This window comes from Tursiops truncatus, chromosome 14, assembly GCF_011762595.2.
Source record: "Tursiops truncatus isolate mTurTru1 chromosome 14, mTurTru1.mat.Y, whole genome shotgun sequence".
NCBI classification, from domain to species: domain Eukaryota; kingdom Metazoa; phylum Chordata; class Mammalia; order Artiodactyla; family Delphinidae; genus Tursiops; species Tursiops truncatus.
Window position 1 is genome coordinate 9407856 of NC_047047.1, and position 71059 is coordinate 9478914.

Genomic DNA, 71059 nt, shown 5'->3' on the forward strand with positions numbered 1-71059 from the left:
GCAGCAGCCTTACTTATCAATCCCCTCCCCCTGTGCCACCCGTCTTGGGTGCCCGTCTTGTGGGGGGCTCCAGGGGGGAATGCTTGCAAGATGTCCACAGCCAGGCAGGGGAGACAGCGCCGGGTGTGCCGGCCCCTGGCCCCCCTTCCTTCGGGGCCCGCTGGAGTCTGCCAAGCACGTTCACCACCCACAGCCTGACGTTAGTGGCCGTAGCAGTCGAGAATTTTTCAGCTGAAAGTACCAGTCAACCCAGTTTTAACTGGCTTCGGGGGGAGGGTCACTAATCCTATTAGTGACTCTTATGACTGAAGAGTCTAGAGACTGGGGAGTGGGGGGTTGCTTAAGGTGCAGTTTGATTTTGAGCTCAAGGGCTGACCCCCCACCCCCCACCCCAGTCTTGTTTTCTTCCTCTTCACCCCTCAGTCAGGCCATCTTCTGCACTGGCTGCATTCCCATGCCTCCTCATAGTGGCAAAACGGCAACAACAGCTCCAGGACTCACCCCTCAGCTTCAGATAGTGAGGGAGCAGCGTCTTTCCCCAGCATTCCCAGCACAGGTCTCCCTGGGCCTCATCAGCTGCAATCAGGTTGGCTGCCCGCCCCCCCGCCAGCCACTGTGACTGGGGAGTAGGGGGGTGGGTAATGCACCAGTTGACTTGGGCCTGGTCTTGGAGGTCGGGTGGACCCCAGGACTGCACGGATAGACAGTGGAAGAGGGACCCTCGGGCGCTGCCAGGAGAAGAGGGAGGATGCTGCGGAGGCAGAAGACTGATGTCCAATCAGCTGACCTTCCTCATTGCCCCCATGGCGCCCACATCGGTGGGAGAGAAGCTCCCAAAGGCCTTTTCTTGCCAGGGGAATGGAGGAGGCCATGTCAGGCAGGGGGATGGGCAGACATAGATCCTGCAACCACAGGGGTTCAATAATGTGCAAAGCCAGCCAAGAAAGCTGGACAGAGGGAGCCCTGTGCCCGGGTCGCGGTGTCAGAGCAAAGACAGGTAGGGCTGGGGCAGGAGAGTTAGAGGGAAGGTGGGCTTTCCTGCTAGAGGAACAGACGGAACAAAAAGGCACAGCCCGGTTCTAAGGCTGGCGGCCCTTGGCAGTCGGGGCAGCTGTCAGGGGGCGATCTGTGGGTCGGATGGTTCCCCGGGCTGCTACCACCACCCAAGAAAGGGCCGTGATCAGATGCCTGCTCAGGAGGCCCTGAATCCTTTCCAGCGCCACACCGGGCCTTCCTGCCAGGCCCACTCCCATTACACGGTCCCTCCAGGACCTCGCGGCTCTGGCCAATGGCTAAGTAGTTTCTTCCAGTTGCCCTCATCTTGGCTGGCTCTGGTTCCAGCCCACAGACACTGCTCCCTGTGCAGATTGGGCCCTGACTCTACCCCGCTCTCTTCTTCAGTCTCTGAACCACAGAGCTCGCTCTGCAGGCAGCTAGAGTCTGCACATTCTCTGTTCAAAGTCCACGCGATTATAGCTGATCACGTGAAACGGGAGCTGGCTGGCCTCTGGTGCTCCCCTAATCCGAAGGGCCAGGGCCCCTGTGAATTGGCGAGAGGGCTAGGAGGGGGCCCAGGACCCACTTTGGGTTGGCAACTGTGTCCAGCTCAGTGGACTCTGTGTGTGTGCCTGTGGAATCATTACTTGATATAATTTTCTGAGGGAAAACCAAGTGGAGAATGAGGCTGGAATATGAAAGTGTCTTTGAGGTCTTGAAAGAAATGACAAGTAGCTTCCCTTCCAGGTTGGTTTTGGGGGACGGTGTGTGTGGGGGGGGGGCGACCCTAGGGCAAGAAATTGGTGACAAGGCTGGTGTGTGGTACCGTCGCCCCCTGGTGGTCAATGGGAAGCAAAGCACTTGGACCCAGAGGTTTTGCCTCCAGGGAACCTGAGGCCGTAAAGTTTGTAACAAGGGCCTTCCTCCATAGGTCTTTGTGAGAATGAAGGGGTCAAGCCAGGCCCATGGGATGCTCAGCTCTTACTCCTGGCCCTGGGCAGGTCAGTGCGGCCACACACTGAGGGGTGGTGGGAGGGTGGGGTGTGTGGATAGCCTTAGCCAGCTGGCCCCCAAATGGGCCTTGGGGTTACCAGGGCAACAGGGGACCATCACAGATTCATTTGCAGCACCTGGAAACTCCTTCCGAAAGGTCTGTCCTTTCTCTGGTGGCTTATTGATATGAATCACCCTTCTACAGAGAGGCTAGGAAATCATCATCATCAATCATCAGAACGATCCTATCAGAGATGGTTCTTCTGCCCATTTTACAGATAAGGCAACTGAGGCTCAGCCAGGTAAAGACATGCTTAAGGTGAGACAGGAAGCCCCACCGTGAAATGGGTGGCTCAGTGCTGACACCTGGCCTGGGGCCACCCGCCTGGGTCCAAGTCCTGGCTCCACTCTTCAACGGCTGAGGGGGCCCCAACATCTTTCAGCCCAGCTTTCCCGGCTGTGCCCAACAGGCTGTGGCCACGGCAAACATCCTCAGCACAGTGGCCAGCCCGTGCAAACGCAGGACATCCCATCCCAGGCAGCAAGGTCAGGGCTCCCTTGCCTGGACTGTGCCAAAGCCCTGGGGCTCCGGTAGACTGGAGCCTTCGGTGTGTCTGGTGGTGGAAGGGGGCTCCCGCCATCTATCCTCCCGGTTACTGATGACACACCCATCAGCCGAACAGTGGAAGTGACGTCACATGGCCTGGGCGCTGGCCCTTGAAGCACTAGCAGACCCCTCAGAACCTCCGTCTCCCCATCCCTGAGTTGTGGAACCCCTTCCTCTCCTCCCCTCAGCTTCCCACTTCTTGCCCCTCCTCTAGCATAACCCTCACTGACCCAGGAAAGGAAGATGTCTTCAGGCAAATTCTGCTTCTGCCCTGTGACCTGCACCCTCCAGCCAAGGGGACACGCAGAAACGACTTCCTGGAACTGGCAGAGAAATGACTTGGGAACGAAATACAAGTGGCACCTCAAGGAGTCACCCTACCTCGTGGCTCTGTGTACAGGCTGCAGGGCTGGAGCTTCTCATAAATGCTTCCCAACCGCGGGCATCTCTTCTTCGCTCCGCCTTCACTGATAGCACACTGGGAACTTGAAATTGAGCGTGGAAATCGGCAAACGCTACAATTCGGGGAATGTTAAACATTTACCAGTGTGGCACTGGGCAGAGGCCATGCCTCATAGCGGGGATGGGAGGGGCTGGACCAAATTTCAGAGTCGGGATAAAGCCAACAAGAGTCCCTCTCCTTTGTCAAGTTTATTTTATTAAAATATACAGGACTGAATATTGGTGGGCGCTGAGAACAGGCACCACCCGCCTAGGCTGCTTCCAAGGGAGACACTTTCTGCCATGCAGACATGCGGCCAGTTTGCATCCCAGAGTGGGAGCCAGACCCCTCCTGGTTGGACGTACAGCCAGTCTGGCCCAAGGCCGGGGTGGGCAGGGCATGGTGGTGACCCTCTCCTTTGGCCTTGGCCCCTGAGAAGCAAAGCCACACCAGCTGGGAGGGCTGGGCTGAGGGGGTGGGGATGGGGATGGGGGAGAATATCCCTGAGCCGGGGAAAGCTGATGCCCTCCTGGAGGAGGGGAGAGGGAGCCCCCAGTCAGACTGGAGATGGGTGTCAGTGCAACTCCAAGGGGGAGGACCACCTGTGTGTGGGTACCAAGGGGTCCCTGCGGCCGAGCCAGGCCAACCTCCATGGCCTCCGCCACCCTGCCCTTCCTCTGAGGGCCCTGCTCACCCTAGGGCCAGGCCTGAGCAGAGATGGGGTGGCAGCCGATGGAATGTATGCTTTGGGAATGTTCCTGGGACGGTCCGTACTGCCTGGGACTGGGTTTCTTCCTGGGGTGGCCTGGGCAGGCGGGAGCAGCCTCTCTCTCTCTCTCTCTCCTGGAAGTTTCTGTTGACCTGCCACCCGGTCTCTGGCCCCTTGGCCCTCATTGCTGGCGCTGGCTTCAGGCTGACGCCGGCCTCCATCCTCAGAGCAGAACCCAGCCAAGCAGAATCCCCGGGGTTTGTGCTTTTGAACGTTGGTGAGCTGGGATGGGCGGGGGGTGGGCTTCAAGCCCGCCACTGCTCTGAGGCACAGAACTGACCCTCCACAGAACCCTGGGGCCACCTGATGGGGGCTGGTGGCACCCAGCCCTCAGCCCAGCAGGAGGACATGGGCTCCCCTCGTGGGCTGCGGCCTGAGCTGCTGGGGGCGTTTGTGCTTTTTGTATGGGGTTTGGGGTGAGTCTGTGTGGAAGCACGGCTACAAGGCTCCAGGACCGTAACCAGGAAGAGGGGGCTCATCCAGGCTGCTGGGCTCAGGGAGATGGGGGCCAACAGGAAAGAGGGAGGGAGAAGTCCCTTCCCAGGCCTGCTCTGCCCGCCCGGGCTTCCTGGGGGCCAGGCTCTGAGCCATGTGACCTCTTCCCAGGACCCACAATGACCTGGGTGCCTGAGGGGTGTGGGCAGGCCCCCTGCTGCATCCCCACTGAGCCAGCCTGGGGGAGGGGAGGTGGAGTTGGCAGACGGTTCCCCTCAGGTTCCCCACCAAGAAACCCCCAGCTAGAAAGCCCCCTTCCTGGGGTGGAGGAGAACAGAGCCCACTGGTCCCTCACCACTGGGGCTCCCACCAGCTCAGTGGACCGGCTGGCGTCCTGGGACCCAGGGAAACATTTCCAAGAAGCAGCTGCCTCTAATTACCACCTCTTTCCTAGTCTGAACTCCCTTGACCCCCAGCTGCCCCTCCGGGGTCCTGGGGTCAGAGCCATCCTGGAAGTGTAGTCAGTGGGCAGGGAGTGGCTTGGGGAACGAGAAGGCCAGAGCAGTCTTCGGAGCCTGGCCCCTGTGTGGTGGGAAAGGAGGGTGGCAGAAAGGAGGGGCGAGTGGGCTCCCACAGGAGCGGCCTTTGCTCTAGAGCCTGGACCCTCCTTGGCAGGGGAGGCAACACACAGCGGCCAGTGGCCTGAAGACATGGCTCTTTCAGCTGCCCACTCGGAGGCCTGGGAGGGGGCTGGTGGGAGCTGTGTGGTTCTCATCACCTGGACCCAGGTCCCAGCCAGACTCAGCCCCTCCCTAACCTTTGTCCCCCGCACCTGCGAGCCCAGAGGAAGGATGTGCGTGTGCGCGTGTGTGTGTGTGTGTGTGTGTGTGTGTGTCTGCAGCAAACTATTCACTTTGTGCAAATATATTAGAAACAAGTTTCTCCTGGAGGCTGCTCCTGGCATCTTTGGGGCAGAGGTGGTAACAGCCACTCAGGGACACCCCTCGCCCACAAGCGTCCTAGATGACGTTCTCGAACAGCTGCATGGAACTCATGATGTTCTCGTCCTGCATCGAGAGAGGACGAGAGGCCTGGTCAGCTCCGGGCTAGTAGGGCCCAAATCCAATGTCACTGTGAGCAGATTCTCGTCAGGGACCTGGAACCCTCCAGGGACTCTGCCTGTCTCACTGGGCGAAGGGGGAGCTGTCAGGCACAGCCTGTCTCCAACCCCATGGCCTGATGGTCAGGCCGTCTGGGAGCTGTTAACTCACTGATGGACCAAGCCGTCCCACCCCCGGCTGAGCGCCCAGATGGAGGCCGGGGGCACCCGAGGGGCCGCCCGGGGGGTGAGGCCGACGGCCGAGGCCAGCGGAGGCCCGGCGTCCTGGCCCCTGAAGGCGCTCTGCATGGGAGTGTCAGCAGCAATGCCGGGGCTCCAGGCTCCTTCCCGCAGTGAGACCCTGTCCTGAGGGCTCCACGTCTCTCCCCTCTGAGGGGAGCCGCTGAGGGACGTGTGCCCGGCTGGGCTGTGGGCTGGCTGGCAGGGGCAGGACACCGGGGTCCCCAAGCCCTGACGCCGCCTACCTTCTGACAGGTCTCCAGGAACTCATCAATGGTCACCACCCCATCCTGATTCCGGTCCATTTTCTGCAAGTCAAGCCACGCCCTCAGTAAGTCTGTGTCCCACCAGGCCGGCCCCTGCCCCAGGCCTGAGGACGTGCCAGGGGGCGGGTGGTGGGCTCCTTCCACCCCAACCCGTCCCCTCTGTCCTCTCCCCGGGATCCAGGCCACGTAAAGTGCCCTCTCCAGCCACGTCCACCACGCGGCCGACCTCTCTGGGGTCTCCCCAGTCTGTCCCCCACCCCGGACACTTTCCAGCAGCTCTCCCGGGCTCCTGCTCCCCAGAAAGCAGCCCCGTGCTTGTCGGACCCACTCACCTTGCTGACAGGCAGCCAGGGCAGGTGGAGCAGCTGAAGTCAGGATGGAGGCATGTCTAAAGGACCCCCAGCAAGTGGGAGGCGGAGCCCTAGCTCCGTCAGTCCCCACGGATACAAAGCAGTCACCCCAACCCTCTCCTCCTGCAGAGAGGTCCCTGGCGGAGCGGGGGGCAGCTCTTGGAAGGCACAAGAACACTGCTGGGTGGTGTCGGCGACCTTGGAATATGTGAGCCCCTGCCTGCTCTGAGACGCAGTTTGGCAGATCAGTGAGCGGGGATGGCTTTAATCGTTCCTTGGGATCCGGACAACCAGCCCGATGGGGGATGCAAGTTGAACCTCCTCGTGGGGGCGGGGAGGCCCACAGAGGGGAGTGGCAGGCCCAGGACTGCCCTAAGAGCGGAAGCCCCTTCCTCTTCCAGCCGCCCTTCCCCGCGCAGCCCGGGGCTGGAGCGCTCACCTGGAAGAACCTCTCCACGTGCTCCAGGGGCGCGTCCTCCCGCAGGATGGGGTAGGTGTGGCGGCCCATCATGTCATAGATGGACTTCATGATGGCCAGCATCTCCTGCAGGGGGGCCGGAGGGGCTGGCCTGAGCCTGGCTGTAAGGAGGTGGGGTGAGGGTTCGAGGGTCTGAGGGGAGGGGCTGCATCCAAGTGTGGGGGGCACCTCAGGGGCGGTGGTGAGTGAGTGGCCAGGGCTGTGGGAGCTGGAGAGAGGCGAGCTCACCCTCACCCAGTCCACTCAGCGCAAGCTTCTATCTCTCCAAGAGCAGTTGGAGCTAGATTTTTAATGCAATCTCCAGAATTTGAAACGGTAGCAACTATTTCAGAGACAGAAAAATGTTTGGGCCAGACGAAGCCAGACTGTGGGCCTGTGTGGTCAGGCACCCCCCTGCCCCCGTCTGCACCCTGCCTTAAGGGACCACACTGCTCTCCCTCAATTGGTGGGAGCCAAGGCCAGCTCCCACCCCTGCTCCCAGCTTCTCCACTTGTGTCTCCCTCGGGACCTCTCCATAAGAAAGGATGATCCAGGACACCTGTTGAACGGGATCGAGACACGTGGTGAGGGGCACCAAAGCTCCACGTCCCCTGCACCCAGGTATCCAGGCCTGAGAGCCCGGGAGAGGAGGAGAGGTCCTGGCTGCTGTCCCCTCCAAGGCCAGGCTGTGAGCTGTGTCTCTGGCCAGGGAGCAGGGACAGGAAGCCAGGGCAGCAGGAGAGAGGAGGAGAGAGGCTGGGGATATAGAGCAGTGGGGTGGGGGGCAGACAGGTCACTCCCAGCCTCCCCAGCCACCCCCGTACCTCTTTGGTGATGTAGCCATCCTTGTTAATGTCATAAAGGTTAAAGGCCCACTTGAGTTTCTCGTGGACTGTTCCTCGCAGGAGGATGGAGAGACCAACCACAAAGTCCTGTGGAGGAAGGGGAGGGGGAGGAGTGACGGTCCAGCGCTCAGATTCTATTTCCAGTTCGCCGTGTGGCTTCCACTGAAATTCACACCTGTATAGGTGAGGCACCTCCATCACAGAGCGGGCAGATGGTGTCCATCAGGTCAATACAGTGTGAGTGTGAGTGTGTGTGTGTGCGTGTGCCTGTGAGTGCGCATGTGTGTGGCGGGGATGGCACAGTGGCTGGAACTGATCATCTCAAATAAAGACACTCAAACGTATGGTGTCTTAGACCCATTTAATGCATTGCCACTGACAGAGAAGGCCTCGGGGTGCTCCTTTAATGAAGGGGGTGCTCTATTTTCACTTTACCAAGTGTCTGCGTGTCAAGCTGCTTAAAAACTTACAGCTTAAAAACTAAACTAACAGTGCTCAGTTCTGGGGTCATGCTATACCTGTGTGCAGTCACAGGTGTGACAGACAGTTTATTACTAATGTGAATGAACGTTCGAATGGCTTCCGTGTGAAAACTTCAACTGTTTTTTTATAACAGTTGGTAGGAAGCAAGTCTTTCCTGCCCCTTCCAGAAGGTTTGCAGGTTAAGCCCTCCCTGCCCCGTGGGGTCCTTTCAGGCTGCTCCGAAAGAAGGGGAGCAGAGAAAGGCTGTCTATGGGGGGGAATGGAGGACAAGCAGGGAGGGACAGGGCTTTGCACCACGGGGCTTGGTCCCACTCAAATTTTATTTTATTTTTTAATTTTTTATTTATTTATTTTTAATTTAAAAATTTTTTTATTATTATTATTTTTTGCAGTACGCGGGCCTCTCACTGTTGTGGCCTCTCCCGTTGCGGAGCACAGGCTCCGGACTTGCAGGCTCAGTGGCCATGGCTCACGGGCCCAGCCGCTCCGCGGCATGTGGGATCCTCCCGGACCGGGGCACGAACCTGTGTCCCCTGCATCGGCAGGCGGACTCTCAACCACTGCGCCACCAGGGAAGCCCTCAAATTTTATTTTTTATCTTTTTGGCCACGCCATGTGGCTTGCGGGATCTTAGTTCCCTGACCAGGGATCGAACCCAGGCCCCAGCAGTGAAAGCGCTGAGCCCTAACTCCTGGACCGCCAGGGAATTTCCCCCACTCAAATTTTAGATTTTCTGGATTAGAGGAAGCCTGTATCATGAGAAAGGAAGACTAAGGGAAACAGAGAAAAGCAGTCTGGATGAAACAAAAAATTATTCCAGGAGAAAAAAATACTTAACATGAACTATTAGATTCAGAGATTAGATATCTGGCATCCCTACAATAAGAATAGGATGCTATAAAAAAGGAATACTTGGGAACAAAAAAGAGCTCTTGGGAATTAAAAATGAGAAAGCAAAATGACACACTCAGAAGAAGGGCTGGAAAAGCACGTGGAATCTTCCATAAAGCAGCGTGAAAAGGCAGAGCTGGAAAATAGGATAGAAAGGCGGATAATGAGAGGTCCACTCCAGAGGGACCGAAACTTGACCAGCTGGAGTTCCAGGAAGAGCCGGAGGAAACGGAGGGAAGCGTGTCCAAGAGGCAATGAAGGGGAAGACTGAGTGTTCAGGTCCTGCCGAGGACCTAACGATGCGGGGAAACAGCCCACGGTGTGACCTGCAGGCACGTATCACGAGACACTTCAGAAAACGGGTGCAAGGACAGGATCCTACAAGCTTCCAGAGAGGAAAACAAAACCAAACAGAAACAACAACAACAATAACAAGATCAGGTCCTGTACGCAGGGTCGGGAATCAGCAGGACGGCTTCCGCCGTGGCTCTGGTCCCACACAACAGATCAGGCAAGAGTGAGAACGGAACGAAGTCACTTCCGGGCGTTCAAAGGCTCAGAAATTACCTCCCACGTACTCTTCTGTAGGAAACTCCTGCAAGACATGCTTCTGAAAAGAGAGAGTAAAGCAAGGGAGAAGAAGATGAAGGATTCCAGAACCAGGAGACCCAACCCAGGAGAGAGGGGAAGAGAGAGGGCACCCAGCACCAGGACGATGGAGCTGGTCGAAGGCTAGGGAGATGCCCGTTCAGATGACTGGAGGACGGCGTTGAATCACTGACGAGGTCACGGACACCAGGCAGATGACAAATCGGGACCACAGTGAACTGAAGGCAAAATAAAAATGTGTGCAGGGAAGGGGGACGTAATCACAGTTCACTGCAAGGCTCATCTGGGGAACAAATTCACATCACGAGTAAACCGAGAGCGCTTATCCAATCTGAACTCCATCGTCCTGGAAAGCCAGGGGATGGCAAAGGCGTGTGTGCAGAAGACCCAACTCCCCACCCGTGCAGGGAGTCAACGGGCAGCATCTAAAGCTGGGCAGTCGGGACGGAGCAATAACACGATGCTATTAGGCGACAAGAAGACAGAGTGACAATCGGCTAAAACAAGGGAGGTAGTTGCTTCTTCGGGTATATCTGGGGGGTGGTAACCGCTGTTGTTCCAAAGCACATCCTGTAAGTCTACTGGAGCCTGAAAGTCCTGTGTGTGTATAAGTGAAGAAAATAAAGATGTACGAAGGGAGAAACAGTGTGATATTTCTTATGTGCCTGAGTTTGAGGAATGCCAACCACTGAAGCTGAGCTCGCGTGTGATTTACAGAAGTAGTGAAGAGGCAGCGCATTCCTGAAGCCACATCACGCCTCTTCCCTGGGGTCTGACGGGCTTTCCCAGTGGGAGGCAAAGGCTCGGACTCCTAAGCTGGGCACCAGGGAACGAGTGGGTCCCGCACAGGACCCACTCTTTCCGTGTGGGCATGGGGGAACCCCGGCACCACTGTCCTCCCATCCAGTCTCCTCAGACGCCGTGTAGCCACACTCAGCCACACTCAGGACCGTCCCTACTCGGCGTCCCTTAGCGGGTGTGTAGGATGATAGGGACGGTGCTAGGAGAGAGGTGGGTCGGAATGTCCCCTGCGAGACCACTGGCCCGTCCCCAGTCACACACAGATGACCCCAAGTCTAGCCAGCCCACGTCCAGGTGCTGGTTCTACATTTCCAGCCGCACACAGCACAGCTTCACGTGGGACTGCCGCTCGTCGGAGCTCCTTGGTCTCAATGCCGAGGCGTATGAAGCCCATCGTATCCACAGCCCCTGCTCTGTGCTGTCCCTGAGCGGCTCCTCAGTGACACGGGCTGGGACAGCCCAGAGCGCAGAGCAGGAGCTCAGTGTGGGGCGGGGGTGATTAGATCACGGGGCTGCAGGCCTTCCCGAGGGTACTGACCACAGCCATCATCTGGCCAGTGGCACAGGAAGCGAGTTACTGCAGGGGCAGGTAATGGACAGGGCAGCCACCAGGCCTGAGGTTTGCTTGTTCTGCCGTTTACTTACTCTTTCAGGTGAGGGCAGGGAAGTTACAATATTTCACCATGTCAATAAACTCGAATTAACATGTATGTGTATTATCCCAAGAATATACACAAAGGATGGGATCATTGTAAATATTGATAAGCTGACCTGACTTTCTGTTTTAAGAGCACGTTGAGAGGTTTGGTCTGAGGGAGCGAGGAGGGCTGAGTGTCTCCCCCCAACCCCTCTGGATCCTTCCTGACCACAGGGATCCCCACCCATGGTGCACCCAGGATTAGGCCCTGCCCGTTGGAAGGCCCCTGGGAGATACACGGCCCCCTCCCTTCCTGAAAAAGGCCTCCTAGAGCAGAGCATTGATGTCAAGATGCCGAAGGTGAACAAACAAGAAGGTCCCTAAGGTAAGCAAGCCTCCCCATAAGAAATCGGAGGAATTAATTTCAAGAGGGAGAAGCATGACCTTCTGAGAAGGTGCCCAGCAGAAGGGGGTCAGCGCCAGCGCCCCCCGCTCAGCCACTGACAGCACCTCCCCAACAAAGACCCACCATCGACCCCCTTAAAGGGACCACGGTGAGAGAGGCGACCACGGGAGGGGGATGGAGACCTTCCTGACACCCGCCGCCATGCGGGGGCCCTGCTAAGCTGTCTGGTCATCTGATTCCTGAGCGAGAGAAACCATCACCAAAGTCCCGGTTGGGTCTGTCATACAACTGCTTCTCACACTTCATTCCCAGGAGCCTCAGGTACCTCTTAAAGGACACACAAGAAACTGGCCACAGGGGTGGGACCAGGGAAGGAAAATGGATTTTCCCTGTTTACTCCTTTGTACTGATTGGATTTTTACCACGTGCAGGCAGAACTGAAAACAAAAAGGCTGAAAACACTATAAGCTCACAAATCCACTGAGGGTGTGGCCCGGGGAAGGTGAGACCCCTGTGGTCACAGAGCTGGCGGTGGCCTTGGGCTGCCCCACCCCGGCCGAGGGTCAGCGAGCGGGCCTGCTGGAGCGATAAGGGAAGCTGAGAAGCATCTTGAGTTATTATTACCCCAGCTGGCACAGGGGCTTTCTCTCTCACTTTCCCGTCAGCCGCCCTTGGCCTTGGAAGCCGAGCTGGGGGGTTATCGATCAAGCCTGGCTCTCAGCAAGGTTTTCCTCTCCGAAGAGGTTTCAGCTTTTCTCCTGCAGCTATTTTTAGGGGCCTGGGCTCCACAGCGGGGGCCTCAGTGGAGCCCACGTGCTGCCCACACAGAACCCAGGTGGGGCCCTCCTGGGGGCAGGCGGCTGGGGCGGGGGTAGGACAGGCAGGCTCGCTCACGGTGCTGCTGGGACGACCCCCGAGACTGCTCGGGCCGGGATGCTCTGCCTGTTTTCGGGCAAGGGGCTAAGTTCCAGGGCGGGGTGCCCGGATCCCCTTAGCACAGACCTCTAGTTAAACCTTGCCCCCTTTTCAAATGCAAATTCACGTTGGGTCACTACCGCCTCAGTGCCCCTTAACAGCTCCCTTGGCTTGGCGGGGCTGGAATGGAAGGAAAGGCTGAGAATAGGGTAGCCAGACAGCAAAATCAAATTTCACTGACTTCACAGTCAGGCCCAGGGCCAGCCAAGCAGAGTCCACTCGTTCCCTGGGTGACGCACTGGACCGTTTACACCAGGGTCATGTCTGAGCCTCTGGCGGCCCCGAGGGGGTGGCACCGTGGCCGGGAGATGCAGGACCAGGGGACGTGGGAGGGGTCGACAGGGACCTACCTCAAAGCGGATGGCCCCGTTCCCGTCTGCATCGAAGGCGTTGAAGAGGAAGTGCGCATAGGTGGTGGAATCTGGGGAGACCAAGGGCAAGGCTGGGAGTGTCGGGGCCGCCTGAGCCCCTACCCCCAGCACCCTCGGTATATCGCTGCTGAGTCCTGGGCTGGAGCCCCCCTGCCTGCCGGATAGAGGCAGCACCGGGCAAGGGATGCTGGGGAGGGTGTGTGTGGGTGAGGGTCCCCTCCGCATAAAAGGGATGCCCACCCTCTGCAGGGCTGCCACAGGGAAGCGGGAACTTTGGAGGAACTGGGGGCCTGGCCTCAGACTCACCTCCTTGAGGGAAGAACTGGGAGTAAATCAGTTTGAACGTGTCTTCATCCACCAGGCCCGTGGGGCACTCCTGCAGCAGGAAGGCACCCCTCTCAGTAATCCCAGCCACCCCCCTCCCACATCCTGACTCCCCAGGGCCTGGGCTCTCTCCTCCCTCTGGGGGACACCTGCTGCCTGAGGCACCGCTGGGCTCCACCAGCCCCGTGCTGGGGAAAGCCTGGGGGGTGGGGTGGGCACGGCGGGAGGGGGTGGTGAGTCCCCTCATGCCAGGTTGGTCCCTCTGCAGGTTCCTCCCCTGCACCAGCATCGAGACACACAGAAGGGGGTGTGGTGCCTCAGAACACTGACTCTAGGACCTGGCCCACCCCCCAGACAGCTCTCCCACAAAACACAGGCCCCATAAAGGCCCTGGGACATTCACTGTGCCATGGGAAGTGTCAGAAGGTCTGCCTGCACCCTGCAGCCAGGGACAGGAAAGCCGGGGGGATCGGGGCCTCTCCTGGGGGGACGGGGGGCACTCACATTCTTGAAGCCCCTGTAGAGGGACTGCAGCTCCTTCTTGGTGAACTTGGTCTGTGCCTGCAGCTGGTCCAGCCCCTCCGGCTGGTGGCGCACCGTGGACAGCTCCAGCTCACTGTCGCTGCTGTCTGGAGGGGGATACAGACCCAGGAGGGTGGAACATGCGGCCCCGCCCCATCTTGCTCCAGTGTAAGGGGCAGAAGTAAGGGGTGGAGGGACTCTCCTCGAGCGACTACCATGTACAGTCACCCAGGCTGTGCACTGCACAAATGTACAGGCTACAGAGGAACAGCACACTTAGGAGTTGTGCCTCCTGGTCTCTCTGCTGCCCTGCTCCTCACATGGAGTGGGCCCTGCCCGCTGGCCTCACCTTGAGCGTGGGATGGGGATGAGAGTTGGGAGCAGGCCTTGTCCTGGAGAGACACTGAACAAGGGGAGGTGGGAGGGAAAAAAACAGCAGACAAGCACAGGGGACCTTGACCTTCAAGATCCAATTCCTGGACCACCTCCTCCATGCGCCTCTCCCCGCCCCGATTTCCCCCAGGAATTGGGAGGGCACTCCTCTTGGCTCATCCAGCCTAACATGCTGCTACCCAGCCGCACGGGGTCTGGGGCTTTTATTCACATTTGAGTAGGAGGTCAAGGGTCCGTAGGGCAGGGACCAGATCTTTTTTTTTAATAACAACGCCATCAAAATATTAACTAACCATGGCTACCTTTTGCAAGGGAGGTAGATTTCAGGTGATCTTTCATTTTTTACTTATGGGGTTTTGTTTTTTTTTTTACATTTTCCTAATTTATTTTAGTACGGCACATATCGAGTTTATAATATAAAACAAAGCTATAAACAAAACGGCACTGAATACCTACCCCTTGCTGAGTAGCAGGCTCCCGTATTACAGAACTTCCCACTGAAATGGGCAGCGCCATCCCCACTGCTCTGTCACCATCCCGTCTCCCCTCTTCCCCAAGGAACTGTGAGCCCATGGTTACCCGCACAGCTGTTTGCTTGCTCCCACTGCAGGGTGAGCCCTGCAACGCGGCCTCAGCAGTCAAGGCTCTGTGATGGTAGGAGCTTGGCGAAATTTTCTTCTGTGAAGTAGGAAGCAACTTGAGGGTAAGGATGGGGTGGGGGGAGGAGGTACTGGAAATTTAGAGAGAAGGAAGGAAGGAAATAGCTCTCTTGCAGAATGGGTGCATGGATGGACCAAGGCAACAGAGCCTGATTGCCGGGTAATTTGCAGAGAGCTCTTGAGAGGCAGTGCTCCTGGTGGAGGCCCAGGCACGGAGCTGGCCCAGCACAGGGCTCAGCCGGATCAGGCTAGGTGTGTGAGGCTCTGCAGGCCCGGGGTGGGTCATCAGGGAGGCTGCCTTACCGGGCTCACCCTGCAGCGTGCCAGACTTTGACCACAGTGGTATTAAATTAGAATCTAAAACAATAAGATCTATTTAAAATCCCAAATATTTAGAAATTAAAAAACACACTTTTTTTTTGGCTGCACTGCCGTGGCTTGCGGGATCTTTTTTTTTTTTTTTTTTTTTTTTTTTTTTGCGGTACACGGGCCTCTCACTGTTGGGGCCTCTCCCGTTGCGGAGCACAGGCTCCAGACGCGCAGGCTCAGCGGCCGTGGCTCACGGGCCCAGCCGCTCCGCGGCATGTGGGATCTTCCCGGACCGGGGCACGAACCCGTGTCCCCTGCATCGGCAGGCAGACTCTCAGCCACTGTGCCACCAGGGAAGCCCATGGCTTGCGGGATCTTAATTCCACGACTGGGGATTGAACCCAGGCCCCAGGCAGTGAGAGCGAGAGCACAGAGTCCTAACCACTGGACTTCCAGGGAATTCCCTAAACAACACACTTCTAATTAACCCATACGTTAGAGAAGAAAAATCACAAAGAGAATTTTGAAATATTTTGAATTAAATGATAATGAAAACAACATACCATAATTTTCTGGATGCAGGTAAATCTGTGTTTAGAAGGAAATTTTTAGCTTTACATTCCTTTATTAGAAAAGAAGATAGGTGTAAAGCCAGCGATATAAGCTTCTAGAATCTAAAAATAAGAGCAAATTAAACTCAAAGTTATAAGAAAGGACATAATAAAAATAAGAGTAGAGGGCTTCCCTGGTGGCGCAGTGGTTGAGAGTCTGCCTGCCGATGCAGGGGACACGGGTTCGTGCCCCGGTCTGGGAAGATCCCACATGCCGCGGAGCGGCTGGGCCCGTGAGCCACGGCCGCTGAGCCTGCGCATCCGGAGCCTGTGCTCCGCAATGGGAGAAAAAAAAAAAATCATAAGAGTAGAAATTAATGAAAAAGAAAACAGGCAAACATAGAGAAAAAGCAATAAAGTCATTTAGAAACTCAATAAGCAAGTCATAGACTGGAAAATATATCTGCAGTACGCATATCTGGCAAAGACTCACTTCCAGAATATAGAAAGTACTCCTGCCAATCAACAGAAATAAGACTTAATAACCCAATTTTTAAAATAGGCAAAAGACTAGACCACTTCACAAAAGAAGAGATACAACTGGTCAATAAGCACAGGAAAAGATGCTTGACAGCATTCACTGTCAAAGAAATGCAGATATTCCAATGCAAAATACCCAAAGATCTATCATTTCAAAAACACTGACACCACCAAATGTTGGTGAAGATGTGGAGCAACTGGAACTCTCATGTAATATATTGTCGGGGAAAGTGTAAAATGGTGGAACCATCTTGGAGAACTGCTTGGCAGATTCTTATAAAGTCAAACATACCTCAACCTTATAACCTATTTACCTAGGACAGATGAAGACATACGTCCACAAACAGACCTGTACGAGAATATTTATAGTAGCTTTATTAATAACAGTCCCAAACTGGAAACGACTCAATCAACAGAAGAATGGAACTGTGGCACATTCACATAACAGAATAGTATACTCCATTTAAAAAAGGATGAACTACTGATATATACAACAACGTGGATGCATCTCAAAAATTATGCTCAGAAAAAAGCAGAGATAAAAGAGTTCATACTTTATGATTCCATTTATATGGAATTATAGGACAAGTAACAGTAACGCATGGCATTAGAAAGCAGTACAGCAGGTGGTGGTTAAAAGGGTATATACAATTGTCAAAATTTACTGAACTGAACATTTAATATCTGTGCATTGTACTGTATGTAAGTGATACCTCAATTAAAAAAACATACTGCTTAGACTTTTGCCTTTGGTCATGATGGGGTAGTGAGTGTTAGACTTGCCTTCCCACCACAATCAACTTGAAAACTGGAAGAAATATGTGAGGCAAGTATTAGCTGGCTTTGGACTACAGCACAGGACTACAATCTTTGGGAGGAGGAAACATATGAAGTGAGCTCCACATTCACCCTGGATATGGGCTGGGGATGCTTTCTGTGACGTGGGGAAATGCTGATGAGGCAGAGATCAGAGTTTGGGGCTGCTGAGACAGATGGACTTGCAGAGCAACATCCTGGAGAGGAGGGAACTGCACAGAGATGGGGCCCCAGAAGTCTGTGTGGCATTTCCCTTGGGGCTTTGGCCAAGAGCTGGGCTACACATGTTCTGAATGAGACTCCGTAAGGCCCAGCTGTGAGCAGCTGTTGGGGGGTAGTAGGACAGAGACCTGAAAAGACATACCAGAGTTCATGCAATGATGAAAAAAGTTGGGAGTTCTGGTTCATCTAGAATGGAGACACTTCCCTATGAACTTCAGGCATTCAGCTGAAACCCCAGAAAGGCCATGCCCTGGGAGAAAGCACCATGCTCTAGAACTAAGAACAAAGTTAAGACGAACCTATTCTAACAAAGTCTAAAATAAAGTCTGTGCTGATGAAGGGATCTGCCAGGAATTTAAGTGCCTGTCAAACTAAAATTCAATGGCTTTATGTGAAGATAATATAGTCCAGATTCCCTACAATATACCACTCATAGTAGCCATCATATAATAAAAACTGAAAAGACATGAGAAGCAGGAAAATGTAACCCAATGATCAAGAGATAAAGCAACCATCAGAATTAACAGGTTTTTAAATTATTAGAATTATTATTTAAGTTTAAAACAATTACTACCAATACGTTGAAAGTATTAAGGGAAAGAAAAGTGAACAGATGGGAATCTTAGCAGAGAAGTAAAAACTATTAAAAAAAACAAAAAAAAAAGAACCAAATGGAACTTCTAAACCTGAAAAAAACCTCAACATCTAAAAAAAAAATTCACTTGATGAACTTAAGTTTAGACACTACAGAAAAATAGGTCAGTGACCATAAAGACAGGTCAATAGGAATTATCCAAATTGAAAACAAAGAGAAAAAAATACTAATAAAACCATGCATAGAGTCTTAATGACAATATCAAGCAGCCTAATATGTATGTAATTAAAATACCAGAAATAGAGGAAAGAGAAAGTGGGACATAAAAAATATTTGAATAAATAATGGCCAAAATTTCCCCAAATTTGTTGAAAAGTATCAATACACAGATTTGAAAAATTCAGTGAACCCAAAAAGGATAAATAAAGAGAAAACCACACATAGGAACATCATGATCAAACTGATGGAAGCCAAAGATAAAGAGGAAATCTTAAAAGTAGCCACTGGAGAAGGGGAGGTCCTACAGGAGAACAGCAATAAGAAAGACAGCTAACTTCTCATGTGAAGTGATGGAGATCAAAAAGACAATGGAACAACACTTTAATTCTTTAAAGAAAAAAATCTATTAACCTACAATTCTATGCTCAGTGATCTTTCAAAAAAGAAGGGTGAAATAAAGGCATTTTCAGATAAGTGAAGGCTAGAGAATTTGTTGCCAGCAGAATCGAACTACAAGAAATGCTAAAGGAAGAACTTCAGGATGAAGGGAAATGACATCAAATGGAAATCAAGTTCTGCAGGAAAATAACTGGCAGCTAACAGAAATATTTTGAACTGGATGCATATGAAAAGATATATCAGAATTTGTGGGGTGCAGCTAAAACAGTACTTAGAGGTAAATGTAAAGCCATAAATGCCTATTTTAGAAGAGAGAAAGATTTTCAATAAATAATATAAGCTTCCACCTAAAGAAACTAGAAATAGAAGAGTAAAATAAACCCAAAGCAAGCAGAAGAAAGGAAACAGGAAAAGCAAAAATCAATGAAATTGGACTTCCCCGGTGGCGCAGTGGTTAAGAATCTGCCTGCCAATGCAGGGGACACAGGTTCGAGCCCTGGTCCGGGAAGATCCCACATGCCGTGAAGCAACTAAGCCCGTGCACCACAACTACTGAGCCTGCGCTCTATAGCCTGTGAGCCGCAACTATTGAGCCCACATGCCACAACTACTGAAGCCCGTGTGCCACAACTACTGAAGCCCACACGCTGCAACTACTGAAGCCCGTGCACCTACAGCCTGTGCTCCACAACAAGAGAAGCCACCACAATGAGAAGCCCACACACTGCAACAAAGGGTAGACCCTGCTCGCCGCAACTAGAGAAAGCCCACGCGCAGCAACAAAGACCCAACGTGGCCAAAAATAAATAAATATTTCTAAAAAATCAATGAAACTGAAAACAAAAACCCAGCAGAGAACGTCAATGAAACCAAAAGATGGTTCTTTCAAAACATCAATAAAATTGATAAAACTCTAGCAAAAATGAAAAAGAGAGAGAAGACACAAATAATTGCTATGAGGAATGAAACAGGGAAGTAAGTATACACTCTCCAGACATTAAAAGGTTAAAAAGGAAATATGAACAAGTCTCTGCTCACAGAGACTTCAATAACCTTGATAAAGTGAACTAATTCCTAAAAAATCACGAACTACCCAAATTCACCCAAGATAAAAAAGATAACCTGAATAGTCCCAACTGATATCTCTCATTAACATAAATGCAAAAATCTCAGCAAATTGAATCTATTGATGTATAAAACAAATAATACACCACACCAAATGGATTTTCCAGGAATGTAAGGTTGATTCAATATTTGAAAATAAATCAACATAATCTATTCTACTAATAGTCTAAAGAAGAAAAAATATGTGATCATATCAATTGATGTAGAAAAAGCATTTGACAAAATTCAATGTCCATTCACGATAAAAAAACCTCGCAGAAAATTAGGAATCTAAGGGAACTTCCTCAACTTGATACAAGGCATCTACAAAAAATCTATAGGTAACATCATAATGGCAAAAGACTGAATGTCTTCCCCCTAAGATTGAGAACAAGGCAAGAATATCTGCTCTCTCTTCTCCTATTAAACATCATAATGAAAGTCCTAGCCAGTGCAAAAAGGGGGAAAAAAATAAGAAAATGCATACCAGTTAGATTAGAAAGAAAAAAACCCAAATTAACCCTATTTGCAGATGACATGATTATCCATGTAGATAATTCCAAAGAATATACAAAAAATCTTCTATGGGCTTCCCTGGTGGCGCAGTGGTTGAGAGTCTGCCTGCCGATGCAGGGGACACGGGTTCGTGCCCTGGTCCCGGAAGATCCCACATGCCGCGGAGCGGCTGGGCCCGTGAGCCACGGCCGCTGAGCCTGTGCGTCCGGAGCCTGTGCTCCGCAGCGGGAGAGGCCACAACCGTGAGAGGCCCGCGTACCTCCAAAAAAAAAAAAAAAAAAATCTTCTAATAAGTGAGCGTAGCAAGGTCACAGGATACCAAGTCAACACACAAAAATCAATCACATTTCTACAGATCAGCAATGTACAACTGGAGACCAAAAATTTAAAAACAATACTAATTACAATCACTCACCCCATAAATGAAATAGGGAAAATAGGTTAAAAATATAAAATAAATATAAATAATGATAATATAAAATAAAAATATAAAAATAAATAGGTAAAAAATCTAACAAAACATGCATATAATCTGTTTACTGAAAACTACAAAATGCCACTGAAAGAAGTCACAGAAATCACATAGGTGATGAGACACACTGTGTTCATGGATTGGAAGATGCAACATCATAAAGATGTCAATTATCTTCAAAATGATTTCCAGATTTAACATAATTCCAATAAAATCCCAGGATAATTTTTTCATAGATACAGACACACTGATTATAAAACTTAATGGTTTTATAAATGGTTTTAAAGATATTTAAAACCACAATGAGGGACTTCCCTGGTGGTCCAATGGTAATCGATCTGCCTTACAATGCGGGGGATGCGGGTTTGATCCCTGGTTGGGGAACTAAGATCCCACGTACTGCTGGGCAACTAAGCCCACGCGCCACAACTACTGAGCTCATGCGCCTCAACTAGAAAGCCTGTGTGCCCCAAGCTACAGAGCCCACGTGCTCGGGAGCCCGTACACCACAGCTAGAGAGAAGCAGTCACACCACAGTGAAGATCCCGCATGCCCCAACTAAGACCCGACGCAGCCCAAAACAAAACAAAACAAACACCCACAATAAAATACAACTACACACCAATCAGAATCACTTACATAACAAATATTGTCAATATCAAGTGCTGGTAAGGATCTGGAGTATCGGGAACCGTTATACTTTGCTGGCAGGAATGAAAATGGTGCCGCCTCTCTGGAAATCAGCTTGGCAGTCATTTATAAGCATACATTTCCATACGGCCCAGAAATCCCACGCCTGGTTATTTACCCAAATGAAATGAAACCTAACAACGTTTATGCAAATGTTTAGAGCAACTTTATTCACAATTGCCAAAAACTGGAAATAACCCAATATCCTTCAGCTAGTGCATGGATAAACGAACGCTGGTACATCCGTAAAGTGGAATACGACTCAGCAGTAAAAGTGAACGAAGTGTTGGTACACACAGCAGCACGAATGAATCTCAAATGCATTAGGGAAATGAAAGAATCCAGACTCCAGAGGCCACGTAATGTATGACTCCAATTATATGACATTCTGGAAAAGATAAAATTATAGAATATCACAGGGAAGGAGGATATATCAGAGGCTGCCAGAGGCTGGGGGGCAAGGGAGGGGTTGACTACACATGGGGCAGGATGAGGAGGTTTTCTGTGGTGAGAGAATTGTTCTACATCTTGACTGTGGTAGTGGTGACATGACTATCTATTTGCCAAAATTCATGGACTGGACATCAAAAAAAAAAAAGGCTAAGTGTACTGTATATAAATTAGAAAAAATAAAATAAAACTTAGAATAGTTGCCTCTAGGCAAAGAGGGAAAGGAGGGGATAAAAGGGAAAAAAAATAAATAAGAGATGGGTTTTAAGTGGGTCAAGACTGATACTGTCCCGTGAAGTTAATAGAGTCAATTCACTTAATCCTCTGCCCCTGGGGGCCAAAAAATAAAATAAGACAAAAATCCCAAACCAGCTGCTATTTCTTTCATCGAAAATCCAGAAAACAAAACTCCGTTGACCCTATTTTCCCTCAAGCTAGTGACTTTTTCTGTCCTTTAACGCACTGTCTTCACTTCCTCTCCTCCCAGTCTCCCTTGATCTTAACTTCTATGGGGCATCCGCCCCACCGTGCCACACAAACTGCTTTTCTAAGATCACCAGTGATCTCCACGTTGCTAATCCAGTGATCAGTACGGTCTTCTTGATTCCTAAATCATACAAGGACAACACAAGTATGAAAAGTAGTGACAACATGGATGAACTTTGAGGACATAATGCTAAGTGAAGTAAGTCAGACATAGAAAGACAAATACTGTATGATCTCACTTATATGTGGCATCTAAAAAAAAGCCAAACTCAAAGAAACAGAGAGTAGATTGGTGGTTGCCAGGAGACGGTGGGGGTGTGTGTGCGGTGGGGATTGAGGGATGGGGAGATGTTGGTCAAAGGGTACAAGAATAAGTTCTGGGGCTTTCCTGGTGGCTCAGCAGTTAAGAATCCACCTGCCGAGGCAGGGGACATGGGTTCGAGCCCTGGTCCGGGAAGATCCCACATGCCACGGAGCAACTAAGCCCGTGTGCCACAACTACTGAGCCTGCGCTCTAGAGCCCACAAGCCACAACTACTGAGCCCGTGTGCCACAACTACTGAAGCCCGTGCGCCTAGAGCCCATACTCCGTAACAAGGGAAGCCACTGCTCGCCGCAACTAGAGAAAGCCCGCACGCAGCAACGAAGACCCAACGCAGCCAAAAATAAATAGATAAATAAATTTAAAGAAAAAAAAATGTAACTATCCAAAAAAAAAAAGAATAAGTTCTGGGGATCTGTAGTACAGCATGGGGACTACAGTTAGCAAAACTGTATTGTATACTTGAAAGTTGCTAGGGGAGCAGATCTTAATTGCTCTCCCCACAATAACAACAAAAATGGTAATTATGTGAGGTGATGGATGTATCAGCTAACTTTATTGGGGTGATCATTTCATAAATGTACACAATGCTACCTGTTAATTATATCTCAATACAGCTGGAAAAACAAACAAATAAACAAAAAGAAAATTATGTGCCCATTTCACTTTTGAACATAGATGCAAAATCTTAAACCAAATGTCAGGTAACTGAATCCAACTGTATTATTTTTTTTAAAGTACACCAGGATCAAGAAGGTTTTATTTGTAAGAGTATAAGGAGAGAAAATCATATGAAAATCCTAATACAGAAAAGGCATTTGATAAACCTCCACATCTATTTATAATTAAATAAATAGACAAAAACTCTTAGCAAGCTAAGAATCAAAGGGAACTTTATTAACTTGATGCAGCTTATATTTGCGAACCATATATTTATTTACAGACGATATTAGGTTTAACGGTAAAGGCTCAGACATATTTTCTTTAAGATTTGGGACAAGCCAAGGTTGGCCACAGTCACCACTAATTGATGTCTGGCCAATGCTCTAAGGAAATCTTGAAAAAGGCAAAAAAAAACCAAAAAACAACCAAAAAAACCCCCCCAACAGTGTAAGAGTTGGGAAGTATAAGATAAAACTAACACTATTTATAGATGGTATGGTCCCTAGAGTGACAAAAAGAATCAATATACCTGAGAGTTCAGTAAGGTTGCCAGATGCAAGATTAATTTATGAAAATCAACAGCAATTTTCTACACCAGTAATAACCCCTTAAAAATATAATAAAAAAGATAACATTCATAATAGCAATAATAATTAAAAGTATCTAAGTATTAAGCAAAACTCGAAGGACTGCTATATAGAAAGATAATCTGAATAAATGAGCTATTCTATTTTAGATAGGACCATAATAACATTATAAAGATGTTATTTCTCCTGTAATAAACTGTACATTCAACACCATCTCAAAAATCCAGTTGGATTTTTTTGAAGATCTTGATAAATTTACTCTGAAATGTATAACGAGGAATTAAAATATCCATCAAAATCTAGAAAGGAAGAGCAAAGAGGGAGTTTTCCCTATTAGACACTAACACATATTCATAATCACTGTAATAACAATTGTGCGGCTGGTGCAAGAACGGACGACGACTCCATTCCGCGGGTGCTCACGCCGAAACCCTGGGCATAGACCTTCCTCCCAACACTCGATCCCCACGCAAACCCTGCCAGCGCGACCCTCAACCTGCACCTGCCTCTGAGCCCCTCTCCCACCTCCACTGCCCCCACCAGGCTCCAGGGCTCCATCATCTCTCCCGGCTTCTCTCCCTGCTTCTGCCCTGGATCCCATCGGTCTATTTTTGAAGTCGTGCTGGAGGAAGCTGCTGAAGACATATCCTCAGGTACCCCTCCATGCTACAACCTCCTGCACCAAAGTCCTTAAATGGCCAATAAATGTGCTCCCCCGCCCCCAGCTCTGACCTCATCTCCCAGGTCCCTTCCTTTGCTCCCCCCGCCTTCAGCCATGCTGGCCCCTCTGGCCCCTCACACCCACCAGGCACACTCCCTTGCTCTTCTCTCTGGCTCGAATGCTCCTCCCTTGAAGGCCTCTGATCAATCATGACCTCCTCAGGGGTGTCACACACACCCCGCGTTCCTATCTATCCCCCGTCTCTGTTTACTTTCTTCATTTGGCCATGACTCCCTGGCATGTGCATATTCCTCTGTTTACTGGTGCGATGGACGGAACTGTGTCCCTCTCTCCCCAACTCATATGTTTAAGCCCTAACCCCCAAAGTGATGAGGTCTTTAGGAGGTAATTAAGGTTAAATGAGGTCATAAAGGTGGGGTCCTAATCCAATAGGTTATGGTGACCTTATAAGAAGAAGAAGAGTGATTTCCCCCTCCAACATGAGGGGGAGGAAAGGCCATGTGAGGACACGGCAAGAAGGTGGCCATCTGCACGCCGAGAAGAGAGGCCTCACCAGAAGCCAACCCTGCTGGCACCTTGATCGGGGACTTCTGGTCTCCAGAATTGCGAGAAAATAAATTTCTGTTGTTTAAGGCCCCTGGTCCGTGCTATTCTGTTATAGCAGCCCGAGCAGAACAAGACGACTGGCTCTCCTGCCTGCTCTCTGCTGCACCCAACCCTGGAACAGTACCTGTACGTGGGGCACGCTCTGTAGCACATGCTGGATGGGCGGATCCCCCACGGCTGTGTTTGCTTGGGTGGGTTCATGGATTATTGCCTTGGGTGTCACCTTTAACGTCTCTAGTCCAGGCTTACCTCCTGAAGCAACATGCTGTGTGGTTCACACCTGTTAGGCAGGGAGAGGGTGGGGAATCAGAGAGAAAGGCGATACTCCAAGACTCAGGTGCAATGACAGCACGGTCAAAGGGCACCCAGGGCAGAGGGTCCAAGGTGAGCCAGGGGATATATGGGCACGGGAGCCACGGAAGGGCCAGAGTGGAGGAAGGGCCTGTCTGATCTTCATTCCAGAGTGGCCTTGGGTGTCAAATGAGGTGACACAGAGAAGAGAGACCGGCAGAAGGTGTCAAGAAGGAAGAAGCCACTGCCCCTGGCTACCAAGTGGACCAGGGCTGGGTGGGCAGAGCCAAGGATGACCTCATGTTTCTGACCTGGGAGACTAAGTGACTGCTGGTGCCTTCCACCAAGACGCGGGTGTTAATTACTCAGAACTGGAAGATAAGGCAGGAAGATCGCCGAGGGCTTTTCAACGTCACACTAGAACACCTGCTTTAGGAAACTCTGCTCGACTTATCTTCTATCCAACAGAGCCCAGGTGCTGCGAAGCTAGACGTCAACCAGACTGATAGGTTGCAAATGACTTGTGTCCACTAGGGACGGAATGATTTCCATCCTTGGAAAATACAGCCCTTAAAGTTACTGGCTATGAATTTGCCCTTAAAGTTACTGGCTATGAATTTGCCCTTTGGGACATCAAACAGTTTTGATTCCTATGTAGCATCAGTTTCTGAAACAGCTTTGCTCTCCTGCTTGTTCCCTAAACAAGTGAGAGTCAAGTTTTTAACGTTGACACTTGCACTTCGGCCGGCAGAATACAAGAGGCAGAGGAAATCCCTCCTGTTTCTTGGTTTGGGAAATAGCTACCAGTTCTCTACGCCCACCCGACTCCCGGGCTCTGTGGACCCTTCCCCACCTTCCTTCCTGAGGAGCTGGCTGCCCCTTCCTCCAGAAGCCCGATTCCACAGCATCCTGCCCAGCCCGCTGGCCTCATGCTGGGCTCTGTGGGGTCGTCCCAGGAGCAGGGAGCCCGGTTCCTTCCTGATGCCCACAGCGTCAGGCCAGGTGCCAGGGACCCTACCTGCTCCCAGGGGCGCTGGAGGCCTCTCCTGGCTCTTGCACAGGAGAAATCCACAGGTTCCTCCCTCTTTGGTTAGTTTCAGTGGAGACGCAGCCAGATCTCTTAGGAGCTGCCCAAGACATCACACCCTCCTTCTGCAATCACAGGTGCACCGGCGATCAATGGACCTAAACAGCCACCTGCACGGCTTTCCTCAACACGCCGAGGGGCCTTGTTTGGCAAAACCGTGAAGTCAACCTGCCTGTATCATCGCCCTGTGCTCAGCCCTCCCCCCCCCTCTAGGGGCTAGTCCAGGGCCATCCCCGCCCCATTAAGTAGTATTCATTGATAACCAGAGGGTCAGCAACACAGATTTCACGTCTCTATCAAACAAGCATTTTGTCAAAGGAGTGAAAGCACGAGGCTTGAAGAGAATTGTTTTAAGGCTAAACGTCTCAAGGTCGTACCACAGCCTGATAGGTTACAGACCAGGCTTTCTTCCCACTGCGTAGAAGTCTCAGTCCCTGTTCCCGTCCCCCACTCCACGCAGCCCCCTCTGCGCAGGACCCACCTGCAGGGGCTCGGGAAAGGTGGCTCTGAGTCTTTCATTCTCTGAGTTAAGGGCACCAGGTACTGGGTGAGGGGCGCTTTTCACCTGCCCCCACGCAGGAGCCTTCCCACAACCCTGGCTGCCCCGACACCTCTGCGGGGCTTCCCACTAGGCGGCTTCTCCTGCCAGCCAGCACCCAGCTTTGCTTCCCTTGGCAGCAAAACTCCAAGCTGCCGTCCACACTTGATGGCTCCGGCCCCTCTTGAACTCAGCTGGCGGATCTCATCCCTCACTCTCTGCTGGTCAAGTGACACCTAGATCTTGGGGTCCCACAGAGAAGCCCCAGGGACTGCCGTGGGGTAAGGGGAGGCCTGTGTAGCAAGACTCCCTTCTCAATCTGAGCAGTGCCCGTTCTATGTGTCGGGGGTCCAGGCTTCTAAGTACGGCTTCTTTTGAGGTTCCATCAAGCTGCTTTGAAACCTCTGGCTGCGTCTAGACGTGCAACCGTCGAGGCACTGACTTGGGGAGGTGGGGAGGGGGCCTTGCCTAAGTCCCCCAGCCCACAGCAACATCAGGCCTGGGCTCCAGCCCACCTCCCTGTCTTGCAGGAGCCGCCCACACAGAGCCTACCTCTCTCCTTCCCTTTGCCAGGCCCGGGGGCCCAGGAGCCCGGACCTTACAGAGCACACGGTGAAGGACACCCGCCGTGGTGAAGTACCTGTCAAGTGCATCCTCCTCTGCCACTCACTGCTAGTCCACAAGTTAGTGATGTGTGACCCTGGGGGGAATTCGGGCTAGGACGTTTTTGGTAAGAAATGACGAGAGCTAACACATACAGCACTTACTCCACGCCAGGCCCTGCTTTATGAGCTCTGCGCACATTCATGCAACTCTACGAGGGAGACCTTTCCCACTTGGGATATGAACCCAGACAGCTGCCTCCACTTTGGACTCCTGACACCTGCACTGTAGGAGGCTGGGACACAGAGCTGTGTCCAAAGCCGCCCTAGCCGTGCAGAGTTAGAGATGCATCCAGGACGGGTGCGCCAGAGTTCGAAAAGGTACTAGCTCTGCCACTCCCCGAGCCTCAGTTTCCTCATCTGTAAAGTGGGCCTGCTGTTGAGGACCAAATTATGATGTGTATCAAGTGCCTAGAGCAGAGAGCGCTCACTAGATGCCCGCTACTGTCACTGTCATTAGCATCTCAGATCTGGACACTCTGCCCAGGGGCTGCAGGAGTCTTGAGGGACTTGCAGTTTACCAAGAGTGGTGGACTCCGTCAAGGAGAAGGGAACCCAGGGTGCTCAGAACATCACCACGCCCTCAGCAAAGGCAGCAGAGGGTGCCGGGGGGAAGAAGAGCAGGAGAAGGGGTAGGAGGAACGGCAGACCCGCGGGCCCACTCCAAGCCAAGAGTCGCCTGTGGACCCACCAGGCACCCAGGTCACCTTTGCGAGGCCAGGCCCCCATGGGCAGCTGTGCAGAGGGCAGCTGCAGAGGGCTGGGGCTGCCGCTCAGAGGGAGCAACAGGGTGGTGGACCAGGCTGTGCGTATCTCTGCCGCGGGCACTACTCTCTCTTGCTCTGTTCTCTATACCTGCCTGTACTCAAGCCCTCACAATCCAGCCTCCTTGCCGCCACCCCAGCCAGAGGGACCCTGGCCTCAGACGGCATCCCCCAGGGCTGCCCTAAAGGGAGGGTCGAGATCACACTACCTGGCATACGATGGGTGCCCAACGACTGTGGCTGGAAACGGCATATGGTTTACACAGACTCAGCGCCTGCTGTTTGCCAGGCAGTGCTGGGCACACACTCTGGGGCCACAAGTGTATGGACACAAGTCCGTGCCACCCCTGGAGAGCTCACATTTGATGGGGACAGGGACGTAGACAATTTCAGGACAGTGAGAAAATTTCAGGACAGTGTCATCTAATACAACCTGAGGGGCAGGGGTCCAGAAGGGTCAGGGAACGTTCCCAGGGGAGATGGTGCCTCTAATCCAACCGCCCACTTACAGACAAGGAAGCAGAGCTCAGCTAGGAAAAGTGATCTTCCCAAGTGAATGACAGCAGGTCAGGGACCACATCAGAGCTGCAAGGCAGTTCTCCCGGTCCCAGGTCAGAATTCCTTCCAGAGCAAGGGTGCTCACCCTCACGACTGACATTGGGCCTGACCATTCTTTACGGTGAGGGGCTGCCTGTGCCTTGCAGAATGTTTAGCAGCACCCCTGGCCTCTGCCCACTAGATGCCAGTGGTACCCTGCCTATCAACCGTGACATCCAAACGCCTCCAGACCTTACCGAACGTCCATTGAGGAGCAAAACTGCCCTCGGTCGAGAGCTACTAGTCTAGAACTTGGGAAATCTGAACTGAGATGAGAGAGGCATTAGTCAAAGTCAAGCCCTGGGCCACAGATGTGGACGAAAAAGGCTGCTGTCAGGGCTGGGCCGGCCTTGCAAATAGGCCCCAGGCTTACCAGCCCAGGCTCACTTTTTACCAGTGTGCCCGCACTTCTGAGGTCCCTTAGATTTGCGTCTCGCTTGTAACTTTTTCAAAGTGCTTCAGCTCACCACACCCCTGTGAGGTGTATAAGAGAAAATATTCTGTTATTTTCCTCATTCTACAGATGAGGAAACTGAGGTTCCAGAAGCTTAGATGCACCAAAGTCACCCGGTGAGCTAGTGGCCAAGCCCGGCTGGAACTCACCCCCATGGAGCCGCCCCAAGACAGAGACTGACAGGGCGGAGAGAGGAAGGTCTTTCAACTTCTGCATCTACTTCTGGAAGCCTGTGTCCCTAGAATTCAAATCCATTAGTTCCTGACAATCCCCAGGGGCACCATAACTCTGGTCTCTTACAGATGAGAACTACGGAGGTTCGGAGAGGACAAGAGCACATCCAATTGCACACGAGAAGGCCTGGAGGGGAGCTGGGCACTAGCCCTCTTCCCTCAGTGCCAGCTCACCTCCAGGCTGGGCCCGAAGGGTCTGGGCCAATCCCAGGCCATGACTGCGCCCCTCAGACCCTGCCTGACCAATGGGTCCTTCCAGGCACTTAGCGGGCACCACTCCCCATCAACATGGAACATCTGGTACTTATAACTCCCTCCCTCTGACGCAGGCAGGGGAGGCCTGAGTGAGAGAATGTTTTCATCTGTGAATCAGTTCTGCTATTAAGAGTAATCATTCGGTCGCTAATTATTGGTGATAGCAATGGTTCACACGTTTGTGCATTATTACACACCAGGAACAATCCTGGGGGCCATTAAAGCCCTACTGACTAAAGTGTGCTGCAGCCCCACGGGGCAGGAGTTATCGGCCCCACTTTACAGACAGTCAAGCTGAGTTTCAGACAGGTTAAGGAGCTTTACGGCCAGTACGTGTGGGTGACAGGATCCCAACTCAGACCTGGTTGACTCTGAGGCTCTGTGCTTCTCCCACCGCATCGAGACCCCAGAACTCCAAGGGGCACAAATGGGCAAATATACCAGAAAAGACAAACTCATTAGAGCCTGAAGTGGGTTTTTTTTAGCAAGTTGAATAAACCATCCGTAGTCTTGCGCATCCGATCCACCCTGTAAAGAAATCCCTTCTCCTTAGAAATCACAAAGGTAAACTTCAGGCTGCCAGACCTGTGAGCATGGTGGGCTCGGTTAAGAAGGGTTTGGAGTACTAAGCAGAGTGAGCCTGGCTGCTGCCCCCGGCCTCTGGTGGTCCCAGGAGGGCCCAGGAAATGGGGAAAGAGCAATGTAGTGGTTTCCGAGTACCAACCACCCCACTGCAGTCTCCAGATGGGGAAAGGATAGGGGATAGTGGGCAGGCTAGTGCCCCCAGGAAACATGGGTCCTCAGGGCACAGCAGTGTGGGATGCCCACCTATCCCTACCTGCATTGCCTATGGAGTCACCTGTCATAGATTCCTGCTGCCAGGGTCAGCAGCCATCCAGCCAAGTGCAGGCCCAGTTTGGGCAATTTTCTTCCCCAACTAAAATGTGGAGTTCAAGGCGGCACTTCTCAGAACCACCCTGAGCAAGTCCCTTCTCTCTCGGCCTCCTGAACTCAGAAAAGGTGTGATGCCGCCCAGTGGGTTCTGAAGGGCACATGGCCGTGGACTTCAGGTAAAGAACCAGCCCTGGGCTCTGAATGGAGCCGGGCCTTGCTTCTTGGCCCTGGGCCCCTTCCTGCCCTCAGCAGCCGTTTGCAGGGGGTTCGGGCGCATCCCTAGGCCAGAGAGAGGGGCTGCGGGGTAGTCCAGCAGCAAGGACAGGTTCTTCCTCCTCCCCTCTCTGGGCCTCTGGATCTCAGTCCCAGGAGCTGGAGCCTGGCAAGGTCAGCAGAGTGCTGAGACAGGCAGGATGCCCATCCTCCTCTGAGAGGACAACAGGGGCACACAGGTGACAGGAACAGGACTGGCTGGCCCCTTCCCCACAGTCCAGAGGTTCAGGGCGCAGAGGATAAGTTACAGGCCTGGTGGGTCAAGGTCCCCTTCACAATGGGTGTGCCCTGGAGGGGCTCCTTCTAACCTGCCCAGAAGTGGGAGGGAGGTACCTAAGGTTGGGAAGCAACTCTAAGGGTCCCTGTCAGGGGTCCCAGGGAGGCCATCAGTGTCTGAGTTAAGAGTAGGTCTGTCTCCTCAGTTAATATTTTATTGAGACCGAAACGTGGCGCCTGAGGGTTTGGTTACCTATCCCTGAGCCTTGCCTGGGGAAGGGGACTGTGGGCTAAGAGTCGAAGGAACGGCCCATCACTCAGCAGAGGTTTTATGTTACTCGCTGCTGCAGCCTGATGCCCTGGGCTGAGGGTCCTTCCTGTAATCTTCACCCTGTGCCACCCCCCACCACCGGGCGGCCAAGCCGGCCGTGCTCACTGGGGGCGGCTAAGACCGGCGGGCCTAGGACAGCCAGGGGCGCCTCTCAAGGTGTCACCAGCATCCCACTCACACCCACCCCAAGCGCCGCGGCTCCATCCCCTCTGGGACTCTTCAGAGCCCGAGCCTTCGCTGCCCCCTTAGTCCCAGGCCAGCCCTCCGGAGCCGGGAGGGGGCGGCGGCCGAGGCGGGCAGGGCCGCGGAGCTCAGCGTCCCTGAGGGCCGCTCCTCGCCGGACCCGGGAACCCGCACCCCGGAGCGCAAGTGCTGTTCCCTCCCCTCTGACCGCTGGCCCCCGGCGCAGGGCAGCGGAAGGGCGGGTGGCCGTGCGTTACCTTCCATGGACATGGGCTCCAGGATGCCGAACTGCTTGAGGACGGCGATGAACAGCAGTACCACCACTGCCATGGCGCACAGCTCCATGCCCTGGATGCCCATGGCGGCCCGGGCTACCTGGGGCCGGGGCGTGCCCCTCGCCCGCGCGCTGCCTCTGGAGGCACAGGGGCCGGTGCAGCCCGCCCGGCCTCTAGAGGAGACGGCGGCTCACATGCCCCAGGCAGGCGGCGCTGCGGGTGTCGGCGGGGCCGGGGCCCCGCGGAGGGCGGCGGCGGCGGCGGCGGCGGCGAGCTGGGACCGGCCAGGAGGTTGGACCCCGCGCGGCGGCCGAGCAGAGCGCAACTTTCCAAGTCAGCCGGCAAACTTCGAGGCGCGGCGGCGCGGAGCGCAGCTCGGGCAGCCGGCGCGGGCCAGAGGTGCCTCCATGCCCGGCGCGGGCGCCGCGCCTCTTTCGCCCCCTCTCCAGCCTCACGGGCTCCAGGGCGCGGGGTCTGCGGAGGTCCCGAGCGCTCCCGGGCGCTCCCGGCTGCCCCAGCCTCCATCGCGGCTCCCGGCGCGCTCATTGGCCTAGGCGCGGCGACCACCCGGGGAGGAGTCCCCTGCGGCCCACCCCCCCGCGCCAGCCCGGGAAGGGGCGGAGGGAGGCGGCCCCGCCCCGCACGGGCCAGCCCCCAGACGGAGTCTGGCTCCGAGCCACCACTACACCGCCAGCCCCCGGGAGGCCGGGCGGTCGGCGGTTTCACCGAACCGCCCGTGCAGGGTGGGGCCGAGTGGCTGGGCAGGGGGCCGGGGCCGGAGAGGAAGGGAGTCGCAGCACCGCTCCCAGTGGGGAGTCGGGGCTCCCCTCTCCTGGCGGAGGAGCACTAAGCCTGGCCACCGCCAATCTCCGCCCGGCGGGCCAGCGCAGAGCTGGCCTTCGGAGGATCCGGGAAGGCCTCTCGCCCCAGGGTATTTCCCACAACCATCAGCCCACGGCCCGAGATTGAACTTGGCCCGGGTCTGGCCCCCGCTGAAAATGGAAAAGTTGGTATCCAAAGTTCAGGAAACCCGCATGCGCTCGAGGCTTTAGGAGGCAGTTGGGCTTTGGCATTAGAGTCTATGGAGCTGAGTTCAGATTCTGACTTTGCTGCGTGACCTTGGTCGAGTCACGGACTTGCCGCCGCCTCCTCCTCCTCCTCCTCCCCAAAGAGGGGCTGGTGCCTGCCTTTCCGGCTGTGGGAAAGAGCTGAGCGGATGCCAAGTGCTACGCGCGGGTAGCGCAAGGAGTGCTAAATCGTTTGTGGATCGATTTCTTCCAGCCCGGGGTCACCGGGTAGAAAAGGAAAGCCGCGGAAAGGAAGGAGAGAGGAAGGGGAGAGGAGGGGGCGTGGCAGGGCGGGGCCCGGAATCCTCCAAGCCCCCAAACTCCGGGACTTGAGGCCCGGAGCCGTGACTCTCTGCTGCCCTCCAGCGGGCGCTCCGCACCGCGGTGTCCTCACCAGCCCAAGACTCCAGGCGCTGGAAGCGTGCGCTGCTGTGAACATCAAGTTCTCCTTTTCTCTGTTGTCTTAGTGGAGGGGGAAATCCAGCCCCGTACCACGCTTGTGAGCGTTAACCCTGTTTGGACCTGGGGCCTGAACAATAGCAGCTTCCATTTATGGAGCCTCTACTACCCACTCTGTCATTCATTCAACAAATACTGAGAGTGTACTGCGTCCCAGGCGCAGGGGACAGTTCCCAGGGCAGGGCAGGGCGGGAAACCGCCGCGTGCGCCGCTGAGGGCCCCGCAGGAGCTGCAAGCGAGCCAAGGCTTTAGCTTTACTTGTAATCCTTAAGGGCTCCCCCAGTGGGCATTCCTCTTCCCCCATTTTACAGGTGAGAAAACCGAGACCTAGAGGGTGGATTATGGAAGGGGATATAGGTGCAGCCCAGGCCTGCTGGATGCCAGAGCAGATGCTTTCCCAGGAAACCGCACTGCTCCTGGTGGAAGCTGAAGCAGAGAGAGGCTGTGACGTCTCTTGCCGCCTGTGCAGTTCAACCTCACTATTTAACACACCTGGGTAAAAGACTGAGTTATTGGAGATATTTTTAAAGAACTATAAATGCACAGCTTTCAATTCCATTTAAGTGGGCATGTGGTGAGTCTCCACTGACCGAAGGCAAGCGGTCGAAGTAGAGATGCTAACGATTGCAGGAGAATGTGGTTCTGTTAGAGCCCACGAGTTGCTTGTGTGTAAAAGTCTAGAAAGGTTAAAAAGCCTCCTGCCATCTAATTTACACACTTAAGTGCTGAGCAAAATCTAGCCTGTGTCGCAGCTAGTTCCCACCAGTCCTCGCTCGACAGCCTGGTTAAAAGCCCAGCGATGCGAAACCTCCCTAAGCCTGTTCCTCATCCATAAAACAGGGGTGATACCAACCTCTCCAGGGGCTTGTAAAGGACTGAATAAGACAAGGACCGGCACGTGTCGCAGGCTCCGACGGGGGCGGGTCCTCCTGAGCTGCCCCAGCCCTGCTCCCTGCCTCAGTTTCCCCTGGTGCTCCCGAGCATCTCCCCTGTGAAAGCTTCAATGACTGCCCATAAACACTGAGCTAGAAACGAGACATCGATCTCTGGCTCTGCGGTGTAAAATATTAACGACGCCTAAGTGGATACCGGGGCTGAGAGCAGAATGTCCGCCCGGCATTAGCAGCCGGGGCCAGGGGCCTAATGGATGGGAAGCTGATTCCCCCTGCTCGTTCACTAGCCCGGGGCCTGCCAGCTCTGGGGCCAACCTAGGTCCACTGAGGCTGTGCTGGCAGCGCTGTCACACCTCCTCTTGCCCAGGACCTAGAGAGGGGAGCTGGCAGACGATCCCCCGAGTCCTATACCTCCTCCCCACACCCATGGGGTGCCAGGCCAGGCCTTTCCCAGCTGCCTCTAGCTCCCCCCAGGGCGGCATTTGCCCTGGCATGCACTCACCCCTCCCCCACCCCCCAAAGGCAAGCTGGGTGTCGGCAGTGCTCCGTGCCAGCTCCCTGCCTTGGGGGAGGGGCAGGCTCAGGGGAGGGGCACAGACACAGACATCTCTGCAGGGCAGGGGGCTGAGGGCTGCCACAGATGTAGAGAAATAAGAGGGAGCCACTGGCTCTTCCTCAGATGACGAGGGAAGCCTGGAGGGCCCTGAGCCCTCGCTGGAGGTCCCCGAGGCACTGGTGTCCTGATCTACCTTAGAACGTTTCAGAAACCCAGCTGCTTTGGAGCTGGGTGGGGCGCCCTCCAAACCTAGGCTTGCACCCCGATGCCTGAGGTTACGGTTTTCCTTTGGCCTGGAATTTTGGGGGGTTTTTTTGGCCTGGAATATTTTTGATGCCACTCCAGTTCTGCCTCCAGGAAACCAGCCCGGATCACACCACCAACCACCTGCATTAACCCTCTCTCCCTTGAACCCGCGAGGCCTCTGCTGCGTGGGCCACACCTTCTGCGCTGTGTGTCTCAGCTGTCAGCCCAGACTTCTTCCATGGCATCCGCGCTGCCCCACCGCTCTTGTGGGCAGGGACCCTGTCAGTTTGGCCAACATTCATTGGACGCCGCCTGCCTGCTGTTGCTGATCACCTAGCTGCCCAAGGATTTCAAGAGGTCTTTTGACTCTTCAGGGAGGAATGGGGATGGACACAGGCTGTTTAGAGGGACACGTTGCCTGCAACAGCCCAGCAAGTTAGTTGTTCCTGTCCCAACTCTCTGGAGGGCAGGCCTCCCTTGGTTCTAGTGCATTCTCCTGGGCAGAGCAGGCGTTATGCAATTTATTCATCCTTCTCATATTTCATAACAACCAGACAAGAATTCCACAGGCCAAAGACATGCCTCTAGGACTCCTCCCCATGATGTCCCAGGGCTCCTCAAAGCCGGACACTCAGTCTTGCCCCACCCCAGCCTCTCCTCAAACTCCCTGTCTCAACTGCTCAGGCCAAAACCCCGGCTCTTAGACTGGGCTCTGCCTGTCCCCGCTCCTGCCCAGTCTGTCACCTAGCTCTGGCACCATGCCTCTTTCTCATCCATCTCTGCTCCTAGTGGCAGCCGGCCCAGCCACGCCATCGTCCCTCTCCCCTGTACTCGCGACATCACCCGCGGCCCCAATGCCTCTCCCCACCTCCGCTCTGTCCTCCTATCTCTTCTCCATTCAGCAGCCAGAATGCTCATCTCTAGGTGAATGTCAGGTCCCGTCCTTCCCCGGCTTGGGAATCTCCAGTGGCTCTCGGACTCCACACTGGTTGTGTTTGCCTGCTCGGTATCCCTCCCCCTGATTTGGTAACAGCACCCTGATTTCCTTGGTTGAACCCCCTGCCCTTGCCAGCCTCAGGCCAGTGATTTCAGGGGGTTGGGGATATGACTGGTCGATCAGCATCAGTTCCTCTTTTCCTGCTCCACAACACCCCTCTGCTGCCATGTGATTGGCTCAGGGATGGGCACCAGATGGGAGCCAGGATGATGACAGACCTCGTGGGACTGGCCCTGGACAAGCAGGGGAGAAGCACTCTCTCTTACTATGGCAGCTAAGTGGCCACCCCGCCACTGTGTGAGGCCAGCGAGCCTGAGAATGTAGTCACCTCATGAGAAAGCAGAGCAAAATGTAGAGAGAAAGAAACTGAGTCCGGCACACGATACCGTGCGCCTGGATCCAGCTGTGCCTGATGGCACATTGAAACCTATATCTTTCAGTTAGAGGAGCCAATAAATCCTCCTATTGTTGCCTAAGCCAGTGTGAGTTGGGTTGCTGTCCCTTGCAACCAAGATGGTCCCGATGAATGCATTTTCCACTACTCACAGAACAAAGGCCAAAATCCATAACAAACCCCATAAGAGCCGCGGACATCTTCTGTGCACTTGCTGTGTACCAGGCACTTCAGCACAGCTCATGTCCCTCGTTCCTCACAGAGCCCGATAAGGCAGGGGCTTGGCAAGGGGAGGACACTGAAGCGCAGAGTGGCTAATGCTTCGTTTAAGGGCAGCTGATAAACCACAGCGTTAGGATTTGAACCCAAGCAGTCCAGCTCCAGAGCCTGTGATTTTTTTTTTTTTTTTTTTTGCGGTACGCGGGCCTCTCACTGTTGTGGCCTCTCCCGTTGCGGCGCACAGGCTCCGGACGCGCAGGCTCAGCGGCCATGGCTCACGGGCCCAGCCGCTCCGCGGCATGTGGGATCTTCCCGGACCGGGGCACGAACCCGCGTCCCCTGCATCGGCAGGTGGACTCTCAACCACTGCGCCACCAGGGAAGCCCCAGAGCCTGTGAGTTTAATTCAACGCCACCCTGTCCCTTAGACCCATGTGGTCAGGCTCCTCCTCCTCTCCTTTGCTCACGTGACCCCAGCCACACTTGCAGGTACCAGGACTCTCCCATCCCCAGGTCTCTGTGCAGGCTCTTCCCTGAGCTGTAGTACCCTTCCTCCTCCTCCCCTACACACATCCTACTCGTCCTTTGGTTCTCAGCTTAATGTCACGTCTGCAGAGGTGACTTCCCTGCCCTCCTCCCCTTTATTAGTCTCTACATGGCCCCCATCCCGTTCCCTTTTTGCAGTTATCACAGTGTGAACTTAGATATTTATTTGTGTGTTCATTTATTTGTTTATGCTCTCCCACTAGATTGTAACATTCCTGAAGATACAGGTATTACCTGCCTCGTATGAGTATTTGCAAAATGTCGGACGATGCCTTTTCTCCAATTATTACAGCAGAGGGTGTCCTGTGTCACTAGCAAGAGCATTAGACTGGGAGTCCAGGAGAACCAGGGCCAAGTCCCTAGTTCCAGCCCTAGCCTGTTAACAGACTTGGCCAAGGGATACCACCTCTCTGAGCTTTCCTTTCCTTCTTGCAAAATGGGGTAACTTGCTGACATTTACCTGCCAGTCACACTATGAGCTATGAGCATCTGAGAAGCTGATGGATGTGAAAGGATCCAAAAACACACACGAGGGACCTTGTTCCTGAAGGAGCCTGCTTCCTCGGAGCCACGACCAGTCCTCTTTGCCTTGTAGCATCACCCAAACGCTGCAATCAAACAGACCCGTGGGGCCACACAGAACCCATCCACACAAGCTCTGTTCCAGCCCAGCTTCAGATGAAATGTGAGAGATTTATGGCCACAGGTAACAGAAAACCTCCATTCATTAGCTTAAACTATAAGGAACTATAGCATGTCACACACAGGAAGTCCAGTAGGAGGCTGGCTCCAGGGGCAGTCAGCTCAGATCCAGCAGTATATTTAAGGACCTGGGATCTTGTATCCACCTACACTGCCAGCCACAGAGCATCTACCTTATCCACAGTGTATTGACCTCATGATCACAAGATGAATGCCTAGTTCCAGACATCACGCCCTGACATGACAACGTCCTGGGAAAGAAGGGACCATCTCTTCCTGTGTCTCTTTCTTACAGCAAGGAAAACTTTTCCATTAAGCTTCTCATGAACAATCCCTCATGTGTCATTGGCTGGAATTGTTTCACATGCCATCCCTAAATCAGCTGCTGGCAAGAGGAGCGAGACCACCACTGTAGCAGAGACTGCTAGCCCTCCATCAAAACTCATTCTCTTCTACAGTAAAAAAATGTCTTAACCAGGGACATGGCTGCCTGATAGTGACAGCATTTCTCAGACTCCTTTGCAATTAGGGGTGGCCATGTGACTAAGTTCTTGCCAGTGGAAGTGATGGGCTGCTTTGGGCACACTGTCACTTAAGACAGTGAGTAAGTCTACTAGTCATTGTCTCTTCTCTTCTCCCACTGGCTGGAACCCAGACATGTTGATGACCAGACTCAGCCATGTAGATCATGACAAACTTGGGAAGGGGCTGGGGGGATGGTGCCACAAGATGGAAGGGCTCTGGCTCCCTGAATGACCACATGGAGCACAGCTTCCCACCCATCTGGACCACTCACCATGAGCTGTTAAGGGAGAAAGAAATAAACTTCTAAAAAGATCAAGTGAAAGTTGGCTGTTTTGAAAGTAGAAGTGGAAGAGAAGAGGGAAATACCAGATATTGAAGGCTTCACAGTGCTGGAAAAGGAAAGTGCTTTTGGACCAAACAGAAGAGAAAAGTGCAAAAAAGCATCTTTCAGGGGTCCTTTAAGATTTACCAGCCGGGACTTCCCTGGTGGCACAGTGGTTAAGAATCCGCCTGCCGATGCAGGCGACGCGGGTTCGAGCCCTGGTCTGGGAAGATCCCACATGCCGCGATGCAACGAAGCCCGTGCGCCACAACTACGGAGCCTGCGCTCTACAGCCCGCGAGCCACAACTACCGAGCCCGCGTGCCACAACTACTGAAGCCCGCGTGCCTAGAGCCCGTGCTCCACAACAAAAAGAAGCCACTGCAATGAGAAGCCCGCACACCGCAACGAAGACCCATGCAGCCAAAAATAACTAACTAAATAAATTTATAATAAAAAAATAAAGATTCACCAGCCGAACATTTAGCCAAACAAAGGTGAGAGGAAGTGATGGGTAGGACAAGGAAGCCAAGAAATAGAGCAGCTGTCAGAACTATATTCGGAAAAGAACTTTGTCAATGGTTACTGACCAAGGAACCGACTGGAAGCAAATGGAGCAGAAACTGACCAAGTCTTTGAGGGAATTATATTGTGGTCAGAAGCCTAGTCCCCAAAAGCCTGTGTCTAATTAAGACTTACAATAACTCTTGGGCCTCCCAACTTGCACTAGCAGAAAACTTGGGCAGCTCTATGGCCTCAAAGGAGGACACACCTCCCAACACCTACTTCCAATGTGGCCAAATGAACACAAATGGGAAATGGAGAGGGAAGGTCCTCCTGGAGGGTAAGGCTGGGACCTTGGAGGAGGGGACATGGTAGGTGGTCTCAGAGAGCAGAACTGGGCCGATTGAGCTTTCTCATTTCACTGCCAGGGCAGGTAGCCCAGGAATCCTCCCTATACAAATCCTCACTATACGTGTTTCCTGAAGTCAGATAGTGAGAGTTATTTTTAGTGAGTTTCTTAGGGAACCATTGACTGAAACCGCCCACCCTGGCAAGTCACGATAATGACAGCTTGCAAGAGCTATCTCACAACAGGAGGTCCCAATAAGGAACAAAGAACTAACAAGCTACCGCCAGCTGGAAGAATCCGGGAGGGGCCAAAAGGAGGAAGGAGACATCAGCCCATAATATGTCCTGCCAACCTCCCAGAGACCTTCGAGCTGGAATCCATCTTGGCCGAGAGATGTACGCACCACAAGGAAGGACCCTGAGTCAGACCAAATATGGGCACAAGCAAGATGATTGGCCAGAGACAACCTGGAAACTAACCCCATTACCATAAAACCTGAGACTGCGAGCCGTGTGCAGAGCAGTTCTCGTGGGTTCCCTCACCCCACTGCTCTCCGTCCAGGCGCCCTTTTCCAATAAAGTCTTTTGCTTTGTCAGCACGTGTGTTTCCTCAGACAATTCATTTCCAAGTGTTAGATAAGAGCCCACTCTCGGGCCCTGGATGGGGTCCCCCTTCCTGCAACAAGCTCAGGTCATGAGTAATTTGTTATCCAAATCTATCAGATTCCTGAGTTTTGGATAACAAACATGAGAGTCCATGAAGGAAAGACAGCTCAAAAATTTATCTGACTCTGTGCAGTTCCTGAGTTTGGATAGGGAGAGTTCTGACAGCAATGATACTTCCATTTGTAATTTCCATGTAGCAGGATTTGAGAATTGCAATGGACCACTGTCTACTGTGTGTTTCCCGTTCTTACCTTACCTCCCTTACTTTGGGAGGAAGTGTGCTATAGACATGGAAGAAGGATGGGCACAGGTGTTTGCTGGTGAACAGGGACAGAGGCTGCCAGTCCCCCACCAAAATTCATTCTACCCTCTGTGGTGACAAACAGAGTTGTTCCTGAACACATGGAGCTTGGGACTGCATTTCCAAAACGCCCACGGCCTGGAAATGTGACTAAGTTCCCTCCAGCAGAATGTGAACAGAGGTGAAGTGCACCCCTTCTGGGTGGAGCCCTTACTGCACTGGGCATAGCTTCCCCTCCCCAACCCTACCGCTGGAGCCCACATGTGGCAGTGACCAGCCTTAGCCATGTAACAGTGACACAGCTCTAGGGGTTGGCAAAGCCACAAGGTGGAAGGCACCTGAGTATCTGTGTAGAGCAGAGCCTCCGACCAACCTGAACACAGAGCTCAAGATGGTCAAAGAGAGAGAAGTAAACTTCTTTGTTCTTAAGCTGCTGGGTTTTGGGCGTCTCACTGTTACAGCACCTGAGCTACCCTAATTAATACAAATGTGATGGCTCAGATCAGTCAGGACTACCCCCTGGGGCGGGGAAGAAGGCTCAGCTCTTCTCATGGTTGAATCTGGGGCTGAAACCAGAGCTCTCTAAAGAGGGAGAAGGTAAGGGGTAGATTGGGGCAAATAAGCAACAGTGTCTGCACGAATACCCCTCTCCTTATAGTATCTAAGCCCAAGGCCCAAGGTCTCACCCCTCTACCCTCTGAGTAAAGAGATATGAAGTAAAGAGAGTCAATTTCCTCCAATGCAGAGTTTTAAAAAGGGCTGTGTCTCACCAGCCTCTACTGACAGGCCTCTCCTTGGGCGGGGCTTAGACAAGTCAATGCCACAGGTATTTATTGAGCCCTCACTCTATGGGTGGTCCTGGTGAGCGGTCTGCAGAGGAGTCAGCCTCTTGTGAAGACATTCCTTAGATGGGCCATTATAAAAGTTCAAGTTCAAGAATACTCACTGCCATTTACTGAGCCAGGTACCTGCTAAATGCTTTATAAGAATTACCTGGTTTCATCCCCACATCAACCCTAACAATGGAGGAAACAACATCATTTACCCTCGTGGCAGAGACTTCTGGTTACATAGACTTAGTATCTGTTCTTCCCTTCTTTCTCTCTAACAGAATCCTAATTTTGTAGAGGGGCAACCATGTGTTCTGCCAAAAAAAACACCCCACTACATTTCCCAGCTTCCTTTGTGGCTAGAGATGGCCATGTGACTCAGTTTGGGCCAATGGAATATAAGCAGAAGGCATTGGGTGGGGCTCCTAGGAAACCATCCTAAAGGGAGTGGGACAGACATATGCCTTTTTGCATTTCTTCCCCCCACTGCTTTCTAGAATGGGGTTATGATGGCTGTACGGGGAGCCACGAGAGAAGAATACAGGATTCTGCTGACTTGAGCTGCCAAATTAAACCTAACAACTACCTACCTCTGGATTTCTCATTACTTGAGAAAACTAAACCCCTGTCTCATTTAAGTCATCATTACTTAGGTTTTCTGTTCCATGAAGCTGAGGAGAAACTGAGGCTTACGAGATGTACCCCAAGTGTTCACAGCTGGTAAGAGGCAGAGCCAGGGCTTGAAGTCACTCTAAAGTCAGTGCCACAGAGAGATGGCTGCATGCCCCACAACCCCTTCCCCTCCATCCTGGCCTTGAGGCCTCTCCCTTGCCAGTCTTCGAGGTGAGAACTTCCTTCTAAAGGTCCAGTCTCCACCTGAGGTCTCCAGCTCTTTGTCCTCTGCTGTTCCTCACTACCTCCAGGTTGCCCCACTCTCTAGCCCAGTAGTCGAGTGGGTTTTCTTGGCCCCAGTCGTCATCAGCACTCTCCAGCCTACCTTCCTGCCTTTCCTCTCTGGCCCTGCTGCTCCAAGAACAACCGTGGAGGCATAGAAGCCCACGATGAGGACAGAGGAGAGCTTGGCTGAAAGATGAGGGTGGCCTGGATTGAGGGAGAGGTGGAAGGTCTGGACAGGAGGGAACCTCACTGACAGAATGAATGAAGCCGACAGAATCTGCACATCCCAAATGCAGCTGGGGAGGAAAAGCTGTCGCTTTTAAGTCTCTGCTGCTGATACAGCGATACAGTGATTTTCTCATAACTTACTATTTATAACAAAATGGTAAAAAAAAATTGAGATCGTTTTTAAATGGCAGTGAAGTGTAGAGGTTAATAGTGCAGGCTTTGTAGTCGGGCTGCATGGGTTCAAATCCTGGCTTTTCCACTTATTAGTCATGTGATCTTAGGCAAGTAACTTAACCTCAGTATGACTCAGTTTCTGCAACTACACATGGGAATGGTAATACCTATATCACAGAGTGAGTGTGAGGGTAAAATAAATTAGTACACGTAAAACACTTAGAACAGTGTCCTTTGCCCATTTGAGGGCTGTAGATTCTGTTATTACAGAGAAAGGATTTATTGCACATCCTAATGACACTCAGAGACCAAGCAGGAACATGGGTGAGTTTGAATACATCGGTGTTTTTAACCATACAAATGCCACTACCTCTCTCAGCTCCCTTGAGTGCAGAAAAGGAAGTTCCAATCACAATGGATTAGCTGGCACCAGACTTATCTTACCACTAAAAACAGCTGGACAAAAGTTAACAGAAACAACCCAGAGATGACCCAGATGCTGGAGTTAGCAGATAAGGACTTCAAAATAACTATAATGAATATGTTTGAAAAAAATGGAAAAAGAAATGAATGAAAAGATGAAATTTTAACAGAGAATTGGGATTTTGTATCAGTTAGGGTTTGCCAAGGGAAGCAGAACTACCATGAGCGGTTTGGAATAAGGGCTTTATTATAAGAACGAGTCCTTTCACAGTCGTGGCAGTTCAGTAAAGAAGTCTATGGAAGGCTGTTCCCTCTACGTATCCCTGAAGTTGCTGTAGGTCAGTAGCACCAGAAGATAGGAAAAAACAAAACAAAACAACAAAAAACAAGGACAGGAAATGAAGGTAAGAACAAATTGGAACCCACATCTGTCTCCCCCCGCCTTCAACCCTGACAACACAGGTGACCCACAGAAGCTGATCCCATCTGCCACACAGAGCTGCACATGTGCCTGGCCCAGTATTCAACAGAAAATTAAAAGTCATGCCAAGAAACAAGAAATACAGCTCACACTCAGGAAAAAAAGCAGTCAAAAGAAACTGTCTCTGAGTATCATGAGGTGCCAGATTTAGCAAAGACTTCAGAGTAGCTATTAAAATGTATTCAGAGAACTTAAGGAAATCATATTTTAAAAATTCAATGAAAAAATGACCAATGACTTAGGGGATAGAGAAGCTCAATAAAGTGATAGAAAATATAAAAGAACCAAATGGAAATTCTGGAGATGAAAAGTGAAATAACTGAAATTTAAAAATTTGTTAGAGGGGTTCAATAGCAGATTTGGACTGGCAGAAGAAAGAATCAGTAAACTTGAAGACAGATTAATAGGAATTATCAAAACTAAAGAACAGAGAGGAAAAAACATTGAAGAAAGATGAAAAGAGTTTCAGATACTTGTGGGCAAATATTAAACATACCAACATATATGTGATGAGAGTCCCAGAAGAACAGGAGAAGGGAGCAGAAAAAATACTTGGAGAAATATTAGCCCCAAATCCCCCAGTTTGATGAAAAACATAAATCTACAGATCCAAGAAGCTCAAATAATCCAAAATATAATCATGAAGATATCCACACCCATACACATCATAGTCAGTAGTTGAAAAACAAAGACAGAGAGAAAAGCTCAACAGCAGCAAAGGAAAATTGACACATCATAGACAGACAACAATATGAATTTAAGCTGATTTCCCATCGGAAATTATGGAGGCTGGAAAGCAGTGGAATGACATAATTAAGGTGCTGAAAGAAAAGACAAACTATCATCCAAGAATTCTTTATTCAGCCAAAACTATCCTTCAGAAATGAAGATAAAGACATTCCCAGATAAACAGAGACCGAGAGAATTCATTGCTATCAGACCTGCCTTATGAGAAATACTAAAGGAAGTCCTTCAGGCTGAAAGAAAATAATTCAAATCCACAGGAAAAAAATGAAGGGTGCCAGAAATTGTAAATATGTGAATAAATTTAAAAGACTGCATAAATATATTTTTAAAAAGCTCTACTCTTAAGTTCTTTAAAAGACATAAGTTTGCATAAACCAATAATTATAACACTGTATGCTTTGGCTTATAACATGCATAGATACAATATGTGTGATGATAAAAGGAGGAGGGAGAAAAAGAAAATATATTGAAGGAACATTTTTATATTTTACTGGAATTAATTTAATATTATTCTGAAGTAAACTGTGATAAATTAAAATGTATACTGTAATCCCTAGAAGACCCACTAAGCAAGTAACTCAAAATAATTTTTATTAAAAATCAATAGGGGAATTTAAATGGTACAGTAAAAAAATATTTAACACAACAAATGGCAGTAAAGGAGGAAGGGAGAACAAAAAGGAGACAATTAGAAAAGAAGTTGTAAGATGGCAGAGGTAAATCCAACCATAACAATAATTACGTGTGAATGGATGAAAAATGAATGCAAGAAAAAAAAACCGAAAAGAATATAAGGAAGATATGGGATAAAGGGAAAAGTTTAAAAAGCCTAACAAATGTGTAATTAGAGTCCCAGAAGAAGAGGAGAGAGAGAAAGGGACAGAATTAAAATCTGAAGAAATAATGGTAGAAAAATTCCCAAAACTGATGAAAGATATCAACACACAGTTTCAACAAGCTCAACAAAACCCAGGCAGAATGAATACAAAGAAAACCACAGCTAGGCATGTCACGGCCAAACTGCTGAAAACCAAATGTAAGGAGAAAACCTTAAAGGCATCCAGAGGAAAAAGGACATCCAAGGGAATAACAGTACAAATGATGATAGACTTTGCAACAAAAATCATAGAAGCCAGAATACAATGGAATAACACTTTTTTCAAAGTACTCAAAGAGGACAACTTATAATTCTATACCCAGCAAAAATTAAGACATTCAGAGTTTAAAACTGAGAGAATTTGTCATCAGTAGACATGTTCCACAAGAAGTACTAAAGAGATGAAGTTCCCCATGTTGGAACCAGCTTCTAGGAATAAGTCTTTGCCCATCACAGGAATCATGGGATCTCTCAGCATCTCGGACCAGAATTAGGGCCAGTGGTCTCTGGGACGAAAGGAACTTCCTGTTCCTTAATTAAGCAGTTCTAGGTCCCACGGTTCTTATGGTCTGGAAAGACTTAGAAGGCATGAGAGAACTGAGCTACTTGACCATGTGCACACATCTCCAAGTGTCACTGTGATGGTGGACCCCTCACTGCCTACTGATGGGAAAACTCTCTTTTGATTGCCCAGTGACCTGTTTGATTCCCCCTTGGTCAGAAGGAGAGGATCTGTCTTCGTGCCACCATCCCTATACAAGGCATATCCAAATCCCCATCTAATGTCCCAGGGGTTTACAAGAGTCTAGTAATACTGAATGAGTGATGGAAGGAGGGATGCTTGAGAGCACCGTGTTCTCAGGGCCCCTCATCCTATCCCTGGTCCACTGTGATGGACAATTCCCATTCCCTCTGTCACTTGGAGGACTTCTCATCTCTTCTTGTGTCTTTTCTTAACCTTACCCAGCTCCAGCCCAGGGGAACCAACCAGCTCCAGAATGACATGGATAAGGCCATCCATAGCGCTTCTCAGCAACTTCACTTCAGACCCTTAGAGATTATGCAATGTCCACCATGTTGATTTGTGTTTCTTTGGGTAAATTTATATTTGTTGGCTGAACTTGGCTTTCCCATCTCTCTGTACTGGCAAGAGGACTGGGTAATGGTGAGTCAGGAGATCCAGGGCTGTGTAACCCAAGTTACATTGCTTCTCACTTCCTTGGGCCTCAGTTCTTCATCTCCAAAGTCAGGGATTCCTTAATCCCAAGGACACCCCCTCATATGTTGTCATGAGACTCAGGTGCGCCCAGGCACGTGAGAGTGCTCTCTGCACTGAGGGGTTCCATGGACATAACAACTAGTGCCGTGGTATTTTAACGCCGCGCTGAATTTAGGCTGGGGCCCTGTGCGCAAAAGGTACACGGGAAACATCAATGGCCAACTCAGAGTCTGCTTGCTCCCCCTGGCATTCACCCCAGTCACAGGCGGTCATCAATCCTCATGCTTTATGACACCGATGCTAAGTGATCTCAAGTCACATGCTTGTTGCTGATCTGTGAAGATGTCTGGACATAAGCATTTCTTTGTTTGAACTTGAGCTGAGGGCCCAAGGGTGTCCTGGGGAATTTCCATCTGCGATGCTTGGTGTCTGTTTCTCGTCTTCTGCGGTGGCCTCTGGCAGCTCAGGGAGGTATGTTTATTACAGATGCTCTGCGTCAGCTGGGTGCAGATGAATGACTTGGGATCTGAGATGGAAAACAGCAGGGGAGAAGCCAGAGCTCCAGACTGGGAGCTGGAAGTCCAGGATCTGAGCCCAACCTTTGCCTCCAGCCTGTGGCCCCAACCTGTCCATCCTCCTCTCCGAGCTCAGTGAACTGAGGGAATTGGGTAATAATAATCATAGTAGCAGCTTCATCTATTGAGTGCTTACTATACGCTAGGCACTTTCCTAGGCACTGACATACATCACAGCATTTAATCCTCACAACGCCCCCATCAGTATCCCCAATCACAACTGCAAATAACAGAGGCTGCAGGACTTGCCCTGCGTCCTGCTCTCCAGAAGCATCGGGATTCTAACCTGAACACGCGCACTGAGAAGTTCCTTGCAGACACCCAAGCATTCCTCCTTCTCATAGGGCTGGACTGCCGAAGGGCGGGTACTTGTGAGGCCGTCACGGAGGAGAGGTCAGGGCCCACACGAGTCTGTTAGCTGGACCCAGAGGAGGAAAAATGTGTTTCGATTCTTCCTTCAATCTGGAGAGTTCAGAGTTAGAAGAGTCTTCTTTCATGCGTTTACCCATTCAACATATATTTTACTGAGTTCCTACCTTGTGCCTGGAAGATACAGTATTAAATGTGGCAGACACAGCCACTGGCCTCAAGGAGCTTACATTCTCGAGGGGAGACAGACAATGAAACAGTTATAATCGACATGGCAAAGACTGCGATGGGAGAAATCACATCAGAGGAGCTCCCATCTCAGACTCGAGGCCCAGAGCAGGTTTCCCAGAGGGAGCTTGGATGTGTCCAGGTAGAGGTATGAAGGCAAAGAAGGGTGAGAGGAGAATCTGGAGCGGATGGGCCAGGCTATGGAGCTCCAGGGCAGAAGAGTGCCCCACAGCGCGAGAGCAGGGGTGGGTGCGGTGTGGGACTGAAGGGGTGCCGGTAGCGTGGTCGTAGTGAGCAGAGGCCGAGGTTGGGGGAGGGGGAGTAGGAGGTGGGGCCAGGCAGGGGCCCAGGGTCAAGCTTGAGTTGGGACAGGACTTCATCCTGAGGGCAAAGGAGCATTTGGTCTGCCTTCTCTATAGCGACCACTGTAACTGCAGTATGTGATATCACTTACTGTAGAATCTAAAAAACACAACAAACTAGTGAGTATAACAAAAAAGAAGCAGACTCGCAGATATAGAGAACATTCTGGTGGCCACCAGCGGGGAGAGGAAAAGGCGGAGGGGCAATATAAGGGTAGGGAAGTAAGAGGTATAAACTATTAGGTATAAAATAAGCTACAGGGGCGCTTCCCTGGTGGCGCAGTGGTTGACAGTCTGCCTGCCGATGCAGCGGACACGGGTTCGTGCCCCGGTCCGGGAAGATCCCACATGCCGCGGAGCGGCTGGGCCTGTGAGCCATGGCCGCTGAGCCTGCGCGTCTGGAGCCTGTGCTCCGCAGCAGGAGAGGCCACAACAGTGAGAGGCCCGCGTACCACACACACACACAAAAAGCTACAAGGATATATCGTACAACACAGGGAATATAGCCACTATTTTATAATAACTATAAATGGGGCATAACCTTTAAAAATTGTGAATCACTTGTAATTTATATACTATTGTACAGCAACTGTACTTCAATTAATTAACTAACTAAATACAGTAAGTCCCCTACATACGAACGAGTTCCATTCCAAGAGCACATTTGTAAGTCCAATTTTTTCATAAGTCCAACAGTTAGCCTAGGTACCCTGCTAACACAATCAGCTATACAGTACTGTACTGTAACAGGTTTATAAAACTTTTCACACAAATAATACATAAAAGACAAACACAGAAAATAAAGAAAACATTTTTAATCTTACAGTACAGGACCAAAAAGCACAACCACTTGCAGAGGATGCATGCACGTGACAGCGTATGCCAGACATGTGAACTAACTTACGCGATTGGATGTGCAAATGCACGTTTGCATCTTTGAAAGTTCACAACTTGAAGGTTTGTACGTAGGGGACTTACTGTAAATAAATAAAACCTGGAAGCAGCTTGAGGGGGCTGGGGGAGCACGCACAGCCCACGCCACCGCAGCAGCAGCAGGGACGGGCCTCTGGCTGCCCTGAGCTGTACCCCAGTGTCCAAGGCACAAGGACAGGTGCCGCCCCGGGCTTCCCTGAAGTGAGCATCCTGGCCTCTTCTCATCACTCACATGTTTACCAAAAGAACAGACTGGAGTCCAAATAAATTGTGTGTGAAACGTTGAGTCTGTACAGCTGCCCATCATAGCCTGAAGCAGCAAGTAGACAGAGGATGTAGTGACAGAACTCACGGGAGACAGGATGTTTTGTATTTGTACGATCTTATACGTTAGGAGCAGTTTCACAGCTAACATCTCCTCTGGCCCCTAAAGCCTGGAAGACAGCCAGGGATATCAGGGATGTAACTATGATTCCTATCTAACAGATGGGAAAACTGAGGCCTGGCAGGGTGGGAGGGTAGGGTGGTGGTGCAAAATGTCTTCCCAAACGTCATCCAAAAAAAAAAAAAAAGAAAGAGGCAGAGAAACATTGAGAACCCAAGTCTGACTGATTCCAAAGCCAGCCAGGGCTCTTAGCCACCACATTGCTTTCAAAATATAAAGAGGGCATCAATTCATCAAACCGCCTCTGCTAGCAGTTCTCAAATGTGTTTGCAACAGAACCCTTTTCATGGAACACATATTAAGATCCCATGGCCCACACTTGGAGAAACTGTTCTCCCGTGTAAGCTTGTAGGGAGTAGCCAGCGTGTCTTAGCGTGAGCCCAGCTCTGGAGTCAAGCAGACCTGGGAGCAGATCCTCGTCCTAGCTGTGGGGACCTGGAAAAGCCCCTTTCCCATCTCCTCTGGGTCCTCACTGCATTGTTGGGAAGATTAAATAAAATGACACTCAGAATTTTTCTATTAATAGTTCCTTCTCTCTGTTCTCCCAATGTCTGCTTTCTGGAACTCCTTTTAGATGAAAATTGGACCTACTGAAATCTCCTCCATGACCTTTAATTCTGTTTCATATTTTCATCTCTTTATCTTTTAGTATATATAACTTGATAGAAATTCTAGGCTACAGTGCCTTGCCTTTTAGGGTAATCATTCTGCTATTCAACCCATCTACGACATTTTCTACATTTCAGCAATTATAGTTTCACTTCTAAGATCGTTGATGCTTTTGTATGCAGATAACCTCTTCTTGGATCTCTGAGAATATTAATTATACTCATTCTGTTCTATACTTTTTCTCTTGTTGGTCTTAGTAACTCTGTGTTATCTTCATTTCATTGAGCTTAACGCCTCTCTTTGATGTTGTTGGTTTTCCTCAAATGTTGGGTGGCTCTCGGGAATGTGTCCACATCTGTTTGTAAAGCGCGTATGGACCCATCCCTGCAGAGAGGATGGGGCGGGGGGGGGGGGGTAGGCGGAGCATGGGGTGTACCCATGGCCCGTCTTCTGGGACTAGGATCCCTGTGCTTCTTGGGCATTGCCAGTCACCCCAGGCAACTGCTCTGCTTCTCAGGTCCACATGCCCACACTTAGCTCTGGTCTGGTGTGGGCACCTCCACACACAGACGAGTGGTAGGGGCGGTCCTCACCGGGATGCTGCTACTTCTGTACCCCTTCTGCCCCCGCCCAAGTCCAAAGGCTGCGGCACTCTCTATGTCCCTTTGTTCGGTGGTTTCCCTCTTCAGTGTGATCCCACCTGCCTTCTGCCTTTTGGGGATTCCTCATAATTTCTGGCCCACTGAGGGCACCCCTTCTTCATTCTTTTCTGGCTATCTTTTCTGCCTTTCTAGGAGATCTGGAAGCATATATGCGGCGTGCTGTCTCGGCCCAGTAAACCAACACATAAACCAACAGGAGCTTGATCTCAGTAACTCCCACCTCTTTGAGGTTTGTGAGAAAAACTCATGAAGGCGACACTTGCCGAGCCCTGGTGTGTGCTGGGCCCTGAGCGGAGATGCCCACCTCGGTTCAGCTCTCCAGTTGCGTGCAGTCTGGTTTATCCATTGCTAAGGATGCACCAAACAAGGGACCTTGTAAACGCCTGAGCCCACAATGGGAAGGGAGCACCCCTGAGCCTTCAACCCCCAAATGACCCCCGTTACCTGCAAACGAACCTAATCCATATATTCATTGTTTCCCTGATTCTTAGTGGAGGAAATTAACAAACAAGGGAAGTCAGACCTCTGTCGGGAACCCAAATGAACCAAGATGGGCCTTATGTATATCTTAAAACAGTGGGAAAAAAAAAAAAGCAGTGGACTCTGAGTACAATCGGATCACCATACGTTCCCCCAGTGAAGGCTGCCCCGGCCGCAGTGACCACTGGTGTGTCACACGCTACTCTTAGGCTTGACTCCGGGCAATCTGTCCAGAGTCGGTCTTTCCCTTGTGTTCTGGGCATCCCTGGCTCCCCTGTCCACGCCTCCTCTCTCTATCTGACTGCTGAGATGCTGTATTAGGGTTCCCTTGATCCAACTCGCTCAGCAAAGGGATTTATCAGCCCTTAAACCAAACTGCAGCAAGAGAAAGGACAAGAATGACCAGACACATGGGCTCAAACTGGGTCTCACCTCCCGACTCTGTATATCAGCCTCACTCTCCCCAAATGGCTTCTTCCGCGTGGCGTGATATTTGGTTACTAGAAGACACCAGGCCTGTAAGTCACAGCCTCTCTGTTGCAGACCTGGGGCCACTCACTGTCAACAAATCCGAGAAAGGCTGTCATCGGCCCAGCCTGGGCCTGGTGCCTGGCCTGCCCATGGGGTTTCCCCTCCGTTACTTGGCCGGCTGGTTCGGGGGTCCACCTCTAGACCAAAAAGCATGTGAAAAGCTGGGGGCCCTCATCCCAACCAATGTGCAGCACAAAATGAAGGTCTGGAACACAGGTAAGCGCTTTTCTGGATAGAATGAACAAGAGAACCCTTCTGCAGATGCCAGGGGCCAAGCTCAGGGGGTGGGCACAGGAGCCAGAGACCTTTTTTTTTTTTTTTTTTTTTTGCGGTATGCGGGCTTCTCACTGCTGTGGCCTCTCCCGTTGCGGAGCACAGGCTCCGGATGTGCAGGCTCAGTGGCCATGGCTCACGGGACCAGCCACTCCGCGGCATGTGGGATCTTCCCGGACCAGGGCATGAACCCGTGTCCCCTGCATCGGCAGCCGGACTCTCAACAACTGCGCCACCAGGGAATCCCGAGCCAGAGACCTTTAAGCGTTGGCGTTGGTGCCTGGCTCGCCCTAAACAACCTCCGTCCAGTCTTACAACTTTAAATCCCATCTTTGTGCTAATGATTCCCAATTTTCTATCTCCAGTGCCAACCTCTCTCATATGCCAATTGCTAAACGCCTACTCGATACTTCCGGCGGGATGTTTTTAGATGTTTCAAACTGAACACACTAGAGCCGAGCTACCGCGCCCCACCCCCGATGGGGAAACGGAGGGTTTTCCCACCACAGTAAATAAGCGCTCAGATCTCCAGATGCTCAGGACAAAACCCTTGACCCATCGTCATCCTGGACTCCTCTCTTTCTCTCTTATACTCTGCAAGCTGTCTACCGGTAAATCCTTTCAGCTCCACCTTCAGAATGCCTCCAGGACCCACCTGCCTCTCATACTTCTGTTACCTCCACCCTGCCCCAACCCGTGGTGCCTGGTGACCGGTGATCGCACAGCCTGGCCACCCTCCCAGCCCCTGCGGCTTATTCTCCACCAGCAGCTGGAGGGGCAGCTCAGAGCGGAAGGCAGCTCCTGGCACTGCGCTGCTCAAACCCCTGGGTTCCACCTCACTCCTACGAACAGCTGGAGCCTCCACAGGGGCGCACAGGTGCTTCTCCATCCGCCCCCAGGCTCTCTGAGCATCTCCACATGGGCCACCTCTCTGTTCCACAGACACGCCAGCTTGCCTCCACCCTGGGGCTTTGGCCCTGACCGTCCCTCTGCCTGGAAAGCTTCCCCTCCGGCTCTTCTGTCACCGCCTGAGGTCTGTATTCAATTGTCACGTTCCCTCCAAGCCCTGCCCTGGGAGCCCCCATCCATCTTCCCTGCCCTGTGTAATTTCTATAGCCCTACTCTTTTCTAACTATCATTTATTTATCCATCTCATTTTATATCCTATAAACTCTAGGGAAATTTTGATCTGTCTAGTTCCCTGTTGTGTCCCCAGGGCCCAGGACAGCACCTGGTAAACCAACTCCAGGGCTTGCAGAGTGAAAATACAACTGGATGCTCTCAGCCTGGCCTGGGGCTGGAGGGCAGGGGGTCCTGGAAATTTACACGGGACCAGCAGCAGCCCAGAGACCTCGCCGGGATGGGAAGCCCGGGCCCAGTTGTTCTTCTGCAGTGGCGGGTGCTGGCCTACGACAGGCCACCACCGCTGGTTCCCTCCTTGCTGCTCCCGCCATGGTGTCCAGCCCAGCTGGGCCTTGCCCAAGTGGCCATGAGGATTACACTGGGCAGACGCTCTGCCTGAGGGATCAGGTAACTCTTCCTTAGCACCCCTGTGTCAACTTGGCTGGACATCGAGGAAGAAGGGACGTGGAGCTCAGAGTGGCGTTTCTAGTAGCCCCTGGTCACCCAGCCAGGCAGGGGTGGGGTCCAGTGCAGCCCCCCAGCCCCCCCTTTATGGAGATGGCCCCCAGAGGGCGCTGGGGAGCACCGCCAGCCAGGAAACCCAGCCCAGGAGACCTGGCCCGGAGGTGCTATAGTATTGATTTGACTCCACCCGCAGCCCCCAGGCCCAGGCAAGAGCAGTTTCTGGCCTGAGGCCTTTCCAGGGACCCATTCAGGATGGCCTCCCCTGTCACCCCAAGGAAGCTGGTGTCCTCGCCCCTCCCCTCCATTCATCAGCGCTGCAGGGTTGTAGCCGCACCTTCCTGCCCCTCCCAGCTCAGCCCTGCAGCTCAGCAGCTCGAGCTGCTCCTCCCTGTGGCCACAGCTGCCGGAGCGGGGAAACACCGGAAACCTGGGCCCCGCCCCGAAGCGAGAGCCGGCCAGGCAGGGGGGCAGGGTCTGCGGCAGAGCCCGGGTGAGGGGCCCCGGGTGAGGGGCCCCTCCCCCTGAGGGGCCCCTCCCCCCTGGCAGGCAGGACGAGAGAAGGACCAGGGTGGGGAGGAAGGCCCTGAGTTGGCATTTTCGGGTTTGTGTTGGAAGCTGAATTATTAAAGATGTGTGAGAGAAGAGGCCGGTTTTAAGAAAGCGTGCGTAAGCGGGACTCTCTCACAGCAGGACGCAGGATCGAAGGCGATTGCCGTAATGGCTGCAAATATTTACTCGGCTTAACTGTGAATTTGTGCGCCAGCCAGTACTTAACACGGTTGGGGGGGGGGGGTCCTGCCCAACACAGCCCCATCAGGCTGCCCAGAGGGGCGCACCCCCTGGACACTGGCCAGTCCTGTGTGAGGGGCCCCCACGCTGTAGGCCCCCCGGGGGCGCGGGCTATGAAGTGGCCTCCTAGCTTGGTCACATCTCACGGGCTGCTCAACCTCCCGGGTCTTCCGGACTCATCTGTGAAATGGGTCGATGACGCCCACCTCAGCGCATGTGAGCCCTCCCAGTGCAGCGCCCAGGAGGTCAGCGCTGGGTAAATGCAAGTCCTGTTGGCCCGGGCCCAGGGGGTCAGGAGGTGGACGCCCGCCTGGGAGCAGATGCTTGGGGCTCCAGTCTTACCCTGGACCCTTGCTCAGTTAAAATACAGGATCAGCTTAAGTCTCAGAAGTGGGGTGCTCTAACTAGGAGCCCCAGAAATGCGAGATGGTTGGTGTGGGGCTGCCCGGAGGCTTGGCCTTGAGCCGGGAGCCAGAGCATTTACTATGTACTCACTGTATGCCAGACACTCCTGGGCTAAGTGCTGTGTCTTATTTAATCTTCACAGCAGCCCAGAAAGGAGAGTTCTTTGTCTTCACTCCCTATTTTACGGATGAGGAAACTGAGGCTCAGAAAGGTGGAGTGACTTGCCCAAGGTCACACAGCTGGTAAGTGGCAGAGCTAGGACTAGAGTCCAGGTCCCTCCCGCCCTTTCTAGGAACCCCAGGGCTACGCTGAGACCTACCCATTCTCTGCTCTCTCCTCCTCCTCCGTGGTACCCCCTCTTCCTTCCACAGGCCACTAAGAGGTGCCCCAGCCCCAGCCAGCCGCCCACATGCCTGAGGGCATATCTAAAGGCTGGTCTTCTGTTTACTGCTCTGCCAGGTGTGTTCTACCCAGCAGCCCCTGCACCCGAGATCCATGCTGGAAGGGGGCCTGCGCGGACCAGGCTGTCCCAGGGGGCGCTCAACTGATCTCTAAGGACCCTCTCGGGACCTCCCTGGTGGTCCAATGGTTAGGACTCCTCGCTTCCACTGCAGGGGGTGCGGGTTCGATCCCTGGTTGGGGAACTAAGATCCCGCATGCAGTGCGGTGTGGCCAAAAAATTTTTTAAATTAAAAAAATAAGGACCCTCTCGTCGTGGACTGAGGATGTCGCTCCAGGAACAGCACCTGGTCTCTTCCTCAATGAAGCCCACGTGGATCGCAGCGGACATGTAGATGGTGAGCACGTGCACACACACACACACACACACTCTCACACACGTACACGTGCACACACCCACGCAGCGGAGACAGCGCATAGTGGTTTCCAGCCGCCCCACAGACTCACGTCAGCCACCTTCCAGCCGCCCACTGCACACCCCACCGCCCTGCTCAGAGCGCTGAGGCAGGGCCCTAGCCTCCCTGTCTGGGTCCCTCTTATTTCCCGAACACGGACACTGAGGCTAAGACAGCTGCGTGGAGTAGAGGACAGAGCACAGTCCTGGGAGTTCCCAGACCTAGATCTTGGCCAGTTCACTTTGTCTTTCCAGGCCTGTTTCTCCATTTGTACCAGGAAAACTCGGCAGGTCCAAGAGTAAGGAAGGCCACAGGGGCTAGGGGAGGGGCGGAGTCTGCCGCTGTATTGATATCTGATGCATCTTCCCAGGCCCAGGGGAGATGGGGGAGGGGTGATTTTGAGATCCTCATGGGGGGCGAGGATAAACTGCTCCCAGACCCTTGCCTCTGTCCCCACATCCCCCCTAGAGGGTGCAGGGCGCCCGGGAGCTCCAGATCTGTCCAGCACAGGCTGGCAGCAGGTCTTCAAATATCCCCAACTAAGGCCAGGCCCCGACAGCCCAACCACAGCAGGTTCCCAGGTGTGTCTGGGGGGACAGGTCCGACGGGGCCCTGCAGGCATGGGGTGGGCAGAGGGCAAGGCCTCCCTGGCTCCTCTTCCCTCCCAGCTGTCCTCAAGCCCTGCTCTGTGCCAGGTGCAGTAGGTGCTTCATAGACGTGCATTGGACGGATGGACAGATACCTCCCTCTGCCAACCTCAGGCACTCCTGGAAGGCGAGAGTGACGGTGATGCCCACCTTGCAGGATCAGCGTGAGGATGAGCTGAGGGCAAAGGCGTGGGCACCAGCACCTGGCCACTCCAGTCCCCTCTGCACCTGGGACGGTCCCTTGCTCAGGCCACAGCAGGTGCTCAAAGCCGCACAGACTGTGTCTGTACATGAAACGATGCCCCCTGCTTCCCGGTGTACCAGGAGGTGTGAGTGTTTATGTGCGGGCCTGCGTGTGCAGGCACGTTTCCTGAGAGAGCCAGCAGGGGGCCTGCCTGTCACCTCAGAGTCATTGAACTGGGATGCCCGAATGCAACGGGGCCGTTAGGATCCTGGGTGGCAGAGATGAAGTGGACGTGGTTAGCGTAACGCATAGGCAGCAGTGTAGTCTGATTGGCAGGACGTCTGGCCTTGGCTGGTTGACCCAGGGTCCCCAAAACTGAACTGGAGGAGCAGCCTCCTAGATCTGCATCTAGCTCTAGACCTAGTGAACAGAGTCTGGCTTGAAGCCCCAAAAGACAGAGTGATCTCTGCAAATGCCATTTGATCAGGCACGTGGTATGGGCCGGGCGTGGTGGTGAGATGTGACAGGGCAAGTCCTTGGAGGAGCTGACATTCGAAGGGGGAGAAAGACCAAGAGTATGACCTGGGCTCACATCCTCCCGGGGAAGAGCAGGGCGGGGCCAGAACTTATTCAAGGTTCAAGGCAAACCACAGGGTGGCGGGGGAGGGAGGCGTTGGCAAGAGAGTGACTTGTTTCAGTTTGCAAAGCTGCCTCTGACTGCTTACTGGGTGGAGCATGTCTGCAGGGGCCACCTCCAGGGAGAGACCTCTGGCAGGAGAGACGGAACTGAGAAGAGGCAGACAGGAACGAGCAGCTAACCTCAGGTGCTTTCCCCACCTTTACAGGTGTGCGGCCAGAGGCTCCCAGAGGTGAACTGATCTGCAGGGGTTACTGGCTGATGGAGCAGAGCTGGCGGGGGACCTGCTCTCCCCCAAACCGTCGTCACACTCCAGCCCAATGCTCCCAGCCTCTCCATCCACCCCTGACCTGCCCCCGCCCTGGCTTCTCCCTCGCCTCTGGGGGCAGCCCCTCTGTTTGGGGGTGGGGAGGGGACGTGGTGGCCTTGCCCTGTGAGCCTCCTCTCCAGCTGGGGGGCCCCCCGCTTGCAATCGCCCCGCTCTCAGCCAGACCCCCGGGGCTGCCCATGGCTCGTGAGTTTCTACTAACCCTCTCACTGCTCTCTTTCTCTTTTCTTTTGCAAACTTGGAGATGGTGCGAGGCTTCCATTAGCTTTTCCCTCCTGCTGGGCTGTGCTGGGTCAATACTCTGGACGACGGCTTCCTTGGTTTCTCCTTTCTTCCTTTCCCTGCCTCACTCCCTCATTCATTCACCCACTCTTGGCTGTGCTCTGTTCCAAGGCCTGTGTGGTGTCTGTCACTCCCCTCCCCAGTCCCAGGATTCTGGTCACTGCTCAGGACCTATCCTAAGCTTGTCCTTCTCTGGGAGGGACAGCTCTTGGTCACCAGAGTGGGGGGCCCAGGCCTGTGGACCCACCAACATGGCTGCACCCTGCTCTGCAGGGAGGCCCAGCCAGCACACCTGCCCTCCCCACCTCGTCCCTGGCCGCTGCCTGTCACTCCTATCACTGGAGCCCCCTTTCGACCTCCCAGCCCAGCCTCAGCCAGGCAGGGATATAGACCCCTCATATTTCCCTCCAAATTGGGAAGAGGTCATAACGGTGTTGTCTTTTATTTTGCAATGCAAGGGCATGAAAGACAAACATATTTTTAAAAACCCTAACTACTCTCTACCTTCAGCATTATTTCAAAAGAGAATGATCATGTGAAACATCAGAAGGGAAACTGTTTAGTTTACTGACAGTTCACTGCCCATCTTTCTGAATTTCACCTTGGAGACCCACACCAGCCTACAGACTGGCAGTCAGGAGCCTGGTCTGTCCATCGTGGGAAGCATTCCTATCAGATCCGTATAGGCTCCGCCCACTCCACATCTGGCACAAACCCATGGCTCCTGTCCGAGCCTGGTCCCTTATCCACAGGAGGAGGACAGCTAAAGAAGATCTGCTTTGTGACACCCTATGATTCACCCTGCCCTCCTGAGGCCTCTGGAGGTGACCTGAGAAGACAGCACTGCCACCCAGGCACACCCCGGCTCAGTGACTTCATGGGCAGCGGCGGGGAGGGGAGGCCTGTTGGGGAGAGGATCCCCAGCCAGCCCTGGGCTTAGCTCAGGGCATCAGGAGACGGGATGTGTCCTGGAAGAGAGGTGACAGCCCGGGAAGCCCAGATCCCTCTGTCCTTAAGCCCTTAAGGTGTGAAGATGCGGGGTGGATAGGGCAGGTTGGTGGCAGGAAATGCAGAGCTGGTGATTTAACATTAAAATAGGCCTGCATGGGGCTTCCCTGGTGGCGCAGTGGTTGAGAGTCCGCCTGCCGATGCAGGGGACACGGGTTCGTGCCCCGGTCCGGGAGGATCCCACATGCCGCGGAGCGGCTGGGCCCGTGAGCCATGGCCGCTGAGCCTGCGCGTCCGGAGCCTGTGCTCCGCAATGGGCGAGGCCACAACAGTGAGAGGCCTGCATAACGCAAAAAAAAAAAAAAAAAAAAAGTCCTGCATGGTGGACATGCTCGTCTCTGCCCCCTGGTGGGCACATGGGGGAATGCCCATCAAGGGAGACGGGCAGGAAAGGAGCGAGGCAGTCAGTGGTGGCCAGGCCGGTGGGCACCAGGCTCGCCAGCCTGTCAGCGTCTGCCCGGGAGCTCCAACCACCTGGTCACCAGGGTTCTGCCTTTTCCCTGAGCCGCCCCAAGTGCAGCACAAACGTTTCCTCCCATCCTGGAGCATCTGGAAGCTATTGTTTTCCCTCCCCACCACCCCAAATAACCCCCAATCTTCCTCCACCCCAGAGGGCAGGGAATTGGCTCCCACAGCTGCAGGGCCAACCCCCCAGTACACACACCATGCGGACACAGGACCAGGACCATTGGGCCCCTGTGTCTGGGCGGGTGGCTCCCAAACACCCTTCTAGGGTCCCCCTGCCCACCCTTCCAGTCAGTGCCCAGCGACCCCTTCCTCTGCATCGCCGTCCACCCCCTCCTGCCTATTTTGATCTGGACATTTGGAGGCAGGCAGTGGGGGAGGCCAGGTCGGCAGAGGCCGGTGCAGAGGTGGAGACCACCGCAGCCCATTATATCCGTCTGGAGAACGCCAACCTCCCTGCTAACGCTGAGGAAGAGAGTCAAGGTGCTCAAGGTTGACTTTTAATGAACTTAACCTTGTTAGCAAGGCCCTGGGGAGAGGTTTGGGAGGCGTTCTGAATGCTGGAAGGGCACAGGGTCTCTCAGGACCCAGAAGGAGCATCTAAGGAGAAGCCAGGAAGAGGCAGGAATGGGCAGTGGCTGTAAAGGCAGGAGTCACAAATATTTTGGCTGGCCAAAAAGTTCATTCAAGTTTTTCCGCAAGATGTTACAGAAAAGCCCGAACGAACTTTTTGGCCAGCCCAATACATCCCAAGCTCCCGGGTCCCTGTGCCTGGGTAAAGGGGATGGGGAGAAATCACAGATTTTAGAGCTGGTTCTTGGCCTTGAAAATTTCCCTCTCCAGCTCTAATTTCACAGATAGGGAAACTGAGGCTCAGAAAGGGGGGAAACTCCAGCTCAGAGTCACACAGTAAATCCCCATTATCACCAGCGATGCCTCTAAAACCACAAGGGATAGCGTTACCCTAGCCCTTTACAGACTCTGCTAGAATCCCCAAAATCACCCTCTATTGTATCTGTTCAATGGATGAGGAAATTGAGGCTCAGAGAGACCAAATAACTTGCCCCAAGCCACATACCAACACAAGGTAAGCCAGTATAGGAGACCACCATGGTATCACAGTGGAGAAGGTAAACAGCCATGCCACCGGTGTAGAGGTTTTCGTGTGCATATGACAACCATCTTTTTTTTTTTTTTAAGATTTCTTTTTTTGATGTGGACCATTTTGAAAGTCTTGACTGAATTTGTTACAATATCGCTTCTGTTTTATGTTTTGGTTTTTTGGCTGTGAGGCATGTGGCATCTTAGCTCCCTGACCAGGGATCGAACCTGCACCCCCTGCATTGGAAGGCGAAGTCTTAACCACTGGACTGCCAGGGAAGTCCCGAAAACAGTCTTCTTAATGACCTCATTAACCATTCTACAGATGAGGGAGGAAACAGGCTCAGAGAGGTGAGAAGCAATTTGCTTCATGCAGAGCTTGGTTAAATATTTAAACAAGGAGGCCATTGGACTGAGGTGCCTCTAATGCCTTGGTAGCCTACGGAAGCAAGCCAAAACCTTAGCCAGAGTCAATGTACTCAAGCCCGAGAAAATAAATTTAAGAACAACCAGTCACAAACAGCTAGTTAGGCTTTCCCAAATAAGACAACCACGTATGCTATAGCCAATCAAATAATTTCCTTGTCTTGCTTCTGCATCTTCTTTATAAAACCACTCCCCTAGCTCCTGTTGGTGGAGTGCTCCCAACCGTCTTTGGTTTGGCACTGCCTGATTCAAATCAGTGTATGCTCAGATAAACTACTGAAAATTTTAGTGTGCTTATGTTTACCTTTTAACAGCTCTGGTGTCAAAAGTGGGATATGAAGGTGACCTCCCTCCAGTGGTTCCCTGGAGCAACATGCAACCAGGCATAGCCACCTGTTGAGCCCTTTGCACTCACTGCTTTCTCAATGCACCTAAAGGTCATGGGTAAGTCTCTCTTGGATAACTGAGCTCCACAGTTTATGCATTATGAGCTCCCTCACTTTGAGCATTTCTCTTACCAGACTGGGTCCAGAGTTGCACCGGGCCCACCTTAAACACTATAAATGTTTCTCTGACTTAAACTGGAATGGGTCAAACTTAAACTGGACTAAGGCCTCAGAAAAGCAAAATTTTGTTTTAAGGAAAGGAGAGGAAGGAGAAAATGGGTCCCTCCGAGTCCAAAGAGTCTGGGACTCCCCTATCTGGGCTAACTATATGTATAAAAATTACAGGCCCAGAACCTGTATCTGTCTGAACAAGTGGGTTAACCTAACTAAAGATAATCTCGAATCACAGTGGCTGCAGTGGGGAACTTTTAACTAGATAAGCTTATCCATTTACGAGATGCCCTAGAGATTAAAGGAGCCCCAAACTTCCCCCGAAAAATGGGATGCATGTTTGATTGGTACACAGAAGCTTCTGAGACTAAATGAATCAAAATTGTCTCTTTTAAAGAGTTCAGTACTGCCAGGAATATTTACTGTTTGTCCCAGCTAAAACCTGATGGTAAGATATTGGAAAGGATTTTTTTTCTTTAAGAGGAACTCTATGGTCAGAAGTTGGCTGAATTGGAGACTGATATTCAGAGCCTGATAGGAACTTTTTTGAAGCCTTCTTTCCTAAGCTAAAATAGAACTATGGGACTTCCCTGGTGGCGCAATGGTTAAGAATCCGCCTGCCAATGCAGGGGACATGGGTTCGAGCCCTGGTCCGGGAAGATCCCACATGTCGCGGAGCAACTAAGCCCGTGCACCACAACTACTGAGCCCGCACGCCTAGAGCCTGTGCTCTGCAACAAGAGAAGCCACCGCAATGAGAAGCCCGTGCACCGCAACGAAGAGTAGCCCCCGCTCACTGCAACTAGAGAAAGCCTACGCACAGCAACGAAGACCCAACGCAGCCAAAAATAAAAATAAAATAAAATAATATAGAACTATGTATCCAGAGGGAAAGACAGTATTCTGAAGCCTCTGTGGAACCATGTGTTAAAACGTTCCAAAGATACACAGCTCTAAATCTAGAACATAGAAACCTTTTAATTTCCATCTTAGTTGGAAATCTCCCTGATATAAAGAAGCAAATTGGATGGGTGGGTCCAGCCCTTGATATCATTTAGGCTGCAACCCAGTTCTTTGAGGAATTGAAAACGACTGCTCTTGCCTTTCAAATTGCGTCTTTACAAGAACAGAAAAAGCAGCTATAGAAGCAATTCAAAGCCCACCTATTCTTTTTACCAGTCCCAAGGGAGAAGAGCACAGAGTGCTGGTTTCCAATCCCAGGGAAGGATTCTAAACACTTCTGCCCACTGCAGCTTCTTCTATTGGCGTCTCCAAGGAAAACAACACAGTCGAGCACTGGATGGAACGCTTTACTTACATAGAGAAGAGACCAAGCAAGATGGATTCTGATAATGGAGACTGGTTCCCCATGGCCAGCAGGACTCTCCTGGTGGCTGACACAGGGCAACTGATCTACGAGCGCTCCTCTCATGCCACAGTGGAAGAACCCTGTCCCCTCCTCTCAGAGGACAGATACCACAGTGGGTCGGCCAGCTACCATAGGACGCACACGCTTTAAGCAGAGACAAAGGAATACTCAGAAAGTTAAACAAGGAGGGATATTCCTATACAAGGTGAAAAGCCCAGCACAAGCTGTGTGAGCTCTTTATCTCCTGGTAAAAAAGTGTTCTGGGTCCAAGGCCCATTCTCATGCGGCTGAGTGAGGGGGTCAAAAGACTGCATATATGAGACTGCCTTCCCAAACAATTTTCAAATAAGATAAAATACTGAAACACAAAACATGTTTATTAATAGACCCAAATATCTTCAGTCCCTCTGTAATAAGAAGCCAAAAGTAGATAAACCTATGTTCAGTAATTAATGTTTTAGTATTTTAGCTCACTATGAGGAAGAATACGCTTCTAGCAGTTATGAAATGTATTGATAAGTTTGCAATGTACAGAGTGCTGCTGTAACAGACAGTCCACAATGGCTCGTTTCTTGGTTTCAATAGAAATTAAGGTTTCTAAGGGTTAAGAATTCTAATCAATATATGTAATCAAAACTACAAGAAGTAATAAGAAAAATGACTCTGTATACAATAAAAGTAGGATGTGTTTTGGTAAGAAAAGGTGTGGAATGTGGAAAGGCAATTTTAAAGGAAAATAGAGTTATTTTGTTTTAAAGCAGAATAACTGGTTGTTTTAGAATGAGAAATTGTATAAAATTCCTAGAGATCTGATATGTCCTGGCGTAATGTAATCATAATTCTAGTTATTATCTTAAAATGTTGTATGTCACAGAAACAATAAAAATTCCTTGTTAACTGCATTATAATGAACTCTCGTCAGATATTTAGCCATGGCCACTTTTTTTTTTTTTAATTTTATTTATTTATTTATTTATTTATGGCTGTGTTGGGTCCTCGTTTCTGTGCGAGGGCTTTCTCCAGTTGTGGCAAGCGGGGGCCACTCTTCATCGCGGTGCGCGGACCTCTCACTATCGCGGCCTCTCTTGTTGCGGAGCACAGGCTCCAGACGCGCAGGCTCAGTAGTTGTGGCACACCGGCTTAGTTGCTCCGCAGCATGTGGGATCCTCCCAGACCAGGGCTCGAACCTGTGTCCCCTGCATCGGCAGGCAGACTCTCAACCACAGCGCCACCAGGGAAGCCCTAGCCATGGCCACTTTTAAGTCTTTTGACATTTACAGACAGTTATGGTTTTACTCTGATGCAATTGCAAAAGTGCTTCCTCTTCAAAGGGATTCATGGAAAGAATTCTTACAAGTACAGATTTCTGATAACTTTAAGATCATACCACTGAACTGAATCAGAATTTTCAGAACTCTAGTGGAGAAACTGATGAATTCACGAAACTACTGACCCAAGGTCAAGTACTAATCAAGAATTAATTACATGGTGTTGGTGGGAACATAAAGTGGTGTAGCCACCATGGAAAACAGTATGGAGGTTCCCCACGTTGCCCTATGATCCAGCAATCCCACTCCTGGTCATATATCTGAAGAAAACTCTAATTCAAAAAGATACATGCACCCCGATGTGTTCACAGCAGTACCATTTACAACAGCCAAGACATGGAAACCACCTAAATGTCCATTGACAGATGAATGGATAAAGAAGATTGGTATATATATATATATATATATATATATATATATGAAATAGAATACTACTGAGCCATAAAAAAGAATGAAATAATGCCATTTGCAGCAACGTAGATGGCCCTAGAGATTATCATACTAAGTGAAGTAAGTCAGAAAGAGAAAGACAAATATCATACGATATTACTTATAGGTGGAATCTAAAATATGACACAAATAAATGTATCTATGAAACAGAAACAGACTCACAGACATAGAGAACAAACTTGTGTTGCCAAGAGGGAGGTGGGGTGGAGGAGGGATGGATTGGGAGTTTGGGATTAGTAGATGCAAACTATTATATATAGGATGGATAAAAAATAAGGTCCTACTGTATAGCACAGGGAACTGTATTCAATATGCTGTCGTAAACCATAATGGAAAAGAAAAGGAAAGGAATTAATTACATGAGAATGAATGAACTGATGAGGATAATTATAAATTTTATGACTTTGAAACATTGCTGATTTTTCAATGGTTTGTTTTCAGATTTAAAGAACCCCCTTTCTCTTTTGATTTAAGTAATCTATATCACAGCAATTTGGTAAAGTATACTTTTGTAAACAGAAATGGTATATATTTATCTTCTTCCCTCTACCTGATCGCTGCAGGATTCAGAAACTCTTATTGAATATTCTTATTTTTTATGACAATGTAGGTATTTGCATAAGTTCAATAAGAATCTGTCCTCTTCGTAACAGGACAAAATTGGACAAGTCCTTGACTTGGCTTCTTAGACTAAACAGGCTTTCAAAAATTTAATAAACTAGGGTTGAACCAATAAAGCCCGAGGTATCACCAAGCTTTAAATGGAATATCATCTTTAAGAATAGGCATAGGGGCTTCTCTGGTGGCGCAGAGGTTAAGAATCCACCTGCCTAGTGCAGGGGACACGGGTTTGAGCCCTGGTCCGGGAAGATCCCACATGCTGTGGAGCAACGAAGCCCGTGCGCCACAACTACTGAGCCTGTGCTCTAGAGCCCGCGAGCCACAACTACTGAGCCCACGTGCCACAACTACTGAAGCCCGTGCGCCTAGAGCCCGTGCTCCACAACAAGACGAGCCACCGCAATGAGAAGCCCGCGCACCACAACGAAGAGCAGCCCCCGCTCGCCGCAACTAGAGAAAGCCCGCGTGCAGCAATGAAGACCCAACACAGCCAAAAATAAATAAATAAAATTAAAAAAAAAAGAATAGGCATAAAGTCACTATTCTTGCTGCTCTTATGCAAATAATCAGGCCAAGTTTAATGAGACTAGGCTTATTTTGAAAAGAAATTCATCTTACTGTGATTAGAAGGGTAATTGTAGAGAGAAAAATTACGTTTCTATAGAAAACTTTAACACCCCCTTGTGGAGGTCAGATTCATTGTCTTGAGGTTTTGTTATCTACTTGGAAACTACACTGGATCCTAAATTCTTCTAGTTTCCTCCAATATCTGGCTACAACCCTCCAAACTAATGTTTCCAATTTTCTTCCACCCTTCTGACTTAGAATCTCTGAGAACAAAAACTGTCCTTTTCCCCAAGCCCTGCAAACTACAGCTGAACAACTTGATACGAACTTCAAAGAAATCATCACACCAGCTCACGGATGGATAAACTTTGTGCCTGTTGCTGTGTGGTCCACTGAGAAAGTTCACTAGAACATCCAATGATATCACCAGAGACATTCAAACTACAAAAGCTGCTTCAAGCCCAACATCTAGGAACCCAACCTCCAGAAATCTTCTCGACTGGCTGTCCTCTGGACTCAGAAACTGATCTATAACCTGTTCCAACCATTATCCTTTGTTTTTCCTTTGTTTCCATAGAAACACGTCTTATTAAATACGATTGCTTGTACCATATAGGCTTAATTTTGGAAACCCACTCAGCAACACCTCTTCCTGAAATGAGACTCAACTGTTTAACTGAACTGACCTGCTCTCAGGACTAAGAGACTGGTCCAGTGAGACGGAGACATCTACCAACTCGAACTCTAGACTGTGAGACTTCTTGGAGAAATTTCAAAGGCAAGGAACACAGGGTAACAAACTCTGCCACCCCAAAATATGCCTCTTTGGCTTATGGGTTATTTTGAGCTGATAAAATGGTTTCAGATAACAGAACTGCTTTAGATTATCTGCTGGTTGAACAAGCTGTCTGTGCCATAGCGATGACCTCCTGCTGTACCTGGATCAACAACTCTGGTAGAGTAGAATCTCAAATACAAGAAAGTTGGAAACAAGCCACTTGATTAAGAAAGGTTGATGCCTCTTCAGGTGCATTCTTTGATTTACTTGATACCAGCTGGTTTGGTTCATGGGGACCCCGGCTAAGGAGCAAACTCAGTCTCTTGGTATTATCCTCCTGACATTCACCACCGTAGTCTCCCTGGGGGCCTATGTTCTCTTAGGGGTCTTAAATACAAGTTTGAAGCCATCAGCAGTACATCAGATGGTCTCTCTCTCTATAAAAAATAGAATACCACTCAGCCATAAAAAAGAATGAAATAATGCCTTTTTCGGCAACATAGAGGGCCCTAGAGATGACGATACTAAGTGAAGCAAGTCAGAAACAGGAACAAGATGGAGAAACAGGAACAAGATGGACGAGATGAAAAGCAAAAACAATTCTCCCATGGCTCGACATCATAACCTATGAACTTCACGATGAGATAAGTCCCCGAGGGTGATGGACAGTGGCAGTAATACCAAATTGTTGGTCAGTCTCTCATGCATGAGAGGATGACCAAAAGGGAGGAATTGTTAAAGTACTTAAGTGGCTGTCGGACTGAGGTGCCTCTAAGGCCTTGGTAGCTTATGTAAACAAACCAAAACCTGAGCCAGAGTCAACACACTTAAATCTGAGAAAATGCAACTTAAGAACAACTAATCAGAGACAGGCTCTCCCAAATAAGACAACTGCTTAAGCTATGACCAGTCAATTTCCTTGCTTTGCTTTGCTTCTGCATCTTCTCTATAAAAACCTCCCCATTAGCTCCTGTCAGTGGAACACTCCTAACCACCTTTGGTTTGGTGCTACCCAATTCAAATAAACTCTTGAATTTTTTTTGCCCACACAGCAGGACTTGTGGGATCTCAGTTCCCTGACCAGGGATTGAAACCCAGGCCACAGCAGTGAAAGCCCAGAATCCTAACCACTAGGCCACCAGGGAACTCCCTTGAAATGTTTAGTGTGTTTTTTACCTTTTACCCTCTAACAGCTATGAGTGGCAGAGTTAAGATTCTTTGCTGTTTAAAAATTGTTTTTAGGGCTTCCCTGGTGGCGGAGTGGTTGAGAGTTCACCTGCCGATGCAGAGGACACGGGTTCGTGCCCCGGTCCGGGAAGATCCCACATGCCGCAGAGCGGCTGGCCCGTGAGCCATGGCCGCTGAGCCTGAGCGTCCGGAGCCTGTGCTCTGCAACGGGAGGGGCCACAACAGCGAGAGGCCCGTGTACTGCCAAAAAAAAAAAAAAAATTATTTTTAAAATGTGGAAATAAAGTCCAAGAGCATTGCATGGTCCTCTGGGCCCTGCTGGGGCATTGTCCAGTACCTGCCCAGGGCATCTGACTGGCCAGGGGAGCAGAACGAAGCAGTGCAATTGATTAGGGCCCAGACGTCGTACAAGCTTGTAAAGCTGATAAGATGTGATGATTTCCTCTCCTCTGTGCAGAGGGTGGTGGTTTCACTGCCCTGGATCTTGCCTAGTTTCATACCGGAGCAGCAGTACCTCTGTGTTCCTTTTATTTCCATCCTCTCTAAAACCCCCTGTTTCTTTCTCTTTTGCATCGGCTTTGTCACTCTGCCGGTTGCCTCATTAAGGACTTCAACAGAACCTGACACATGCTGTCTATTTGTAGAATGATATTTTTAACACATCGAGAATGATGCTTTGACAATTCAAGCCAGCTGTGCCCAACTTTGTCTGTAACCTTGGGTCTCTGCTATCTCAATCTGGAGCCCAAGCCCTCTCTCCTGGCCCCTCCCAGCCTCTGCACCATACCTGCCTCGTCCCTGGGAGCCCTGGGTCTGGGCACCTGCTGCAGGGTGCGGTGTGAGGCCCAGAAGACAGAGCTCTCCCCGTCTTGGTGTGGACTCCATGTCTCATGTCCAGGTATTAAATGTGATTTTTTTCCTGTTGAGTTTGGGCAGAGGTCCAAAGGCCAAGACCAGCTTTGCAGGTCACACTAGGGGACTGAGAAACTGACTCTGTGACTCACCCCTCCTCACCCAGAGAAGAGAAAGGTTGGCGAGGCAAAGGAAGGGAATGTCTCTGGAAAGGCTGGCTGGTGTGCTGGGGTGTCACTCCTCCTCCTCCCACAGGGGGGCTTTGGTCCTCTGTCCAAGTGAGGGGCATCTGAGAAGCCTGTGGGGATCTGGGCACGTGTCCCTGGAGTCCGGGGGATGCAGGGCCAGGTCTGTCTGACGCACACCTGGAAGAGGTCAGGGTGATGATCATGGCTACACTGGCCAGAAGTACCCAGGGTGATGGGAGGGACGTGGATACCCACATAGCAACAGTCATGGAGGCAGAGGGTGTGTTTCTGCAGGGCTCCCTTGGACGCTGTGGAAGAGAGCTGGGGGCCCATCCTCCTCCAAGAAAGACTGCCTGGAGAGGGGAAATCTCAACAGTTGGGCGTGAGAAACAACAACTGGGCGGTGGCATTGGCCTGGCCCCGGCACCCCGCAGGAGCAGAGTGGAGAAAGAGCAGAGATGCTCAGAGATGCCCACGCCCTGCCCTGTTGCTCCAGCCTTAAGCCTGAAACGAGTCAGGGGGAGGAGATTCCGGGGTGGATGAAGGTCGGAGCTCTAAGGCTTCCCTGAGTACCCGCTAACACCAGAAAGATGACCACAGGATGTGCACAAAATTTCATCTGAATGGCTGGCAAGAGCGATCCCACAGAGCAAACTGAAAGGCTCAGAGGTGACAAAGAGCTGCGCTTCCTCCAGCTTGTTTCATATGTTGATGTCAAGTATTTGCACTTTATCAGCCGCCCACGTCCCACCTCCCCGCTTCCTGCCCCCAGGCAGCTCCTCCCACCCTGGCCATCCTGCGAATCCCAGAACCAGCATTCCCCGGAGCTGGAAGGGGCTCAGAGGGAGACCAGCAAGCCCAGGCCTTTGTGATTGTCGTCAGATGAGGGACCTGAGGTCCGGGAGGCAGACTGCACCCTTAGGTGACACAGACCTGCAGTATCCTCCTTCCCTTTCCAGAAAGACTGAGACAGAGGGAGCAAGAGAAAGCACCCATGAACCTGCAGCGGTATCAGGTGGGTAAGAAGGTTTAGAAAAGGTGCAGAAAGCTACCAGCAGTAAAGATGCCCATGGATTGCAACTCCACTAAGCCAGGGCGCTCACTGACCCTTCCAGATGCCCTGCGGAGCTGGTGCCGTTCCCTACGCCCCTGCCGGGCTGGACAGGTGAGGAGGGGCTCAGTGTGGGCAGGAGAGTTGCTCCAGATCACCGGCCAGCAGGAGCACGTGGGAGTAGCTAGAAGGATCGTGGCCAGAGGCTTTGAGACGCCAGGCACCTCCCTCTGCCCCAGGGCCCAGCCCCCAGGCATCTCTCTGCAAGGACCACCAACTTCAAAGTTCCATCCTTCCCCAAAACGACAGCCTGGAGAGAGGAATTCGCAGCAGCTGGGAGGCAGGGCTTAGCGGCCTCACGAGCAGAGACGGCATTTCCCTTCTTTTGAAAAGCCCGGGGTGACCCTGGGCTCCCATTCCCAGCAGCAGCAGCAGTGGTCCAGGTGCCCCCCGGAGGTCCCTCAGGTTGCCCCTCTGCCTTAGACTCACAGTCCCATCTGAGCTCCCTCTGCAAACCTTCACTGTATCAGAATCCTGTCTTCTGATTCCTAGAGACTTATTATTGCTTTTGAGGGTTTTAAACCGTTATTATTCGACCGATTTTGAGATGATTGATTATATGCTCAATTTTTAATTTTGATCCTTCTTAAAAGAGCATTCATTAATTTGACGAGTATTTGGGGCCTGTGCTAGCAAGCACCAAGTTCTGTGCTAGGCACTCGGGACAGGGCAGGGAACAAGATGGGGGACCCGGCCCTGGAGAGGGGACAAAGGTCAGGTGCTCCAGCCCAGCCCCGCTCGCTTGGCCCTTTGTCCCTCAGTGGCCATGAGCTTCTTTGAGCAGCATAAGAAGCTTTCAGCTTTGGCTAAAAAGCCAACATGTCACATGTCTCCACTGCCTCATCTTTATGTTTTAGAGATTTAATTTGATTTCTCTTTAGGGAATCGTGATTTCTTTAGCTTCCTTCACATCCCTCCAGTAACAGGATAGAACAAAAGGACACACAAGACCCAAGCTGTTGAGGGTCTCTCCTTCCAGGGTCTGAAGCTCCTGACACCAGCCCTTCCTGGGGCGTCCTGCCAAGGAAACTGCAGCGCCCCAGACGCAGGAGCCCCTCTCCCTGTGCCTGGTCTGCATGGTCCGCATGGCCCAGCCTGGGACGAGGTCCTGCTCAGCCCTTGAGCACCTGGCTCGGGGTGGGGCAGGCAGGGAGGCAGAGGGGCAGTGGGACTCCCACTCTCACTCCTCCGCAGGCCTGAGTCTGAGAGCACAGGCTCCAGGGAAGCCCCCCGCTGTGTCCCTGCTAGAAATTCCAGGTTGGTGGGTTTTATAGATTTTGAAAGATGGCTATCACTGATTGAGCACTTTCTAGACACAGGCCTTTCTACATGCTTGCTCGTTTTATTTAATCCTTGCTACAGATGTCATATCTGTCTTTGCTGAGGGAGGAGAGGGGTC

The 71059-nt window shown here is 51.6% G+C and overlaps 1 protein-coding gene across 1 annotated transcript; it reads right to left on the minus strand.

Moving 5' to 3' along the window:
* Window positions 1-3250: 3250 nt before the first annotated feature.
* Window positions 3251-32338, minus strand: KCNIP3 (potassium voltage-gated channel interacting protein 3). The gene is made up of 8 exons (XM_033838401.2): window positions 31835-32338; window positions 13501-13625; window positions 12979-13048; window positions 12652-12722; window positions 7479-7586; window positions 6637-6741; window positions 5827-5889; window positions 3251-5309 (listed from the first exon to the last, which is right to left on the minus strand). Exons 1-8 carry the CDS (start codon window positions 31935-31937, stop codon window positions 5262-5264), a joined length of 693 nt encoding a protein of 230 aa, XP_033694292.1. The 5' UTR covers window positions 31938-32338; the 3' UTR covers window positions 3251-5261.
* Window positions 32339-71059: the final 38721 nt, after the last annotated feature.

Excerpts from the sequence above, each read along its gene's own strand:
- KCNIP3 (XM_033838401.2), bottom strand. The coding sequence starts at position 31,937 with ATGGGCATCCAGGGCATGGAGCTGTGCGCCATGGCAGTGGTGGTACTG. Across the intron at positions 13,626-31,834 it reads GGAGCCCATGTCCATGGAAG|ACAGCAGCGACAGTGAGCTG; the intron begins GTAACGCACGGC and ends ATCCCCCTCCAG. Across the intron at positions 13,049-13,500 it reads TCTACAGGGGCTTCAAGAAT|GAGTGCCCCACGGGCCTGGT; the intron begins GTGAGTGCCCCC and ends TTCCTGCTGCAG.